General features: G+C 44.7%; 2 protein-coding genes across 6 annotated transcripts; both read right to left on the bottom strand.

Annotated features, from left to right (window-relative positions):
- Positions 1–38,916: 38,916 nt before the first annotated feature.
- On the bottom strand, positions 38,917–45,820 carry LOC100384565 (uncharacterized). 5 transcript variants are annotated; one of them, XM_020547935.2, is made up of 10 exons: positions 45,472–45,820; positions 44,460–44,532; positions 44,051–44,125; positions 43,082–43,143; positions 42,924–42,992; positions 41,697–41,740; positions 41,411–41,618; positions 41,081–41,317; positions 39,764–40,736; positions 38,917–39,303 (listed from the first exon to the last, which is right to left on the bottom strand). In XM_020547935.2, exons 1-9 carry the CDS (start codon positions 45,601–45,603, stop codon positions 39,765–39,767), a joined length of 1,872 nt encoding a protein of 623 aa, XP_020403524.1. In that variant the 5' UTR covers positions 45,604–45,820; the 3' UTR covers positions 38,917–39,303; position 39,764. The 5 variants fall into 5 exon arrangements, with proteins under 5 accessions (XP_020403524.1, XP_020403525.1, XP_035820859.1 ...); XM_020547936.3 differs by lacking the exon at positions 45,472–45,820 and adding an exon at positions 44,665–45,280; NM_001177076.1 differs by having other exon boundaries at positions 38,922–39,303; positions 41,697–41,725; positions 45,472–45,780.
- Positions 45,821–60,909: 15,089 nt separating this feature from the next.
- LOC542483 (pyruvate dehydrogenase E1 beta subunit) lies at positions 60,910–67,194 on the bottom strand. Its single transcript, NM_001112036.2, has 14 exons — positions 66,907–67,194; positions 66,734–66,814; positions 65,963–66,043; positions 65,849–65,875; positions 65,677–65,739; positions 65,499–65,585; positions 64,785–64,910; positions 64,317–64,450; positions 64,165–64,237; positions 63,830–63,895; positions 62,943–62,981; positions 62,713–62,837; positions 62,529–62,643; positions 60,910–61,258 (listed from the first exon to the last, which is right to left on the bottom strand). Exons 1-14 carry the CDS (start codon positions 66,943–66,945, stop codon positions 61,190–61,192), a joined length of 1,125 nt encoding a protein of 374 aa, NP_001105506.1. The 5' UTR covers positions 66,946–67,194; the 3' UTR covers positions 60,910–61,189.
- Positions 67,195–72,089: the final 4,895 nt, after the last annotated feature.

The raw sequence follows: 72,089 nt of genomic DNA, 5'->3' as shown, positions 1-72,089 counted from the left end.
CAATATAGCCGTTGATATAGCCGTTACTGCTGACCGTTGCGTTTTCAGCCGTTGATCTACAGGCGCGGACCGTCCGGACCAGGCGGGCGGACCGTCCGCGGTCGGCAGAATGGAGCAACGGCTAGGAAGTGGTTGGTGGCTATAAATACAACCCCAACCACCTCCATTCACTTCATCCAAGCATTCCAACCTTCAACATTTAATACAAGAGCTAGCAATCCATTCCAAGACACATTCAAAGCCTCCATCTCTCCAAGTTTCACAATTGAGAAAAGAGATCATTAGTGATTAGTGACTTGAGAGAGAAAGTGATCTGTGTGTTATTTGTCGCTCTTGTCGCTTGGCTTTTGCAATCGTGCTTTCTTTCAATCTTTCTTGCGATCAACTCAATTGTAACCAAGGCAAGAGACACCAATTGTGTGGTGGTCCTTGCTGGGAAGTTTATTCCCGTTCGATTGAGAAGAAGAAGAAGCTCACTCGGTCCGAGGGACCGTTTGAGAGAGGGAAGGGGTTGAAAAAGACCCGGCCTTTGTGGCCTCCTCAACGGGGAGTAGGTTTGCGAGAACCGAACCTCGGTACAACAAATCCTTGTGTCTCACTTCCATATTCGCTTGCGATTTGTTTTGCACCCTCTCTCGCGGACTCAATTATATTTCTAACGCTAACCCGGCTTGTAGTTGTGATTAATTTTGTAAATTTCAGTTTCGCCCTATTCACCCCCCCTCTAGGCGACTTTCAACTATCACACTAGAACGGAGCTCAAATCACTAGAATGTCGAACAAGTGCGCAGAATGATGTGTGAGTGATCAACAATGCTCAAAGGATGCTTGGTGTCTTCCTCCAAGCGCCTAGGGGTCCCTTTTATAGCCCCAAGGCAGCTAGGAGCCGTTGAGAGCATTCTAGGAAGGCTGATCTTGCCTTCTGTCGACTGGCGCACCGGACAGTCCGGTGCACACCGGACACTGTCCGGTGCCCGATTTCCTTCTAAAAGTGGCGCAGTTGACCGTTGACAGCCTGAGAGCCGTTGGCACACCGGACATGTCCGGTGCACACCGGACAGTCCGGTGCCCCCTTCTAGTCGTTGGCTCGGCCACGTGTCCCGCGTAGATCGCGCGGCCGACCGTTGGCCCGACCGACCGTTGGCTCACCGGACAGTCCGGTGCACACCGGACAGTCCAGTGAATTATAGCCGTACGTCGCCGATAAATTCCCGAGAGCGGCCAGTTCGCTCGAGCCAGCCTGGCGCACCGGACACTGTCCGGTGCACCACCGGACAGTCCGGTGTCCCAGACTGAGCAGAGTCTTGGCTGCTCGATCCAAGACATTTCCAATTGGATTTTTCCTGTTTCCAGCACTTAGACACAATACATTAGTCCATAAAACAATGTACTAAGTCTGAGAAACATACCTTTATCCTTGATTCATACTTTGTCCACCATTTTACACTTAGGCACTTGTGTTGGACACTAAATCACCAAAATACTTAGAAATGGCCCAAGGGCACATTTCCCTTTCAATTCCGGAAACCGATTTCGAAATTTTTCGGTCGGATTCCTCGGTAACGGTATTTTTCGAAAACAAAATCGATTTTCGGAATTTTCTATCGGAATCGGTATCGGAATCGGCGTGGTGTTTTACCGACCGTTTCCTTCGGTTACCGGTTTTTGTCGGAAATTACCGGATTTGTGTCTCGAAATTTTCCGGAATTGTGTCTCGGAATTTTTCGGAATTGTGTCTCGGGATTTTTCGGATTTTTCCAGCATGTGATTTTTCGCATCGCCTGTACGTCTCTAGATAAGGATTACTTATTTTTGTATTTTTTGGACACCTTTAGATTTTTTTGGATAGATGGTTTTGGAAGGCAGTTGAGATTAACGATTTGGTCTTTTCCACACACTAGGTTTTAAGGTTTTCCTGTGAGGTTGTGAAAAACTTTTTTATGTGAGAAAAAAATATTTCATAAGTAAGCATGTCATGTCAGCTAGATCGAGTGGATGTTGTGAATTGTGAACTTTGAGTCTATGAACTTGTGATCTTTATGAACTTATTATACTGTGAACTTTGTTATATTGTGAATTTGTGATCTTTGTACACTTTTTATATTATAAATTTGTGATCCTTGTGAACTTTTTATATTGTGAACTTGTTATATCATGAATTGTGAACTTGTGGTCTTTGTGATCTTTTGTCAACTTTGTTGTATTATGAAGTTTGATATATTTACCGATTGTATTTTAGATTCCGACCGTTACCGGTGTATTTTCCGCACCAAACTTTCGTTTCCGATGTTTCCGAAATACCGATATCGTTTCCGTTTCCGGAGTTACCGTTTTCGATTTTGTTTCCGATAAAAAATATGAAAACGGTAATGGTTTTAGTGTTTACCGACCGTTTCCGACCGTTTTCATCCCTAGCCACAGGCATCCTGGCCACAGCCTCCACCTCCGCCACCACTGCAACCTACATATTCGCGCGGCCAACAGCCAGAAGGGAGTCAACAGACCCATCAGCAGAGAGACTTCAGGGAGGAGTCCGAAGCTCGCACAGTCAACAATACTGTGCCATAGTCGAAGCATATCTACTAAGAGATATCCTACCCCTGAATCAGTTTTTACATTAATTGTCATTCTCTTTCTTACTAAAGAACCGTTGTTGAAAACTTAGTTTTCTTGGCGTTTTTAATTCCTCGTAATAGCTTCGTTTTTGCCATAGTGAAAATATATCTTCTCCACAGACTTACGGAGTCCAAAAAGTCGCCGAGGCACAAAAAGCCGTTTCTAAGGCACAAGTATCTTCGAAGCTACAAAAAGTCGTTCTACGGAACGCAGCGTAAGTTTGCCGAAGCTACAAAAAGTCGTTCCTTAGGGAGCGCAGTGTAAGTTTTCTGCTCAAAAGTCGTTCCAAAGGGAATGCAGAGCCAAATACCGCCGAAATATAAGGCGAAGCGTGAAAAGTCAACGCGAATACCGCCGAAATAGAAGGCTAAGAAGTTCAAAAGACGTTCCTAAGAGAATGCAAAACTTACAGCGAAAAGTCAGCGCTGATACACCGAAAAATAAGCGGTGAAGCCGAAAAATAAACGGCAAAGAGATTGTGTATTCCAATATGGGGATGTGAGTGTGTGTCTTCGGCACAAAGTATCATTTTCGCATAGCATAACATCATCACATCATTTTGCATAACATAACATCGTACATCATATTGCATCAATGGCACAAGAAGGGGACATAATGTTGACCTTCGGAGAATGCTTCGAAAAAGTGAAATTGTGCTAAGGCACAAAATAAGTCTTGAAGAGATACGATTTTATCAGCTCTGAAATCAAGGAAGAAAGTCTATTATTGACGAAGCATTAATGTTTCTGCGACGATTGGAGGATTTCTCACGAAGCATAAAAACTCTTCTTTACGAAGCATGAAAAGAAGGGAAGGTGTTTTTTCGCCGAAGTCTCAAAAACGGTATGTACAATAAAAATTGCATGCATCGCAAAGAAATAGATTACAAAGGCATTTACACATTACATTAAGAACTCATGAGTACCAAATATTACAAGCATAATCCAGCAAATGTTACATTAATATTTTGGCAATATTTTTACAATATCTATTCCTCTTCTCTCAAAACTTTGTCTGCAGCTTCGGTCAGCAGTTGAGTGACGACTTCGTCCATAATGGTTGCAACCATGCTAATAATTTCTGATGATTCTTTTGCCTCTGCTTCGGCCAGTGACTCAAAGGGCTCCGGGGGAGGAGATAGTTCGGCTGTGGTAGAAAACGTAAATAAGTTCGAAGTCACAAAAATAAAAAATAAAGTTAAAACCTATTAAGCAATACCTATCCGTCTTTCGAGTTCTGCAGCTTTTTCAGCTGCCTTCGTTGCTTCCCTAGCATCGTGAGTATCTTTTTCGCTCTTCTTTATTATCTCGTGAGCCATCCCTCGGTCGCCATTTTCCCATATGTCAGTAAAGAATTTTCCACCAACTAAGCTTGCTTCGGCCGAGGGGTCCTTCGTATCATCAATAGATAAAGTAGCTTCGGCTTGCGCCAAAGCTTTCACATGATCGCAACCTGATTTTTCCAAGATAGCCGCAATTCCCCTTGCACCTGAGAAGGCACAGACGTCCCCACGGTCATTTAGAATCTCCTCAAAGGCTCCGGCCTCGCTGCTGATCCATTCAATTGGCCCCTCAGGATCGCCCCGTACGAAGTTGTCTTCACTTGAATATGTGCCAATATTGGCGAAGCTAGTTTTTATTTTTCCCACACATTCTATGGATTTTTCATAACATCTTTCTTTTGAAGAGCGAAGTTCTACAACCGTTTTCTCCCAATAATTTTTCTAGTAGTCACTGGCGTCTCGGTCAGCTTCGGCAATAGCGCATTTTAGTTTTGCTTCAGCCAGCTGCTTCCGAAGACCCTCGATTTCGTATTTCTGGGCTTCAGCCTGGGCTTTGGAAGTAGCTTCGTCTTCTTTTATTTTGTTCACCAATGAGTTTAATATCTTATCCTTTTCAAGACCTTCGTTCTTTAGTTCAATTACTTCGGAACGAAGGTTGTTCAAAGCTATAGTGCATCCTTCATCTTCCGCACTTTTTTGCGCCTTGAGGGCGTTACTAAGAATGAGGCCCTGCGAAGGGAGTGCGGTATTATGCATAAGTAAATAAATTTTTTTTGTTTTAAAGTACAAAAAAACTCATTCTTGTACCTTTAAACTATTATATGCTAATCTGTCGGCCAACTCATCTTTTGATAACACCGAAAGCCCGTCTTCTAGTGTCGGGAATCCGAAGCTTCTGCTCATCTCCCGGCAGACAGAAATCTCCTTGCTGTCCGGGAGACAATACAAGAAATCTTCTTCTCCGCTGCCGTTGAATATCAATGCCCCCTTTGGATATTTCAGTTTCCAGGCATAGTATTGAGCTTCTCGCTTTTCTCCTTCAGATAACCTTTTTCCTGAGCATGTCGTACAAAGTAGTCAAGTACTTCGGCAGATGCTTCAGGAGTAGGAGTGGCAGTTTTTTCAGGCAAAATTTGTTCTGTAGCTTCTTTTTCTGTTTCTTTTTCTCCGATTTCCAAGGATTTCTCCTTGGCGGGCTCTGAAGGCCCAGCTTCGGTCTCGGCCTGACTCTTTGCAGCTTCGGCTACGTTTACTCTTGTCTCAGACTGCGTCTTTGGAGCTTCGGCAGTTTTCCTTGGAGTAGAGCTTGTTTTTGTTGTCTCCAGCGCATCTAGTACGTTGACCATTCTTTTCCTCTTAGGAGTCGTTGTAAGACCTTTTTGTGCCTTCAGCACTGTCACTTCTGTCGAAGGGCTTGTAATTTCTAATATCTTTGTTCCTTCGACCCCTATATTATCGGCCTTCGGCTCAGCTAATTTGGCTGAGGATGTCTTCGGCATTGCAGCCAGCTCTTCAATCTTCTGCGTAGGCGCAGGATCCTTGGCTTTAGTAGCCGAAGAGGTCTCACCACCAAATTCGGGCACTACGCCCGGTTCAATATATCGCGGCCGGTGAGTAAGAACCTTCACCTTTTTCCTCTTCGGTGCGGGCTCGCTTGGAGCAGCTGAAGCAACATCCTTCCCGGAAGTTGCACTCTTTCTCTTCTGCCCCCGTGGCGGGTAACGGTAATCAGGGTACATGAACCCAATAGCATCAAAAACTCTATTTAGCCTTTTCTTCTTCCGGCTTCCGAAGGCCGCAGATAACGCATTATCTTCCGCTTTGGAGTACGGCCCAAGCAGTTCATCACTTGTAGCTTCGATGCACTTCAGCCAGTCATCGTCTGGTTCGATAAATTGGTCTCCAAACCTGAAGGTATATTTCAGTCGAACCATACCACCTTCATTGGGGTTGCTGATGGTTTCTTTTGGCATCTCCCAGTTGACTACCAATGGCCATATCCTGTAGGCCACGTGCTCTTGGACTAAGTCCCTTGTCCCAATAAAAGAACAAACTATGTCAAAGGCTCTTCGACATTCTTCAGCTGCTTCATCAATCTCTACTTCGGTTTCTGAAGGCCAAAATGGGACCAGATGGGGCGCATGATGATCTCTTTAATATCTTCTCTCGTCCTTAAATCATTTTTCACATAGAACCATTCTTTCATCTAGTCTCCAGGCCACCTCTTCCGAAAGGTTGGCACTAGGCAGATTGAGCCTGAACGAGCAACGAAGCTGTAGCAGCCAAAATTGTTGTGATACTGCTCCTTACCATAGGGTTTCGTCTTATATAAAAGTTCGTGCATACTACAGAAACCTTTTGCACTTGGTTTTAAACCTTGACTCCTCACAGCCCATACGAAGATTCCCATTCTTATGATGGCTTCGGGAGTAATCTGGTGAAGAAAAATCTGGTATATCTTTAAAACTTCGACCACAAAACTGCTTAGGGGGAACCGAAGCCTAGCCTTGAAGAAGCTTCGGTAAATTACGACTTCATTCTCTTCAGGAGCAGGAACAGTCATGTCTCCGTTGTCAGCCCTCACGATGGATATGTCTCAAAAATACCTTCCTATCATGTTATCAAGATGACTTTGCCTGATAGTCGATTTTCCGAAGACTGCGTGACTTGGTCGCCATGGCCGATCTTTGGAGTCTTCGCTCTCACTTTTCGCATCATAACTATCGCTGTCATCGGTATCTTCAGATAAGCCTTCTAGAATTTCTTTTGTAATCTTTTCTGTGTTGGTCTTTGCAATGGACTCGATGAATGCAGTGGTTTTTTCCTTAAGAAGCTTCTCCTCCTCGCTCAGCTTCGTTTCAGCAACAACTTTCTTATCTTGAGACATCTCTTCGGAAATGGTGAAAATGTGCTCTTAAAGCCGAAGCTTGGAAAATCTAAAAAGCCAAGAAAGAGTTGGTAGGCAAGAGCTAAAAATTGAGCAAGCAGAGCAGATGGCAAAAAGCGTGCCAAATGAGCTCGTGGTGTGCTCTTATTTATACGTCTAGTGCGTTGCAAACTGGAGGGCCCCGCTTGTCATTGACTGTTGCTATTCTAGCAAAGGGAAGGCGTTTTTTCGGACCTTCGGCTTAGGGGCTTCGTTCATATCGCAATCTGAATTTATCATTCTAACAAATTAATATTGCGAGGGGCTACTGTTGGGGGCCTTCGGCTTCCAAAGGTCCTCAAAAACATAATTGAACAATGTTTCTGGAGTAAAATACATGAACAGGTATCTTCGGACTAGGATCAGAACCACAGTATGAAGCACAAAGAACACGAAGGTTGGTGCAGAGCCGAAGCTATGAGCAGGAGAGCTTCGGCACGATAGCAGAAAAGGAAACCGACTTAAAAAGGAAAAGGCTATTCAGAACTCGATGGGTTACTATAGAGTCATTAGCAAATGTAAAGGGCATGGGTGTAATTTTACATGGGCTGCGTCCCGTGCCTATAAATAGATGAACAGTGCTCCCGTACTGTTCACGCTGACTTGGCATTTGCTTTTGCGTCACGCTTGTACTTTTACCTTCTTTCAAGCCAAAGGTACACTTGTAATTTGATATCATTTCTGTTTTTCCGTAATAATAAAATAGAAATAAGTTGATAATAATACATAATTGTTTATGTTATCTCTTATACTTCATATAATTCCTTCTTCATTGTTATATGTTATGCTGATGAAGGTATGTCCTTCATAACCTTCGTCCGAAAATCATTATATCCCAAGGGAAATAATGCTTCGAAGGACGAAGGAATTTAACGTTTAACATTTTTTGTGTTGCCTTGTTCTTAACTCATAGCATTTGAGAACAAGTCCCCAACACTGATGTACTACGGTCGGCTGAGGGTGGGGCACAACTAGAGGTGGTAATGGGCTCTAAATTTTACATCGTAAAATTTAAGGATGGATTAGGATTATACTCTATTTCTATTCATTTGTGAACTAAAATTAATTAAGGGCTCAAATGAACTGTGAATAAATATTTGGATTATGATCCATTACTCACCTCTAGGCATAATTGGCGGCCATGATTGGGGGCAGGCGTGAAGAAGAAAGAAGAAATGATGGATGAAAGCTTCCTTTGTGATTTTGGTAATTGAGACATCTAATAGACTAACTCTACTATAGTATTGACAATGAGTTTAGTTAGACCTACATCTATGATTGGGCAAGAAATGACAATCATAGAAATGATGGTGATGGCTATAAAGAGTAATTAAGTTTTCAATATAGAAAAACGAAGGAGAAAATTAAAATACAAGAGTTTAAGATAAAGATATAGCTAGGGCATTTTATTTTGCTGGTCAAGAAACAATAGATCATGTGATCAAATTCAGGATAGATGGTCATACTATTAAGAGAAGAGAGGAGTAAAAAAAACTCGAGCAAGTCGAGAAAACTCCGAACCTCTACCGCAGCTATACATAGCGACACCGAGGGGATTTTTTGAACCCTGGCCTCAAATTCGCTTCGGAGTCAAACTCAGGACGTGGGTGCTACTGAGAGCATCTAACCAATTCAGCTAAACAGTTTAGTGATATAGTGTCAATAGGTATTGAAATAATATGCATTGCATATTGGTCTAGTAACACACTCGGAGAGGAAGCGTAAAATTTTGTTAAAAATACAAGAAAAATGCCAATTATACTTTAAATATTTAATTTGTTTAGCAAAACTGCAAAACATTATAGAAGTTGCATGATTAAGAAAAGATGAAAAAATGATTCGTTGCACACACCAAGAGGAATTCAAACTGAAGGCTGTCAAACTATTGTAGCCATCAAAGAAGATCGTCACCACAAGAAGCCAATGCGAGCTGACATGTATGTTCCGCCAGTGGTTGCAATGCCATTTACACATCTGACCGAACTAGGGATGGCAACGGATACATACTCGTCGGGTAGTACCATTCCATATCCGTACCTATCAAAAAAAATTCTATCCGTCGGGTTACCCATATATACTCGCGTGTATAAAATCTTAGCCGTATCCGTACCCGCGCGGATATTTTTACCCGTCGGGTAACCGCACTCGCTAGGAAAGTCTTAAATTCCAATATACCAATCACTCAAAATATTAAATAAACATATAAAAACAACTTCAACTTCACATATAACAAATCATATGATTACATAACTTGGTATCTAGACAAATAATAGCTAGAGAAGGGTTTTATTTTAGCTAAGATTGGCTCTATTAGATGGTTATAGTTGTATTGATGCGGGTATATTTTACCCATGGGTAGACGGGTATGTGTAGTTTCAACTCGTACCCGTACCCGTCTACCCAACGGGTAGAAGTTTTTACTCATTAACATACACGCGGGTAGAGAAATCATCTCGTACCTGCCTTTATATCGGGTAAAACCCGTCGAGTATTCGAGTTTCGAGTACCCATTGCCATTTCTAGACCGAACAAAGTATAATGATGCACAGCGAGCAACGCATCTAAATATGCTGCTGCTGCTCTCTCTCTCTCTTGCCGCTGGCTGAGTGGGCCAAATCAAAGGGGCCCATGCCGCTGGCTGAACACGATCTTTCCCTTACCGGAAAATGTACATGAATATGTTCTTCCCCATCCCATCCGTGGCTGTAATGATTTGTGTGGTGCTGGACTGCTGGTGCCCATGCCACCGCCGGCCCCATGCATGCATGCAGTGCAGCTCGGTCTAGAGATGTCCAAACGGGCCACTCAACACGGGTCCGACCTGAACCTGGTTCAGCCCGGTCCAAATAGTACTGGGCCAGGCACGACCCGTTAATGGATCGGGCCGGGCCGTGCCAGCCCACGTGCTCAGCCGTGTGTCCAAGCACGACACGTCCATGTCTAGATCGTGTCGGGCCGGCCCGAAAGCCCACCGTGCCAAACGGGCCGTGCCACACACTGGCCCAGTCAAAAAACTCAATGCATAATAGATCAATTATAAATTATATAGATTATACAGATTAAAAATATATAAATCACATGTTGCCACAGATTACACAAAATATATAATATTGCATAGATTACACAAAATATATAACGACATATCACGCCACCACACACACGACGAATCGTCCGAAGTGCACTGGAAAGAAGAAAGACCGCCCCTGCTGTGCATGCATGTGCATTTGCATTGATTCTAGGCTGATGACTCTGCTAACACTCTCTGACGCGTCGAACGGCCAATCGATCCAGTGGTCCGGTCCCCGCGCGCGTGCGCTGCATGCCACGTCTGCCAGACGCTGCAGATGCTGAGCCAGAGAGAGTGGGCTGTGGCTGGCTTACCGGCCGCCGCCGTGCCAGCCTGCAGCTCGTGCCGGACCGGGCCATAGCACGCGGGCCTCCATAGCCGCCCAAACTCGGTCCGCTTAACGAGTCGTGCCGACCCGAACTCGTTACTAACCGTGCTGGGCCGTGCTTGGACCGGACCAGAATCGTGCCGGGTCACGGGCTAAACGGGCGGCCCGCACTGTTTGGACATCTATAGCTCGGTCGACCTGATGTGGCCGCCCGGCGTCTTTGCAAATTACGAGATCTCTGTATAGGGGTAAAAAATAGTAGTAAGAGGATGGACCAGGATTTGAAACTAAGGTAGATGAGGACAAAAAAATGATATATAATATTGTGTATAATTTGGTACCACACATAATTCCCATCAATTCGACAATGCATTTAATTTCACCAAATTAGGTTGCAATTTACATACATTTATTTCTTTGGACCTAAACCCTGAGGAGTGTTTTGTTTTTAGACCAAACTCCAGGGTAGTCGGGGACCTACACAGACTACTAGTGGCGGAGGACGCACAAAAATTTAGGTATGGCTAGAATATGTCACAAGCCTTGCCATGCCACTCATCAGAATATACCCATAAACCATCACTGTCCAAAAAACCAGGACCATTCGTTCAAACATACCCTTTACATTCATCATCAGTTGACTAAAGCAGTACCAGTAAGCATTGTGTTGAGACATTCTTGATCGATATTGCATCGAACAGCTTGCTCAAAGCAGGTAATGATGGCATTTAACGCCACAACGTTCTAAGTGCCATTTGATCGAACACCCTAGCATCACACACGTGCAGGCGCATGCTAGCAGGATGGTTCTCGTGTACAGGTTCCCTCTAGTGATCGTGTCAGCGATCTCCTGGCATGGAGCATCCGATGAAGATCATGGAATTGCCGTCGACTAACGCAAGCGGTTGAGATCCCGAACATGGGCGGCGGCAGCCGGTGGCGGTGGCGTCGTGGCCTAGTCCTTGATGGCCATCACAGGCTGAGGCACGATCGCGCAGAACCACGGACCACGGAGCGAAGGTCGTCTGTCCGTTAAGAAGCTGGCTACGCTCAACTGAGAGCACCTAGAGGGGGGTGAATAGGTGATCCTGTAAAATCAAACACTAAATAGCCACAAAACTTAGTTATAGAAGTGTTAGTGCGACTAAGTAGCTTTGAAGCGAGTTCTTGTGAACACAATAATCACAGAGAGAGCAACACAAGAGACATGCGGTTTTTATCTTGTGGTTCGGCCAAGTGACACTTGCCTACTTCCATGTTGTGGCGTCCCAATGGATGAGGGTTGCACTCAACCCCTTTCAAGTGATCCAATGATCAACTTGAATACCACGACTTTCTTACTTATAGTCTTTCTCCCGTTTGCGAGGAATCTCCACAAGTTGGAGCCTCTCGCCCTTACAATAAAGATCACAAAGAAGGCACAAGAGTAAGGCTAGGAGAGCAACACACACAACACACAAATCCGCAGCACACACACGCACACAAGCCAAGACTTGAGCTCGAAACGTAGCACAGAGAGTTCACAACTCGAACGGAGCTCAAATCACTAACACAATCGATCAAATGCGCGGAGGCGGAGTGTGAGAGTCTTAGAATGCGTAGTGAATGCTTGGGTAACTCCTCCACGCGCCTAGGGGTCCCTTTTATAGCCCCAAGGTAGCTAGGAGCCGTTGTATGCAAACTTGGAAGGTCATCCTTGCCTTCTGTCGAGTGGCGCACCGGACAGTCCGGTGCGCCAGCGCCACCGGACAGCTACTGTAGCCTGTCCGGTGCGCGATTCCCTTCCAAATCGGACACAGACGACCGTTGCAGCTCCGGGCCCGTTGGCGCACCGGACACTGTCCGGTGCCCCTCGCCGACCGTTGGAGCTGCCACGCGTCGCCCGCAGATTTCGCGGTCGACCGTTGGCGCTAGCGACCGTTGGCTCACCGGACAGTCCGGTGAATTTTAGCCACGTCGCCTTTCTTCATTCTCGAGAGTAACGAGTTCGCCTCGGATGACCCACCGGACAGTCCGGTGAATTATAGTCGTACGCCACCGTCGAATCCCGAGAGCGGCAAGTTTACCGTGGACTAGCGTGGCGCACCGGACACTGTCCGGTGTGCCAGACCGAGCTGAAGTTTGGCTGCATAGAGCCAAGTCTTTCCCTTTTTCTCTCTTCTTCTTTAGTCACTGTTTCTAGCACATGGATAACCATTTTAGTACATAAAACAATTCACCAAGTCTAGAAACATACCTTTTACCTTGATTTGCACTTCTCACTTTATTTGGCACATAAGAACTTAATTAAACGTGTTGGGCACTTAATCACCAAAACATTATATAAATTGCCCAAGGGCACATTTCCCTTTCAATCTCCCGGTTTTTGGTGATTTATGCCAACACATCAAAAAGCAACCAAAATAAGTGCAACATCAATACAACTTAGGACCAAATCATTTTTGCACAAGATCTGACATATTTGGATCATTCTTTGACACCACTTGGTTTGTTTTTGCAAACCAAATTCTTTTTCCTATCTCTAATTCAAACAACTTGTTTGGGCAAATCAAGAGATATTCCAAGAGAAGGATTGATCAAGTACCAAAAACTCCCCCTTTTCCCATAATAAAAATTGTCCCCCATAAGAGACCAAATTTTACAATAAGAGTATTTTTAGACAAATCACAAATTCTAACTCTACTATTTTCAAAATTCTCAAGTGGTTGGCTGATCTAGTTGCTTTGGCCTTAATTTCTCCCACTTTGGCATTAAGCACCAAAATAGGATCATGTTTGGCCCTTTAACCCCATTGTCTCACCAAAAATGTCAATTAAGAGCAAAAAGACAATAAGAGCATAAGTATGAACTTGGAATTAATTACACTAATACCGGAGTGCAGTGGAAGTCTTTGCATCGTCCAAGTCCACATTTCCCTTTCAATGCACCTTTTAGACTATATCAAGTATACTCAAACAAACAGGTTAGTCTCAAAAGGTCAATTTGTAGCACATCTCCCCCTTAATATGTGCATCACTTGCTAATGGACTTGTGAGGTCTGGGGATCACGTGTACAACTTGAGCACCACAAGAATGGATTTAAATGCATAAAGTAACATGATCACAGGCATAGAACACATGTATGCTATAGATCAATCCAAGTTATGCGAATCTAAGACATTTAGCTCACTACACAACCTGCAAAAAGTTTTCTCATCCAACGGCTTGGTAAAGATATCGGCTAGCTGGTTCTCGGTGCTAATATGGTACACCTCGATATCTCCCTTTTGCTGGTGGTCTCTCAGGAAGTGATGCCGGATGTCTATGTGCTTAGTGCGGCTGTGTTCAACAGGATTATTGAGAGCACCTAGAGGGGGGTGAATAGGTGATCCTGTAAAAACTTAAAACTTAAAGCCACAAAACTTGATTAAGTGTTAGCACAATGAATTCAAGTGGCTGAGGATCGAGCTCTTGTGAAACACAATAGTCACAATGAGAAAAAGCACAAGAGACACGATGGTTTATCCCATGGTTCGGCCAAGTACAAAACTTGCCTAGTCCACGTTGTGGCGTCCCAATGGACGAGGGTTGCACTCAACCCCTTTCAAGTGATCCAAAGATCCACTTGAATACCACGGTGTTTTTCTTTCTTTCACTATATCTCGTTTGCGAGGAATCTCCACAACTTGGAGCCTCTAGCCCTTACAAAAGATGATCACAAAGAAGCACAGATGTAAGGGAGGGAAAAGCAACACACACAAGTCTCAAAAGCAACAACACAAACACGCACACTAGTCACAACTTGAGCTCTAAGTTCACACACGGAGTTCTCAACTCAAGAGGAGCTCAAATTGCTATCACAAAGAATCAAAAGCTCTAGAATGGAGTCTTGGTGCTTAGAGATGATCAAAGAATGCTTGGTGTACTCCTCCATGCGCCTAGGGGTCCCTTTTATAGCCCCAAGGCAGCTAGGAGCCGTTGAAAGCAATCCAGGAAGGCAATCCTTGCCTTCTGTCGGGTGGCGCACCGGACAGTCCGGTGCACCACCGGACAAGCACTGTTCAGTGTCCGGTGTTGATTGCTTTCCTAATCTGGCGCAGCCGACCGTTGAAGAATTGGAGCCATTGGCGCACCGGACACTATCCGGTGCACACCGGACAGTCCGGTGCCCCCATCAGACCGTTGGCTCAGCCACGCGTCACGCGCGGATTGCGCGGCCAACTGTTGGCGTGTCCGACCGTTGGCTTACCGGACAGTCCGGTGCACGACCGGACAGTCCGGTGCACGACCGGACAGTCCGGTGATTTTTAGCCGTACGTCGCCGACGAAATCCCGAGAGCGGCCAGTTTGACCAAAGCCAGCCTGGCGCACCGGACACTGTCCGGTGCACCTAGACTGCGCAGAGTCTTGGCTGCTTCAGCCAAGTCATTTTCCTTTTGCCTTTTCTCTGATTCTAGCACTTAGACAAGATATGTTAGTACACAAAAACCAATGTACTAAGTCTAGAATCATACCTTTGTGTTGATTTGCACTTCATCCACCAATTGGCATAGTTTAACACTTAAACCACTTGTGTTGGCACTTAATCACAAAAATACTTAGAAATGGCCCAAGGGCACATTTCCCTTTCAATCTCCCCCTTTTTGGTGATTTATGCCAACACAACATAAAGCAACACATAGAAGTGCAATATCAATGCAAATGAGAACAAGATTTGTTTTGATTCAAATTTGGCATATTTGGATCATCCTTTGCCACCACTTGGTTTGTTTTTGTAAATCAAACTCAAATTCCTATCTCTAAGTCAAACACACTTGTTGAGACATAAAGAGAGGTATTCCAAGAGAAATTGACCAAAGATTCAAAAACTCCCCCTTTTTCCCATAATCAAACATTCTTCCCACAAGAGACCAACTGTTGACAAAAAGAGACACTTAGAGTATTTTGACAAATCAAAACTTCTAGAGTAGAGTATTTTGACAAATCAAAACTTCTAACACTACTATTTTCAAAATCCTCAAGTGGTAGCTGATCCATTTGCTTGCTTTGGCCTTAATTTCTCCCCCTTTGGCATCAAACACCAAAACGGGACCATTTTTGGCCCTTAAACCCCATTGCCTCACCAAAATCTTCAATTAAGAGTAAAAAGGCAATAAGAGCATAGAGATGAACTTGGAATTAGTTACTCTCTTATCGGAGTGCAGTGGAAGTCTTTCATGGTCCAAGTCCACTTTTCCCTTTCAATCCACTTTTGAGACTAAAACAAATAAACTCAAACACAAGGTTAGTCTCAAAGTGTCAAGTTGTAGCATGCCTCCCCCTAAATAAGTGCATCACTTGCAAATGGACTTGTGAGGTCCGGGGATCATGGGTACAACTTGAGCACCATAAATAAGCTACACAATGCATAAAGGAACATGATCAAAGGCATAAAACATATGTATGCTATAGATCAATCCAAGTTACACGAATCTAAGACATTTAGCTCACTACGCATCCTGCAAAAGGTCTTCTCATCTAAAGGCTTGGTAAGATATCGGCTAGCTGGTTCTCGGTGCTAACATAAAACACTTCGATATCTCCCTTTTGTTGGTGGTCTCTCAAAAAGTGATGTCGGATGTCTATGTGCTTTGTGCGGCTGTGTTCAACAGGATTGTCTGCCATGCGGATAGCACTCTCATTATCACATAGGAGTGGGACTTTGCTCAGATTGTAGCCAAAGTCCCGGAGGGTTTGCCTCATCCAAAGTAGTTGCGCGCAGCATTGTCCTGCGGCAACATACTCAGCCTCAGCGGTGGATAGGGCAACGGAAGTTTGTTTCTTAGAACTCCATGACACCAGGGACCTTCCTAAGAATTGGCACGTCCCTGATGTACTCTTCCTATCAACCTTGCATCCAGCATAATCGGAGTCTGAATATCCAATTAAGTCAAAGGTAGACCCCTTTGGATACCAGATCCCGAAGCAAGGCGTATCAAGTAAATATCTAAGGATTCGCTTAACGGCCACTAAGTGGCACTCCCTTGGATCAGATTGAAATCTAGCACACATACATACGCTTAGCATAATATCCGGTCTACTAGCACATAAATAAAGTAAAGACCCTATCATAGACCGATATGCCTTTTGATCAACGGACTTACCTCCTTTGTTGAGGTCGACATGTCCGTCGGTTCCCATTGGAGTCTTTGCGGGCTTGGCGTCCTTCATCCCAAACCGCTTGATCAAGTCTTGCGTGTACTTCGTTTGAGAGATGAAGGTGCCGTCCTTGAGTTGCTTCACTTGGAACCCAAGGAAGTAGTTCAACTCGCCCATCATCGACATCTCAAATTTTTGAGTCATCACCCTGCTAAACTCTTCACAAGACTTTTGGTTAGTAGAACCAAATATTATGTCATCGACATAAATTTGGCATACAAATAAGTCACTATCACATGTCTTAGTGAATAAAGTTGGATCGGCTTTCCCAACCTAGAAAGCATTAGCAATTAGAAAGTCTCTAAGGCATTCATACCATGCTCTTGGGGCTTGCTTAAGTCCATAGAGCTCCTTAGAGAGCTTACACACGTGGTCGGGGTACCGTTCATCCTCAAAGCCAGAGGTTGCTCTACGTACACCTCCTCCTTGATTGGCCCGTTGAGGAAGGCGCTCTTCACATCCATTTGGAACAACCTAAAGGAATGGTGAGCGGCATAGGCTAACAAAATAAGAATAGACTCTAGCCTAGCCACAGGAGCAAAAGTCTCCTCAAAGTCCAAACCTGCGACTTGGGCATAACCTTTTGCCACAAGTCGTGCCTTGTTCCTTGTCACCACCCCGTGCTCGTCTTGTTTGTTGCGGAACGCCCACTTGGTTCCCACAACGTTTTGCTTGGGACGAGGCACCAGTGTCCAAACTTCATTTCGCTTGAAGTTGTTAAGCTCTTCCTGCATGGCCAACACCTAGTCCGGATCTAGCAAGGCCTCTTCTACCCTGAAAGGCTCAATAGAAGAGACAAAAGAGTAATGCTCACAAAAATTAACTAATCTAGAGCGAGTAGTTACTCCCTTGCTTATATCACCCAATATTTGGTCGACGGGATGATTCCTTTGAATCGTCGCTCGGACTTGAGTTGGAGGGGCTTGAGGTGCTTCTTCCTCCATAACATGAACATCTTATGCTCCCCCTTGATCACACGCCTCTTCTTGATGAACCTGTTCATCGTCTTGAGTTGGGGGTTGCACCATTGTTGAGGAAGAAGGTTGATCTTGCTCTTGGTGTTCCTGTGGTCGCACATCTCCAATCGCCATGGTGCGAATAGCGTCCGTTGGAACATCATATTCATCTACATCATTAAGATCAACTTGCTCTCTTGGAGAGCCATTAGTCTCATCAAATACAACGTCGCTAGAGACTTCAACCAAACCCGATGATTTGTTGAAGACTCTATATGCCTTTGTATTTGAGTCATAACCTAACAAAAACCCTTCTACAGCTTTGGGAGTAAACTTAGAATTTCTACCTTTCTTCACTAGAATATAACATTTACTCCCAAATACACGAAAGTATGAAACATTGGGTTTGTTACCGGTTAGAAGCTCATACGAAGTCTTCTTGAGGAGGCGATGAAGATAGACCCGGTTTATGGCGTGGCAAGCCGTGTTCACAGCTTCCGTCCAAAACCGTTCGGGCATCTTGAATTCACCAAGCATCGTCCTCGCCATGTCTAGCAGCATCCTGTTCTTCCTCTCTACCACACCGTTTTGCTGTGGCGTGTAGGGAGCGGAGAACTCGTGCTTGATTCCTTCCTCCTCAAGGTACTCCTCCACTTGAAGGTTCTTGAACTCGGACCCATTGTCGCTCCTTATCTTCTTCACCTTGAGCTCAAATTCATTTTGAGCTCTCCTTAGAAAGTGTTTAAGGGTCCCTTGGGTTTCTGTTTTGTCCTGTAAGAAGAATACCCAAGTGAAGCGGGAAAAATCATCAACTATAACAAGACCATACTTACTTCCCCCGATGCTGAGGTAGGCGACGGGTCCGAAGAGGTCCATATGCAGCAGCTCCAGGGGTCTTGATGTGGTCATCACGTTCTTGCTGTGATGAGCATTCCCCACTTGTTTACCTGCTTGAAAAGCTGCACAAGGTCTATCTTTTTCGAAAGTCACATTTGTTAGACCTAACACATGTTCTCCCTTTAGAAGTTTGTGAAGGTTCTTCATCCCCACATGTGCTAGACGACGATGCCACAGCCAGCCCATGCTAGTCTTAGCAATTAAGCATGCATCTAGACTGGCCTCTTCCTTTGCAAAATCAACTAAATAAAGTTTGTCGTCTAGTACACCCTTAAAAGCTAATGAACCATCACTCCTTCTAAAGACAGACACATCTACATTTGTGAATAAGCAATTATACCCCATATTACATAATTGACTAACGGACAACAAGTTATACCCGAGCGACTCAACTAAAAACACATTAGATATGGAGTGCTCTGATGAAATAGCAATCTTTCCTAGTCCTTTAACCTTGCCTTGATTCCCGTCACCGAATATGATTGAATCTTGGGAATCTTTGTTCTTGACGTAGGAGGTGAACATCTTCTTCTCCCCCGTCATGTGGTTTGTGCATCCGCTGTCGATAATCCAGCTTGAGCCCCCGGATGCATAAACCTGCAAGGCAAATTAGGCTTGGGTTTTAGGTACCCAACTCTTGTTGGGTCCTACAAGGTTAGTTACAATAGCCTTAGGGACCCAAATGCAAGTCTTGTCTCCCTTGCATTTGGCCCCCACCTTTTTAGCAATTACTTTTTCATTTTTACATGAAAGAATAAACTTAGCATTGCAAGCATGAAACATAGTGGTAGATTCATTAAACACTTTCCTAGGAGCATGAGACACAAAATTTCTCCTAGGCCTACCATTAATATTGGAACTTGACGCAAACATGGCATGTGAGTCATAAGCATTGTAACTCCTATCATGATGAACATTTCTAGAAAACTTCCTATCATGATACATAAAAGCATGGTTCTTTTGACTCCTATTTGCCATAGGGGCCTTCCCTTTCTCCTTGGCGTAGATGGGAGCCTTATGACTTGTTAAGTTCGTGGCTTCCCTTCGAAAGCCAAGCCCATCCTTAATAGAGGGGTGTCTACCAATAGTATAGGCATCCCTTGCAAATTTTAGTTTATCAAAATCATTTTTGCTAGTCTTAAGTTGGGCATTAACACATGCATCAATACTTGAGCTAGATTTATTAAAATCAATTTTGCAATAGATTTATCAAATTTTAGTTTATCAAAATCAATTTTGCAATAGAAGCAAGGTGCTCAACACATGCATCAACATTAAAATCCTTACACCTATTACAAATTACTACATGATCAATACTTGAGCTAGATTTATTAGCTACTTCTAACTTAGCATTCAAGTCATCATTAATACTCTTTAGGCTAGAAATAGATTTATGACATGTAGATAATTCACATGAAAACATTTCATTTCTTTTAACTTCTAAAGCAAGAGAATTTTGCGTACTTACAAATTTATCATGCTCTTCATATAAAAGATCCTCTTGCTTCTCTAACAATCTATTCTTTTCATTCAAAGCATCAATTAATTCATTGATCTTATCAATTTTAGTTCTATCTAAACCTTTGAATAAACTAGCGTAGTCTACTTCATCATCACTAGACTCATCATCACTTGAAGAAGCATACGTAATAGTACTTCGAGTACTTACCTTCTTCTCCTTTGCCATGAGGCAGGTGTGATGCTCGTTGGGGAAGAGAGCCGACTTGTTGAAAGCCGAGGCGGCGAGTCCTTCGTTGTCGGAGTCGGATGAGGAGCAATCCGAATCCCACTCCTTTCCAAGGTGTGCCTCGCCCTTCGCCTTTTTGTAGGCCTTCTTCTTTTCCCACTTTCCGCTCTTTCCTTGTTCCTGGTCACTATCATTATCGGGACAGTTAGCAATAAAGTGACCAATCTTACCACACTTGAAGCAGGAGTGCTTTCCCTTCGTTTTGCTCTTGTTGGGATGCTCCTTGCGACCTTTGAGCGTCGTCTTGAAGCGCTTGATGATGAGGGCCATTTCATTCTCATTTAGTCCGGCCGCTTCAACTTGCGCCACCTTGCTAGGTAGCGCCTCCCTGCTACTTGTTGCTTTGAGAGCAACGGTTTGAGGCTCGTGGATTGGGCCATTCAACGCCTCATCAACATATCTTGCCTCCTTGATCATCATTCGCCCACTTACAAACTTTCCGAGTATTTCCTCGGGCGTCATCTTGATGTACCTAGGATTCTCACGAATAGAGTTTACAAGATGAGGATCAAGAACAGTGAAGGACCTTAGCATAAGTCGGACGACGTCGTGGTCCGTCCATCTTGTGCTCCCATAGCTTCTTATCTTGTTGACCAGGGTCTTGAGCCTATTGTACGTTTGAGTTGGCTCTTCTCCCCTGATCATCGCGAACCTTCCTAGTTCGCCTTCCACCAACTCCATCTTAGTGAGCATAGTGGCGTCGTTCCCTTCATGCAAGATCTTGAGGGTGTCCCAGATCTGCTTGGCGTTATTCAAGCCGCTCACCTTATTGTATTCTTCACTGCACAAGGATGCTAAGAGAACAGTAGTAGCTTGTGCATTTTTATGGATTTGTTCATTGATAAACATAGAATTATCAGAACTGTCAAATTGCATTCCATTTTCTACAATCTCCCATATACTTGGATGAAGAGAAAACAAGTGGCTACGCATTTTGTGACTCCAAAATCCATAGTCCTCTCCATCAAAGTGAGGAGGTTTGCTAAGAGGAATGGAAAGCAAATGAGCATTGGAATTTTGCGGAATACGAGAATAATCGAAAGAAAAGTTCGAGTTAACCGTTTTCTTTTTCTCCTTGTATTCGTCGTCCTTTTGAGAAGAGGAAGATTTGTCGCTGTCATAGTAGACAATCTTCTTGATGCGCCTCTTCTTCTTTCCATCCTTCTTCTTTTGACTCGAGCCAGAGTCATTGACTTTGTCGTCCCTCGGCTCGTTGAAGATGGACTCCTTTTCATTGTCGTTTACCACCATCCCCTTTCCCTTAGGATCCATCTCTTCGGGCGATTAGTCCCTTTCGTGAAGAGAACGGCTCCGATACCAATTGAGAGCACCTAGAGGGGGGTGAATAGGTGATCCTGTAAAAACTTAAAACTTAAAGCCAAAAACTTGATTAAGTGTTAGCACAATGAATTCAAGTGGCTGAGGATTGAGCTCTTGTGAAACACAATAGTCACAATGAGAAAAAGCACAAGAGACACGATGGTTTATCCCGTGGTTCAGCCAAGTACAAAACTTGCCTAGTCCACGTTGTGGCGTCCCAATGGACGAGGGTTGCACTCAACCCCTTTCAAGTGATCCAAAGATCCACTTGAATACCACAGTGTTTTTCTTTCTTTCACTATATCCCGTTTGCGAGGAATCTCCACAACTTGGAGCCTCTCGCCCTTACAAAAGATGATCACAAAGAAACACGGATGTAAGGGAGGGAAAAGCAACACACACAAGTCTCAAAAGCAACAGCACAAACACGCACACTAGTCACAACTTGAGCTCTAAGTTCACACACGGAGTTCTCAACTCAAGAGGAGCTCAAATTGCTATCACAAAGAATCAAAAGCTCTAGAATGGAGTCTTGGTGCTTAGAGATGATCAAAGAATGCTTGGTGTACTCCTCCATGCGCCTAGGGGTCCCTTTTATAGCCCTAAGGCAGCTAGGAGCCGTTGAAAGCAATCCAGGAAGGCAATCCATGCCTTCTGTCGGGTGGCGCACCGGACAGTCCAGTGCACCACCGGACAGGCACTGTTCAGTGTCCGGTGCTGATTGCTTTCCTAATCTGGCGCAGCCGACCGTTGAAGAATTGGAGCCGTTGGCGCACCGGACACTGTCCGGTGCACACCGGACAGTCTGGTGCCCCCATCAGACCGTTGGCTCGCCCACGCGTCACGCGCGGATTGCGCGGCCGACCGTTGGTGCGTCCGACCATTGGCTCACCGGACAGTCCGGTGCACCACCGGACAGTCTGGTGATTTTTAGTCGTACGCCGCCGACGAAATCCCGAGAGCGGCCAGTTTGACCAAAGCCAGCCTGGCGCACCAGACACTGTCCGGTGCACCCAGACTGCACAGAGTCTTGGCTGCTTCAGCCAAGTCATTTTCCTTTTGCCTTTTCTCTGATTCTAGCACTTAGACAAGATATGTTAGTACACAAAAACCAATGTACTAAGTCTAGAATCATATCTTTGTGTTGATTTGCACTTCATCCACCAATTGGCATAGTTTAACACTTAAACCACTTGTGTTGGCACTTAATCACCAAAATACTTAGAAATGGCCCAAGGGCACATTTCCCTTTCAGTTATCCGCCATGCGGATTGCACTCTCATTGTCACATAGGAGTGGGACTTTGCTCAGATTGTAGCCAAAGTCCCAGAGGGTTTGCCTCATCCAAAGTAGTTGCGCGCAACACTGTCCTGCGACAACATACTCGGCCTTAGCGGTGGATAGGGCAACAGATGTTTGTTTCTTAGAGCTCCAGGACACCAGGGGCCTTCCAAAAAAATTGGCACGTCCCCGATGTGCTCTTCCTATCAAACTTGCACCCGGTATAATCGGAGTCTGAGTATTCAATCAAGTCAAAGGTAGACCCCTTTGGATACCAGATCCTGAAGCAAGGCGTAGAAACTAAATATCTAAGAATTCGCTTAACGGCCACAAGGTGACATTCCTTGGGGTCGGATTGATATCTAGCACACATGCATACACTTAGCATAATGTCTGGTCTACTCGCACATAAATAAAGCAATGAACCTATCATGGATCGGTATGCCTTTTGATCAACGGACTTACCTCCTTTGTTGAGGTCAACATGCCCGTTGGTTCCCATCGGTGTCTTCGCGGGCTTGGCGTCCTTCATCCCAAACCGCTTGAGAAGATCTTGTGTGTACTTAATTTGGGAGATGAAGGTGCCGTCCTTGAGTTGCTTTACTTGGAACCCAAGGAAGTAGGTCAACTCGCCCATCATTGATATCTCAAACTTTTGTGTCATCACCCTGCTAAACTCCTCACAAGACTTTTGATTAGTAGAACCAAATATTATGTCATCGACATAAATTTGACACACAAAAAGATCACCATTACAAGTCTTTGTAAAAAGAGTGGGATCGGCTTTCCCAACCTTGAAGGCATTAGCAATTAAGAAATCTCTAAGGCATTCATACCATGCTCTTGGGGCTTGCTTAAGTCCATAGAGGGCCTTAGAGAGCTTGAACACATGGTCGGGGTACCTGTCATCCTCAAAGCCAGGGGGTTGTTCCACGTATACCTCCTCCTTTATTAGCCCATTGAGGAAAGTGCTCTTCACATCCATTTGAAATAGCCTGAAAAAGTGGTGAGCGGCATAGGCTACTAAAATTCAAATAGACTCTAGCCTAGCCACAGGAGCAAAAGTCTCCTCGAAATCCAAACCTGCGACTTGGGCATAACCTTTTGCCACAAGTCGAGCCTTGTTTATTGTCACCACCCCGTGCTCATCTTGCTTGTTGCGGAACACCCACTTGGTTCCCACAACATTTTGCTTTGGACGTGGCACCAGGCTCCAAACTTCATTTCTCTTGAAGTTATTGAGCTCTTCCTGCATGGCCAACACCCAATCCGGATCCTGCAAGGCCTCTTCTACCATGAAAGGCTCAATAGAAGAGACAAATGAGTAATGCTCACAAAAGTTAGCTGATCTTGAGCGAGTAGTTACTCCCTTGCTTATGTCACCCAGAATCTGGTCAACAGGGTGATGTCGTTGGATCATTGCTCGGACTTGAGTTGGAGGGGCACGTGGTTCTTCTTCCTCCATCACTTGTTCTTCATGTGCTCCCCCTTGATCCTGTCCCTCTTCTTGAGGTACCTGTTCACCGTCTTGAGTTGGAGGATGCACCATTGTGGAGGAAGATGGCCGATCTTGCTCCTGTTGTTCCTGTGGTCGCACATCACCAATCGCCATCGTGCGCATTGCGGCCGTTGGAACATCATCTTCATCTATGTCATCAAGATCAACTTGCTCTCTTAGGGAGCCATTAGTCTCATCAAATACAACGTCGCTAGTGACTTCAACCAAACCCGATGATTTGTTGAAGACTATATACGCCTTTGTATTTGAGTCATACCCTATTAAAAACCCTTTTACTGCCTTGGGAGCAAATTTAGAATGTCTACCTTTCTTCACCAGAATGTAACATTTGCTCCCAAATACACGAAAGTAGGAGACATTAGGTTTGTTACCGGTAAGGAGTTCGTAGGAGGTCTTCTTGAGAAGGCGATGTAGATAGAGCCATTTTATGGCGTGGCAAGCTGTGTTCACAGCTTCCGACCAAAACCGCTCGGGCGTCTTGAACTCTCCAAGCATCGTTCTCGCCATGTCGATAAGCGTCATGTTCTTCCTCTCTACCACACCGTTTTGCTGTGGTGTGTAGGGAGCAGAGAACTCGTGCTTGACGCCTTCCTCCTCAAGATATTCCTCAAATTGCAGATTCTTGAACTCGGACCCGTTGTCGCTCCTTATCTTTTCACCATTAGCTCAAATTCGTTTTGAGCCCTCCTTAGAAAGCGCTTTAGGGTCCCTTGGGTTTCTGATTTATCCTGCAAAAAGAACACCCAAGTGAAGCGGGAAAAATCATCAACAATTACAAGACCATACTTACATCCCCCGATGCTAAGGTAGGCAACGGGTCCGAAGAGGTCCATGTGAAGAAGCTCCAGTGGTCTTGATGTTGTCATCACATTCTTGCTATGATGAGTGCTTCCCACCTATTTCCCTGCCTGACATGCTGCACAAGGTCTATCTTTCTCGAAACAAACATTGGTTAGTCCTAACACATGTTCTCCCTTTAGAAGTTTATGAAGGTTCTTCATCCCAACATGTGCTAGACGGCGATGCCACAGCCAGCCCATACTAGTCTTAGCTATTAAGCATGCATCTAGATCGGCCTCCTCTTTCAAAAATCAACTTAGTAGAGTTTGCCGTCTAATACACCCTTAAAAGCTAATGAACCATCACTCCTTCTAAAGACAGATACATCAACGTTTGTAAAAAGGCAATTGTAACCCATGTGACACAATTGACTTACAGACAGAAGGTTGTAACCAAGCGACTCTACTAGAAATACATTCGATATGGAGTGCTCGTTGGTGATGGCTATCTTGCCCAAGCCTCTGACCTTGCCTTGGTTCCCATCTCCAAAGACGATCGTATCCTGGGAATCCTTGTTCTTGACGTAAGAGGTGAACATCTTCTTCTCCCCCGTCATGTGGTTTGTGCATCCGTTGTCGATAATCTAGCTTGAGCCCCGGATGCATAAACCTGCAAGGAATTTAAGCTTGGGTTTAGGGTACCCAACTCTTGTTGGGTCCTACAAGGTTAGTCAAAATAGTTTTTGGAACCCATATGCATGTTTTGTCTCCCTTGCATTTGGATCCCAACTTCCTAGCCACTACTTGCATTCTTACATGAAAGAACAAAAGAAGTGTTGTCAGCATGAAAAATAGTAGTGGGTTCATTGCACATTTTCCTAGGCATATGAGACACAACATGATTCCTCCTAGGCGCATGAGACACAACATGATTGCGCCTAGGCCTATTTCTACTACAATCATAAGTAGAGCTGGAAGCAATCATAGCATGATCATAGTCTCTATCATTATAAGCATTCCTAGAAAATTTTCTATCATAAATGTAGGCATGACACTTTTGAGAACTACTAGCCATAGGGGCCTTCCCTTTCTCCTTGTTGAGAACGGGAGCCTTTTGGCTTGTTAAGTTCTTGGTTTCCTTTCGAAAACCAAGTCCATCCTTAATGGAGGGGTGTCTACCAATAGTGTAGGCATTCCTAGCAAATTTTAATTTATCAAAATCAATTTTGCAAGTCTTAAGTTGAGCATTAAGACTTGTCACCTCATCATTTAATTTAGTAATAGAAGCAATATGTTCATTACAGACATCAACATCAAAATCCTTGCATCTATTACAAATAACAACATGCTCTACACATGAACTAGTTTCATTTGCTTTCTCTAGCTTAGCATTTAATTCATCATTTAAACTCTTTAAACTAGAGATAGATTCATGGCAAGCAGATAACTCAGAAGATAGCATTTCATTTCTCTTAGTTTCTAAAGCAAGGGATTTTTGCACACTAACAAATTTGTCATGTTCCTCATACAATATGTCCTCTTGCTTTTCTAGCAGTCTATCTTTTTCATTTAGAGCATCAATTAATTCATTAATTTTCTCTACTTTGGCTCTATCTAAACCTTTAAATAAACTAGAGTAATCTACTTCATCATCGGAAGATTCTTCATCACTAGATGAAGTGTACTTGGGTGTGTCCCGAACACGTACCTTTTTCTCCTTGGCCATAAGACATGTATGGCGTTCATTGGGGGAAGAGTGAGGATTTGTTGAAGGCTGAGGCAGCAAGTCCTTCGTCGTCAGAGTCGGAAGAGGAGCAGTCCGAGTCCCATTCCTTTCCAAGGTGCGCCTCGCCCTTTGCCTTCCTGTAGTTCTTCTTTTTCTCCTTCTCCCCGCTCCTTTCTTGTCCCTGGTCACTATCATTATCAGGACAATTTACAATAAAATGACCAGTCTCACCGCATTTAAAGCATGAGCGCTTTCCCCTTGTTTTGTTCTTGTTGGGGTACTCCTTGCATCCTTTAAGCGCGGTCTTGAAACGCTTGATGATAAGTGCCATCTCATCCTCGTTGAGGCCAGCAGCCTCCACTTGTGCCATCTTGCTTGGAAGTGCCTCCCTGCTACTGGTTGCCTTAAGAGCAACAGGTTGAGACTCGTAGACGGGTAGTGGACCGTTTAGAGCATCGTCCACGTATCGAGCCTCCTTCACCATCATGCGCCCGCTCACAAATTTTCCAAGAATCTCCTCGAGCGTCATCTTGGTGTACCTGGGATTCTCACGAATAAGATTGACAAGATGGGGGTCAATTACAGTAAATGACCTTAGCATGAGTCGGACGGCATCATGATCCGTCTATCTTGTGCTTCCATAGCTTCGGATCTTGTTGACCAGGGTCTTGAGCCCGTTGTAAGTCTGAGTTGGCTCCTCTCCCCTGACCATCGCGAATCTCCCCAGCTCGCCTTCCACTAGCTCCATTTTGGTGATCATGGTGGCGTCGTTTCCCTCATGAGATATCTTGAGGGTGTCCCAGATTTGCTTGGCGTTGTCCAAGCCGCTCACCTTATTATATTTATCCCTGCAAAGTGAAGCTAGCAAGACAGTAGTAGCTTGTGCATTTTTATGAATTTGCTCATTTATGAAAATGGGATTGTCAGTACTATCAAAATGCATTCCGTTTTCAACAATCTCCCAGATACTAGGATGGAGAGAAAATAAATGACTACGCATTTTATGACTCCAGAAAGAGTAGTCTTCTCCATCAAAGTGTGGATGTTTCCCAAGTGGAATTGATAGCAAATGAGCATTTGAATTAAATGGAATACGGGAGTAATCAAATGAATAGTTTTGATTAACCGTTTTCTTCATTGAAGAGTCGTCATCGTCGTCGTGTGGTGAAGAAGACGAGGCATCGCTGTCGTAGTAGATGATCTTCTTGATGCGCCTCTTCTTCCCATCTCTCTTATTTTGACTTGAGACTGAGTCAGTAGGCTTGTCGTCTCTTGGCTCGTTGAAGACGGACTCCTTTTCCTTGTCGTTGACCACCATCCCCTTTCCCTTAGGATCCATCTTTTCGGGCGGTTAGTCCCTTAAATAAAGAGTGCGGCTCTGATACCAATTGAGAGCACCTAGAGGGGGGTGAATAGGTGATCCTGTAAAATCAAACACTAAATAGCCACAAAACTTAGTTATAGAAGTGTCCGTACGACTAAGTAGCTTTGAAGCAAGTTCTTGTGAACACAATAATCATAGAGAGAGCAACACAAGAGACACGCGGTTTTTATCCCGTGGTTCAGCCAAGTGACACTTGCCTACTTCCACGTTGTGGCGTCCCAATGGACGAGGGTTGCACTCAACCTCTTTCAAGTGATCCAATGATCAACTTGAATACCACGACTTTCTTACTTATAGTCTTTCTCCCGTTTGCGAGGAATATCCACAAGTTGGAGCCTCTCACCCTTACAATAAAGATCCCAAAGAAGGCACAAGAGTAAGGCTAGGAGAGCAACACACACAACACACAAATCTGCTGCACACACGCACACAAGCCAAGACTTGAGCTTGAAACGTAGCACAGAGAGTTCACAACTCGAACGGAGCTCAAATCACTAACACAATCGATCAAATGCGCGGAGGCGGAGTGTGAGAGTCTTAGAATGCTTAGTGAATGCTTGGGTAACTCCTCCATGCGCCTAGGGGTCCGATTTATAGCCCCAAGGCAGCTAGGAGCCATTGTATGCAAACTTGGAAGGCCATCCTTGCCTTCTGTCGAGTGGCGCACCGGACAGTCCGGTATGCCACCGGACAACTACTGTAGCCTGTCCGGTGCACGATTCCCTTCCAAATCGGGCACAGACGACTGTTGCAGCTCCGGGCCCATTGGCGCACCGGACACTGTCTAGTGCACACCGGACAGTCCAGTGCCCCCCGCCGACTGTTGGAGCTGTCACGCGTCGCCCGCAGATTTCGCGGCCGACCGTTGGCGCTGGCGATCGTTGGCTCACCGGACAGTCCGGTGCACCACCGGACAGTCCGGTGAATTTTAGCCACGTCACCTTTCTTCATTCCCGAGAGTAACGAGTTCGCCTCAGATGACCCACCGGACAGTCCAGTGCACCATCGGACAGTCCGGTGAATTATAGTCGTACACCGTCGTCGAATCCCGAGAGCGGCGAGTTCACCGCGGACCAGCCTAGCGCACCGGACACTGTCCGGTGCACCACCGGACAGTCCGGTGTGCCAGACCGAGCTGAAGTTTGGCTGCATAGAGCCAAGTCTTTCCCTTTTTCTCTCTTCTTATTTAGTCACTGTTTCTAGCACTTGGATAAGCATGTTAGTACATAAAACAATTCAGCAAGTCTAGAAACATATCTTTTGCCTTGATTTGCACTTCTCACTTTATTTGGCACATAAGAACTTAATTAAACGTGTTGGGCACTTTATCACCAAAACATTATAGAAATTGCCCAAGGGCACATTTCCCTTTCATCAACAGACTACGGTCGATGGTACAGGTCAGGACGTTGAGACGGAGCAGAGGCAAGCTGCAAACATGGTGGTGCAGAGCTAAACAACCAAGAGGCGGCAAAAGAAGCAGAGAGTCGTCCAGACGCAGATACGACGGAGGAGATGGGACTTCCGGATCCAAGGTATGGCGTAAGCCATACCTGGCCATACCGGAAGCTCCGCCACTGCAGACTACCCCATTTCTTTTTTATAATTGAAACAAATAGTTCCAGCCTTTTGCAATCTCCTACATACAGCTTTGCATATTGGAAAATAACAAACATCCACCGTAAAACAATAGAAAACATCCCAAGGGGGAACACATGGACAATCAAACACCTTCTAATCTAACATTAGATCTCCAACCATGGCTTGCAAAGATCTCCATAGCCAGTTTCAAGACACCTATAAAGAGCATACGATTATTTCATTTCCACTATATCCACACACTATTCTTTTGATGTGTTGTGTATTTAATAGTAATGATCTATAATCCTTGAATAGGATGATAATCGAATTGGGCAGCTCACCTTCTTGATATGGCACTGCAGAAAGTAGTAAACCTTGTCCTCGACCCTAGGAACCGTGACCAGCGGCCGATGCGGAGGTTTACATGTGTCCACCGTTCCGCCTCTGCATCTGAGCAAGAGTGAAGGATCTAGGCGCTGGGGGTAGGGGTACGGTGCGCTCGTCGTCGTTGGGGTGTAGGATCTAGGTGTCGTGGCACCGAGCGTGGGGTGGGGGTTGCAGTGCTCGTCGTCGTCGCCGGGGATCGAACATCTTCATCTTCTCGGCCTCCGGCTTCCGCTTCTCGCGGTCTCCACCCTCCCTCCTTCGGCTTCGTTTCTGGCGTGATTGAGGTAAGGAGTGGATGGGGGCGAATGGAGTTCAATCCCCTCCCCCTCATAGCGGCGGCGCGGAGCGTGCGTGCGGAGGCCAAGGCAAGGGAGGCGGGCGGCGTCAGTTGTGGAGGCAGCGAGGTGGGCGAGCATCGAAGGAGGTGGGGCGATTAGGTGGGAGGGTTTGGAGATCTGAGGCGTGGGTGCGAGAGAGTGCGGAGCTACTATTGGGCCCACATGTCAGTGTTGGAGAGGCATAACACTAAACCAGGGGAGGCAGCCTACCCCTTAGGTTCTTCATATTAGTAGAGATTATTATTCGAATGAATGTGGACAAAAAAAGTGGGCTAGAAAAACTATATTATAGGACAGAGGAGTATATATTTATGAAGTCCATCACTTGTAGGGTGCACTGGTTAGGGGGTGTTTAGTTCCACTCACTAAAGTTTAGTTCGTGTTACATTGAACGTCTTGTTTTTAGTCTTCATCTGTGTATTTAGATTTATAATTAGAGTATATTTAATATTCATAATTTTCATTCAAACATTCAATGTGGCAGTGTTGTCGATACTTTCCTGGGAAAGCGATATCAACGCAGGCATAAGCATTAGCTCGACTAAAGAAGATAAGGATAAACAACAATTAAGATTAGATAAAAATAATAAGGGCAAGCTTATCATGATCCCTTGGTTTTAGGCGTTAGTTGTTAGAGGGAGGTATCTCTTAGCAGTCAGCTAAGGAGGAGCGAGTTATCCCTTGAATTTAGGCTGCAGTTGTTAGAGGGAATTATCCCTTAGCAGTCGACTAAGGAGTCAGTTCTCTATTCAATAAAGAGGACTAGTAGTTTGTATCATGGATTTCATCGAAGAAGTAAAGTTCCGGCTCGGAGCTCTTCGACCATGGTGTCTATGTCCCAGCGCAGCCCTATGACGACGCCCCCTGCCGTTCTCCGTATCCCCACATTCCAATTCCCAATCCCACCTACATCTCCACTCTCCACTGAGATCTCCCTGATACCCACGCCCACGCCATATCAATCTAGTATCAGAGACTCCTAGAGCATCGACAACCATGTCCTGCACTGATGACGATCTTGGGAACCTATCCAATTCAGCAAAAATGGATCGCATCCTAGGCTAACTCACCACCATGAATCATCGCATGGATTCCCACGACCAGTGCCTCGCCAAGATTGAGCAGCCCTCGACAGACTCCTCCATCGCCAATGACGCCACCCAGGCGGCGGCGAACTGGCCTTCAACAGCAGCGGCATGAGCGAGGGTGCCCTGGGCGGCCGTGGCCACGACGGCTATGGAGGCGGGGGCCGGGGGGACTAGGCGGTCATCAAGACCGGTTCAACGAGGGATCATGGTGACTGCAGGTCCCGTTTCCTCGCTACGATGGATAAACAGACCCACTCCCATGGTTCAACAAGTGTGATGTCTACTTCCACGGCATGCGAACCATGGAGGAGGAGAAGGTGTGGATCACTTTGCTGCACCTAGATAGCATGGCCGTCGAGTGGCACTTCGCCCTAGAACAGGAGATCGGTGTTGTCTCCTGAGTCCTGACCTCGCTTCGTCGACTTCGTGTTTGTGCGCTTTGGTCCGCCCCCTCCACCACAATGGCATGGCGGACCTCAAGGAGCTGCGTCGTACCAGCACGGTCGAGCACTACAACCGCTAGTTCGGCATTCTCTTGTGACGCATCGATGACATGACTACCCGCCAGAAGGTGAACATGTACACCGCCGGTTTGAGCGAAGTGCTGGAGCGCCCGACAAACCTACAATCAGCGACGAGTCTGGTGCGAGCGTTCGAACGATGCCTAGAATACGCTGTGCCCAGTGGCCGATCGTCTTCCGCAAGCAACTAGGCGCCCTCAACGGCACAGCCATCAACAACGCCATCGACCGAACCCCGCTTCCGACGTCTCTCGCTAAAAGAGTTTGCGACGAAAAGAGGCACACGCGGAGTGTTACCACTGCCCCGAAAAGTACTCTGTCAACCACAAGTGCATAACCAAATGCGTCTACGTCATTGAGCTAGCCGACGATGACATCGAACCTGAGGCAGCAGCAGATGACCTCAGCGTATCCCTCCACACGCTAACGGGAATCGGTGTAGCTGACACACTGAAGATCAGAGATGGCCAAACGGGCCGCCCGGCCCGGCCCGGGCCCGGTGAAGCCCGGCCAAAAACTGGGCTGGGTCTGCTGAGCCAGCGGGCTTAATTTTCTGTCCAAGCCCGGCCCGCAGCGGGCCTGAACGGGCCGGGCCGACCCGTTTAGCACGAAAAAACGGGCCGAAAAGCGGGCTAAACGGGTCGGTAAGCACATTTTAGTGTAAAAAAACGGGTTTAATGGGCTTAGAGGTAAACGGGTCGTGTCGGGCTAGCCCGCCGTGCCTAGTTTCCTGTCCAAGCCCGCCCGCTTATTCTACCGTGCCGGGCTCAGACCGGGCCCAAAAAGCGGGCTTCGTGCCTCGTGCTTTTTGGCCATCTATACTGAAGATCCATGTGACCATCCAAGATCAGCCTGTGAGTCTGTGACAGCGTTGGTTAACTCCAGGTCGTCGCATACCTTCATCAGCAATGCTGCCATACCACGCCTCGGCCTATAGCTGACCCCAAGAACTAGTCTCACCGTCAAAGTCGCCAATGGCGAGAAGGTGGCCAGTGATGGTGTCTGCCTTAGGACGACATTGCAGATCGAGACAGAACGATTCAGCACCAATCTATACGCATTACCACTGGAAGGATTCGACCTAATTCTGGGCGTCCACTGGTTGCATTCAATGGGACCCGTCTTGATGAACTTCGACGAGTTATCCATGACATTCTGGCATCAAGGTGCCCATCTGTTTGACAGGCGTGGGTGGAGAAATGAAAGTGAAATGAGGTTAATCATTTTCTATAATCGATTTTATTGGTTGACGCCTATCACAAACTATGTAGACTAACTAGTTTTGACTAGATGTCATTTATCTCAGGTGCATAAGGTTCAACACAAACCAAAAAAGAAATTAAGTTGGAGACTTAACAATATTTGAAGCAAAGGACTTAAGAGTGTGCTACCAGTGGCGCACCGGACTGTCCGGTGTAGCTACAGGACAAAAGGGTTCCAACGGTCAAGTTGCCCCCAAACCCCAACGGGCGTGCTGACGTGGCACACACCGGATAGTGAACAGTACATGTCCGGTGCACCACCGGACTGTCCGGTGTGCCCATCGACAACATAAACCGTCAACGGCTAGGAAATGGTTGGAGGCTATAAATACCCCCCCCCCAACCACCTCCTTCAATGGTATCCAAGTTTTCTGAACTCCACATTCATTGCAAGAGCAAAGTCAAACACTTCAAGACACAATCAAAGCATTCAATCCACTCTAAGCTCACAAAATCAACTCTAGTGCTTAGAGACTTGTGAGAGGATTATTTGTATTCTTTTGTTGCTCCTGTTGCTTGGATTCCTTTCTCCTTCCCATTCTTATTTCTCTAAAGTGCTTTGTAAAGCTTGCAAGAGACACCTAAGTGTGTGGTGATCCTTGCGGGGTCTTAGTGACCCAAGTGATAAAGGAGAAAGCTCATTCGGTCTAATTGACCGTTTGAGAGAGGGAAATGGTTGAAATAGACCCGGCCTTTGTGGCCTCCTCAACGGGGACTAGGTTCTTTGGAACCGAACCTCGGTAAAACAAATCACCGTGTTCACTTGTTGATCTTCACTTGATTTGTTTTTCCTCTCTAATAGTTCCCTTTCTCATATTGATTTGAGTTTGCTCCCAAAGGTTATCCGCATCGATTGATCGACTCTAAGCAAGGAGAACCAACTTCCGCACTCTGAGTTAAATCTAACGCTAACCCCGGCCTTAGTGTGTGTTTAAGTTTATAAATTTCAGGTTTCGCCTATTCAACCTCCCTCTAGGCAACTTTCAAGAAGCTCCACCCCCACGCTACGTAGCCCTAGGAGCATCTCAATAGTCCTGGAGTCCTTCATCGACATCTTCACTGATCCAATGGGGCTTCCACCAGCCCGCCGTCATGACCATCACATCCGTCTTCTACCTAGAGTAGCACTAGTAGTTGTTCAGCCATACCGCTACCCACAGCTGTTAAAGGATGAGATTGAGCGACAGTGCGACAAGATGCTACTCCAATGCATCATCCGGGCATGTGCTTCTACATTTTCTTCCTCGGTTATGTTGGTCAAGAAGCACGATGGAACCTGGCGCTTCTGCATCGACCACCGCGAGTTGAACACGAAAACTGTCAAAGACAAGTTTCCAATATCGGTTGTGGACGAGCTGCTGGATAAGCTCCATGACGCACGGTTCTTCACCAAGCTTGACCTCCACATTGGATACCACCAAGTTCGCATGCACCACGACGATGTTGAGAAGACGGTGTTCCTGGCACATAAGGGGCATTTCGAGTTTCTCGTAATGCCCTTTGGTCTCACCAACGTGCCATCAACATTTCAAGCCTTAATGGACGATGTCCTTCGGCAATTTATTCGTAAGTTCGTCTTAGTTTTCTTCGACGACATTTTGATCTATAGCGGATCTTGGTCCGAGCACCTCCAACACGTCAAGCAAGTGTTCCTAGCACTATGGGAGCATCAACTCTTCCTCAAACGCTCCAAATGCTCCTTCGGCGAGGAGTTTGTGTCTTATCTAGGCCACATCATCTCGACCACTGGCGTGGTCATGGATCCTGCGAAGGTGGAGTCTGTGGAGGCATGGCCACGGTCGCGTTCTCCCTGTGCTCTCCAGGGATTCCTCAGACTGGCGAGATACTACCGTAAGTTCATTGCGGGCTATGTCGAGATAGCGGCCCCACTTACGGTGCTGCTCAAGACGGAGGCCTTCAAATGGGGCGACGAGGCGGATGTCGCATACTTGCAGTTCAAATAGGCGTTGATGTCCGCACACCTGCTGCAAATGCCCGACTTCGACAAGCACTTCATCATCGATTGTGATGCCTCGGGCTCGGGCTTTGGCACGGTGCTACACCACGGCGAGGATGCCATTGTATATTTCAGTAGGCCAGTGGCTGTACACCACCAAAAGCTATCGGTCTATGAGTGTGAATTGATCGGATTAGTGAAGGTCGTCCGTCATTGGCGCCCATACATTTGGGGAAGGTCCTTTACCATCCACACCAACCAATATAGCTTGAAGTTTCTCCTCAACCAGCGGCTGTCCACGTAGGTCAGCAAGCTGTACGGATATGACTTCATGGTGAAATATAGGCCTGGCAAATTAAATGGAGATGCAGATGCTTTGTCGCGTCGGGACGGCGATGTGGCTGCCGCATTCGCCTTGTCGTCACCAACTTTCGAGCTGTTTGACACCCTCCGCGACGCGCGACGAAGCAACATCAAATTCCCAAGTTGTAGTCATGCACAGCAAACTAGCAGCTAAGACTACACCTACTGGCTGGACAGAGGTAGATGGTTTGCCGCTATTTCAGGGCAAGATATTCATTCCCGATAGTTCATCCCTATGGCCAGAGCTGCTAGCCTTCGCCCATGATTCTAGACACGAAGACATGGAGAACATGCTGCAACGTTTTCGCGCATCCTTCTACAACCAGCAGGCACTTTGTCAAGTATAGGATTGTGTGAAGGGTTGCTCGATTTGCTAACGCAACAAGACAGAACATCTCCATCCAACAGGATTGTTGTAGCCCGTATTAGTTCCATCAGCAGTCTGGACCGACATTTCAATGGACTTTACTAAAGCATTTCTAAAGGTGGGCGACAAGTCAGTGGTGCAAACTATTGTTGACAGGTTCTCCAAATATGGTCATTTCATTGCCTTAGGTCACCCCTACTCTTCTCCATCCATAGCCAAGGCCTTCTTTGAGGGAGTGGTGCGATTACATGGATTTCCTTGCTCTATTGTAAGTGACAGAGACACAGTCTTCACGAGTTCATTGGAGATAGAACTATTCAAATTGGTTGGAGTTAAGTTACACTTGAGTTTTGCATTTCACCCCCAAACTGATGGACAACCCGAGGTTGTCAACCGAATCATCACTATGTATTTGAGGTGTTCGTCAGGCGATCGATCTACGACATGGTTAAAATGGCTTCCTTAGGCAGAATTTTACTACAACACCTCCTTCCAAACTGCATTAAAGTGCTCCCCTTTCAAGGTTGTCTATGGCAGGGACACTCCTTGCTTTCATATCACCCATAGATCGCCAAAGTTGCAGCCATTGATAAACAATTACTGGAAAGGGATGAATTCTTAGTTGAAATTAGAGAACTTCTCCTTCAGGCTCAAGTAACGATGAAGCATTTTCGTGATTCCTTACTCAAGAAATATGATGGTCCAACTCCAGCATCACCAGTCCCTCTACCAGCACTATTGAATGGTAAGGTGTTGCAAACTCCTGAGAAGATTATGAAGGCACAACTAAACATGGGAGTATGGGAGATTTTAGTGTAATGGACAGTACGGTCAGAAGCAGATACAACATGAGAGCAAGTCGAAGATTTCAAGGTGATATTTCCAGCTATCGAGCTCACAGACGAGCTCTTTGTCAGCGAGTGGGAAAATGTTGTTGATGCTTTCCTGGGAAAACGATATGAATGCAGACACAAGCATCAGCTGGACTAAAGATAGATAGGAACAGGCAGCAGTTAAGATCAGATAAGAATAATAAGGGCAGGCTTATCCTTTTATTTCGAATACGCAGGAGGGTTGCGTATCATTAAATTAAAGTAGGGGGGAAAAGGGCCTGTGGCCCGGGACAAACAGAACATATACAACACAAACACACACTCACCCTTACAAAACACACACCACACAGACACAAACGACACACCAACACCCCCGTCTTTTAATAGGCTATAAGACTTTACTTTCTCTATCCAGGCTTATCCTGATCCCTTGGTTTTAGGCGTCAGTTGTTAGAGGGAGGTATCTCTTAGCAATCGGCTAAGGAGGAGTGAGTTATCCCTTGAATTTAGGCTTAAGTTGTTAGAGGGAATTATCCCTAGCAATCGACCAAGGAGGAGTCTGTTCTCTATTCTATAAAGAGGACTACTAATTTGTATAACGCCCCGCTAGGATCATTGGAATTAAATTCCATTCTAATAATAGTAATTAGACATATATCAATTAGGCTAATTCGATTTTATGCAAAATATATTTGTATACTATTATTAGCAAGATGTTGGAGATATTTATGTGTTACATTTTTACTATAGAGGAGTGAGACGAAGAGTGTCATGTAAGTTACAGAGTATAAACAAATTCTATAATGCATAAAATCATTTCCCATCCTTCACCTCCGTGAATTTGAGATAGACTTATATCTGAACTTTGGAAAGTGATGGAATGTCAAATTCCAAACTAAATAAGTTAATTTATTGAGTGAATTCAAATTCCTGTAAAATGAAATGATCCAAACGCCCAGTAAATAATTTCATCGAAGAAGTAAAGCCCCGGCTAGGAGCTTGGCGCTAGTGACGACGCTCCTTGTCGTTCTCCGTATCCCCTACGTTCCAATTCTGAGTCCCACCTAGATCTCCACTCCCCACTCAGATCTCCCCGATGCCCACTCCCGCACCATATAAAACACGACTACACCATATCAAACAGGGACTAAACTTTAGTTTGGTAACTTAATACACATAATTGTTATTTAAATATTTGATGTGACAATGATTAAATTTTTATTGGGTGGAACCAAACGTCACCTTAGTAGGGTGTTTGGTTTAAAGAATAAGCTAGTTCATAATCTTCTCACTCCTTTTTTTTGTTTGGTTTGTGAAATAGAATGAATTAACCCATCACCATATCATTTCTCATAGTTAGTTAGTACTAAAATACTCACTTCGTTTCTTTTTAGTTGCCGTTGAATAGTTCAATTTTGTACTATCCAACGACAACTAAAATAAAACGAAAGGAGTAAAAAATAAAATCATTCCATAAAATTTAAATAAAACTCATAATGCACTATCTTATTTTGGATGTAGAATCAAACACTCCCCCTAGGAGCCTCTAGGGTTCGAATCCTACCCAACGCGCTCTATTTTTTGGACCTGTGGCCCGCGGGTAGTGCATCATCCATCTGTAGAAGCTGAACGTAAATTTATCTGATTCCAGCATGGTTTACGAGGTCAAAAGGAGAAGATATAACTGACAAAACTATGATGCTAGACAACGAGCCATGGAGAAACAATTGTTGAGCCAAAACCAAGGCCTTATGACAACACATCCCTTTTTTTACTACACCCAATGTCACTACACCCAATGTCCTAGAGATGGTTTGATCAGAGATGAAACATATTCCGTCTGTTTGGTTGGCTTCTCCCGGTAGCCCGACTGCATGAGCCTAGCTCCAGAGATGCAACCAATTTGCTCGCGCCTGTAGAGCCTGGCCCAAGGTGTTTTAAATATCGTGCGAGCCTGACTCCACGTCTGCATGTAGGTAACCAAACACACACCTCGCACGTGTAGAGCCTGATTGACAACAACCAAACACCAGCTCATTGCATCTCGCGATGCAAGCACCAGTACAGGCAATCAAACACATAGATGATGATTACATAAGCACAGGAAACCAGGTGATAATTACATAAGCTGCAGGAAACAGATGGCACTCTGAACTCGCTTCAAGGCAAACAAGCTCAACGGCGCAACAGCAAATCTCGCGTCAATCAATCAAATGGGTGAGAAAAATGGGGATTTTATTTCCGCAGAACCCATTATTTGCACAGGCTACATCTTAACCAACCAAAGGGCACGCGAAACACCAAGGTACCGTTTGGTTCAAATATTTGTAACGTAATGGGTAAGTGATAACGTTAAATCATGTTTGTTTTAGTCCAACCGTAATCAGATACCATACTAAAATTTGATACCGGACTATTCAAACTTGTTACCGTCCGTAATCGAGTGTAAACCGTTACCATTACCCTTTACGTTACATTTCGTGAACCAAACAGCACCCAACTTCTTCCGCGATACTGGCCAGAGTTCAAATGCTAATATGTACAACATTCTTTCAGGAAGAGGGCTCGGCGAGCTGCTTGATAATGATAATAGAGAATACTCTGCACATGAAAGGTAATAGAGAAAAAGCTCAGTCCAACACTGCAGCACCGTGCTGTTAATTTACAAGCACCGAACAAGTGTTGTACAGCTAGTTTTTTTTGTTAAAGCAGAAAGAAATGTTTGGTGTATTTCTTTTATGCTGGGGTCCTGTGGTTTACATGTTTGCAGAATCCATGAGAGAAAATTGCAATGTTATGTTCCAAATATGAAAATACAGTTGTGAATGCCTTTGTCATAGCTCATACAACCCTGAGCTATTCATATTGCTTGTTTCCCTCAAATAGGAATGTCAGCTTTGTATCTATTTTGCAGTTTTTCTTAAAAAAGGGCTATTCAACTTTGTTTTACTTTATTATCATTATGATCAATGAACATAGAACAACAGCTTCACGTGGAGGCTTCAGGTGCACCAATGTTAAAAATTGTGAGGTTATAACATCACAGGTAGTGAAAACTCACCCTATGTTTTGCTGACCGATCCAGCAGCTGATGACAATGGCTGACGATCTTCCAAGAATGTTTGTGCTGAAGGAAGAGAAGAAAGACTCATTCTGGCAGCTCCCTTGTGTTGATCTTCTGTCTCTTTACTGTCTGAAATACCCCTAGAAGGTATAGAAAAACTGCGGGCTATAGATCCAGGTGGTGGAGTTGGTAAAGGTGAAGCAGTTCTTTGGAGCGTTTGTTTTGTCCTAAAATGATCTTGAACTTTGGGAGTCAAAGATGCAGGATTTGGTGCCAATGGGGCGGAGTGGGCAACTAAACTGGGGAATGCTATATTTTTTGATGTATTAACAGGTGGTCGAGGAAGCTCATGAAGTTCCTTGATCTTCGGTGAGGAAATGGGTGGCGGCGAGTTGCCGGGGGATACTCTCATGTGCACTGGCTGATGTGCTGAGCTATGCCTAGGCGCTGCAGAAATAACATCAATGTTCTCTGTTGACCGTGGTCTGGAAGCTATTGGGCCAGAAAATGACCCTCTTTTCACTTTTTTGTTATCAGAAGTCTTCAGGTCATGATAGCTAGGTAAAGCCAGATCACCCACTGGGAGTACTTTCCTTGTTTCTGTTTTATTGGTATTGCTATCTTTCAGCACAGACTGTACGTTAGACAATCTTGTAGGACTAGGTAGATTACTGTCTCCCAAATCTCTTATGTCTGCAGATGAGTGGAGTGGAGATGAATGGAAGGCACCTTTACTCTCGAGAGGTTCAGAAGTAGGATTTCCTGATGCTCTCTGAGAAGTAGCTCCAACGTCATTTGGAGTAGGCAAAACATAAGTATTCAACTTCCTTGTTGCAGAACGCCGCAAATCTTTTATTCTCTCTTCTGTATTGAGCTTTTTCTCAGGAAAAAGTGGTGCTGACTGACTTACGATTCTTTGTCTTTCATGTGGAACAGAAGAATACTCTTCTTTGCTTCTGTTAAAAAAACCCTGCAGAAATCATAAAGTAAGATAAGAAACTGTCAAGGTAAAGGGAAAAAAAGTTAAAACATGTACTTGAGTCAGCTTTATTTTTTTAACATTCCCATTTACTATTATCCACTAGCTAAGGATGATTAGTAATTAAGTCTAATGCTGTGCCCGCGACATTTGTCATAAATGTATACAGCATAAAATGATAAGATATAATATAACAGTACTACACTAGAACAACTGAGTAAGACTAAAGATGATCATGTTGGCAGGGTCATTGTTGGCACTGCAATCAAGCAATGTTCCAGAATATCGTTCAGTAGGATATTTGACCACAATTTAATAACAAGCTATGTTAGTACCTCTGTATGATTCCTAGAAGCATTACCAGATTCCTCAACTTCCTTATTTTCTCCATAATCAAAAGATAACTCTCCATCATGACTGCCATTGTAATCGTCATCATTTTCATCCTCAACAAGGTAATCCTCTTCCTCAAGTGCGCTGAACTGATGATCAATGTGTTGCTGCTCAGCAGCGAGCCTAACATGTGGCTCTACAGCCTCAAGGGACTTGACTCCCTTTCGGAACAAATTTAGCTGGTTCACATGATAATTATGTTTTACCAAATTAGTTTCCAGATAGGTTGCCATAAAAGAAAGGAGATAATTTCTAAGTGACCAGATGTGCACCTGTGCAGCATGATGCCGAGCAGCTTGTGTAAAAAGACTTCGGAACTGTCCTTGCTTCAATGACTTCAACCGGAATAGAAAAAGAGTTGCTTCCTCTTGATAATCTTCCTGAGCTTGTTTCAATTGCTCTGATGCTCCATTATCACCTTTAGCATTCTTAGACCTTCCCTTTTCTTTCTGCGTGTTTACCATGAATTCATACAATTCTCTGAAAGGAGTATTGGAACTTCAAATTCACGTCAACAAAACAAAAAAAATCTGGGTGAATTCAGTGCAAATACCATACTTTTTTTCATCGCATTGGTGCTTCATTTCCTGCAATGGGAAATACTTTACTAATCACACATAATTGTCTGATGGGCATAGAACTAAAGCTCTTAAAAGAATGAATACTTTTAACTCAAGAAATAAATGCATTGACCGGCAGCATACAGAAATAAACTTGATGCAAATAGAAATTTGATTATGCCTATCAAGCAAGATCATGTTTGCTTGGCATGCCTTTTGATAAACCTAGGTACTGTAAGTATACTGGAGAAGTGTGAGCCTATTTGTAAACACAACCCAAAGAACTCGACCTACAGGGTAAGACAACCCCGGGCATTATATTAAGAATACACAACCCAGTATGGCAGTATTACATTTGTCAAGTATTATTGGGACCATGGTACAGAACTACAGATATGAGCATTTGACCACATAAAGCACATACCAATACACTAGTTAGTTGCTTGTGCATCGCTACGGTTTCTATATAACATATAGGCAGACATTGATTAAATGAGATAGTTATTCAACACGATCCAAACTGATAGATTAGTTGAGTGCGAATGATGAGATATGTGGTGTGGGGTCAGACAAGATGAAGTTTTTTCTCTCGCTTTTTCACGCTCGCGAGATCAGAGACGATGAGGGAGGAGGTACTGGACTATAGATGATCGTGTCTAGCAGGCCGGCCTAAGGCACGACCCATTTAATAGTGCCACGGCCCGTCCCGATACGATTTAAAGCGGACTCATGTCGTGCCTGTGCCGTCTTCTTGGCCGTAGTGACGGCCCGGTCCGACACATTTTTATTTTAAAATTATTAGCATATATATATGTAGTATCTATCCTTTATATAGTAAAAATCGACAAGTGGGTGCAGTGGTTAGGAGGCAGTAGTTTGTTCCTTGCGGACTGAATTCAAACCCTAGTGAGCACGTAATTTTTGTATTTTTGCGAGCGCGTGGGGACAAATCTCAGGTGGGAAGCGGATGACGTACTAAGGGAGAAACTCCCACATTATAGTAGTAAGATTGTTTTGCAAGTAAACATCGCCCAAATTACTAACTTTCTCCGTTCTTGAATAAACAGGGAGCTCATTTCTATTATATGCTTAGAAGGCCACAGGCAGGATGAAAAGGTGCTGAAACTAGCAAAATTGATAAAGTGTATAGACCCAAACAATAAGGAAAAAAAAAGAAAATATAAGTCTGAACATAACGCCTAGAAGCACCAGCATGAGATCATACCTCCACAGTTTGAAGTTCATTAAGAAGCGACAGCGATGGAGTGGTGATGGTGTTAAGAACATGCACACGCTACGAAAAAGGTAGTTGTATGAATCAGCAGCAGAAGATTATAGTATTATCAATTAGCAAGTTAAACAAATAAGCAATTAGAAACTTACATAACTATCTAAAAGTTTCCGAAGTTCAAATTGTGATTTCCCAAGCAACAGCAAAACTTTATCTGGGAGATAAGTTATATGTAAGTAATAAACAGAAAATTGAGCTGCAATTTGAAACTTAGTAACCAGGTTCCTGGATCGATGGGATCAAGGAACGGGAACATGGTACACGGTACGCTACTAAAACTAAGCTTTAACAATACGGGAACAAGATTGTTCCCACGTTCCCGGAACGGAACGTTCCCGGAACTGGGAACGTGGCCACATTCCCAGTTCCCGGTTACTAAGATTTGAAGTTACAAGGCATGTCCAAAAAAAACATTAGGAGGGTACATATTACACATTTTAGTTATATCTCTTTGTATTTTTTTTTCTTAATGAGACAGTCTACTGACCAGAAGTGAAGATGTGTAGTGCACTTTTTTTTTGTTGACTCACTTTCATCCTCATTGAATAGCCTAGCTGCAGCTACATGAGGTTATTTAACTTAGGTTTTGTAGAACTGTAGCATGACCTTTTTCCCTTTTTTGTGACAAACAATCACAAGAGGATTAACAATATCATCCAAACACAAATGCTTTTTCTAGAGTAATTGCACGACTTTACAAAAGGACAAGAAAGTTTTACAAGAGACTCCAAAACTTGTATAGATATGAGACCCCATGCATGCATTGGTATAAAAAAACCTCGAACTATGGGGCAAGACAGCCCCTGAACATTATATTAAGAAGACATCACGCAGGCCGAAAAAAACCCTCGAACCCCTGTCCCACCCACCAGGACCTGAGGAGTGCTACTCACACCACCTAACCAACTGCGCTAGAGGCCCTTTCACTATGCATATGACTTTCTGAATATTAAGTTAGTAGCTTTGAAACCCTTAGTACAATGAGTTAATGACAATAATCTATCAAAATCTACCAAAACAAGCATGTTCACAAAGAAAAAAAAAAGACATGGGATAATTACCATTTATTCCATCCTTATTTGGCGTAACTCTTTTAAGCAAACAAGTTCCCATTTCTTGAAGTGCTTCAGAGAACTCTGCATATAATGTCATCTATATGTTAATATTTCACAAACACAAATGAACTGAGGTTACAAAATGTCGGGTACTTGAAATCAAGGTGTTCAAGGTTTGCATTTCCCCAGCTTGATTGAGTAAATCATTAGAAGAAACAGGGTATAAATATGTGCAGCATGAACTTTAGAGAGATGATGGCTATTTATATTCAAAAAATAATGTGCAAACCTAAGTAATAAACATAAATGAAGACATAACCAATAACTAATATATACATAAAACGCCATTGGACATATAAGAAAACTTAATAAAGGCCTTTAGGGGGTGGGGGAGGGCTTTAGACAAGAAAATTACCATATGCACTATTTGCAATTGCTGCAGCAACAGAAAGCAAGTTATCGTAACAGCTTCTCATATCTGCCATATCCTGTCAAAGAAAGCAACAATTCAGAACAAAACTAGCAGGAAGCAGACCCAGAATTTAAAACAAGAGAAGTTTTAACATCATCCATTATGGTATTCTGATGAAGTTATACAGCTGGTGAACAGCAGGACTCACCACTGTTTTTGTTATTCAGGACAGCCACACAAAATAGTTCAATTTTAAACAATTGAAGACTTCTGCACAAACTAATCTGGAATGGGGCACCCATTTGTCAGATCCAACTCGATTAGACAAGATCTCAATTGAGCAAACTAACACCTTCATTTACTGCAAGGAATTCAGAAGTATCACGAGTTCTGCTGCCTGCCCACACTACCCTAGCGCAGAAAGGCATGCCAAATGCTTAAATGTATCTCGCACCAAAGCGACATCACACACAAGCATCGATGCATGATAATCACTCAATTATCACACCATTGAACAGGAGAAAATGCATGGAACCAAAAGCAAACATGACTCTGCCAAGTAACCACAGTAGTTGAGCTGAAATCACGCCACTAGCAGATCAAAGCAAACTCTCTCAACTATGCTAAACTAAAATGTGAGCGGACGATTCCCACAGCACCAGGAAACAACCCGAAAGCAAAGCTCATTCCTCCCGGTGGAATCCCAACGATGTCCAGCCGTGTGTTCGTGAAATTGAGAACAGATCCGGACACTAGAATTTCTACGAAATCCTCACGAGTCACGACGACCATGCTCCAGACTCTCGCACGCCAACCAGGCAACCACCGAACTATGAACTGGTCATCAAACCCAACCACGTGGAATCCATCAACCCGCAGCGGCTGCTGCGAAAACCACAAGCAGGGCCAGAGCTCCCCCGCGAGATCTCCACAGCCCCAACAGACTGACCCACCCATCCGGCTCGCTCGCTCGCGCAGCCACGAAGCGGAAGGGAGAGGCGCAAGGCCCACGCACCTGGGCAGCCGCGAGGAGCTCGTCCGCCGCGGTGGCGGCGGCGGTGGCGTGGCCCCGGCCGCGGTCCCGGTCCACCCGCTGCTCCTGGCGCTGCAGCGCGAAGCCCCGCAGCTTCCGCAGCGACGACTTCATTCTCTCGCTCCTTGCGCCCCGCGAAGCCGATTCAGGGCAGGCGCCGGATGGAGTCCCGGATCGTCCGTGGCCGGCCGGCGATGGGCTCGCGGAAACCCTAGCGGCTAGCCCCGCACACTCCCACCCACTGACGAGCCACGAGCGGGAGAGGGAGAGTGGGGAAGTGGAGAATTCTTTTTTCCTCCCTCTCGGTGCTCGAGTGCGAGTGCTGCGCTGGTGCGCGCTTTCTTTACCCTGTGTCTAAGCGCTATGGTAATCTTATTTTTCAAACGAATTTCTATTTTTCTAAAAAAAATAGTTCATTTTTTCTAGGAAAAATAGAATTTTTTTTGGGAAAAAATAGTGTTCACGATCTCATTTTTCTAAGGAATTTCTATTTCTCTAAGAAAATTTAGTTTATTTTCTTTTGAGAAAATAAAAAATCCTTAGAAAAATAGGGTTCCCAAACTAACCATAAAAATTAAAATAAAAAGTAGGATATAAAATGAGGCTCTGTTGGAACGCTAGAGCTAATAATTAGTCAGCTAATAAATTATTAGTTGTGTTGAGCCAACTAATGAACTAATTGTTTATTGTGAGATAGCTAATAATTAGTTGTGGTATTAGTTGATGGTGTTTAGAACCTAACAACTAGTTTTTAGTAGCTAACTATTAGTTTTAGAGGTTCTAAACAGAATTGAGATAGTAGAGCTAGTGAATAAAGACCGACTTTCCTCCCGCGGCCCACGCACTGTCTCAGGTCGTGTGATCGGTTTTTGGACGGATTTCAATGTTTTACTTTTTAGTCTGCTTATGTAAAACAACTCACAAATCAATATAAATAGATAAATGTATAATTCGTCTAGTCATCGCGACATGAGGGGTCACTGCTTTGTAAACCCTAAAACTTATAACCCCTTCCTTTTTCTCCGCACATAAACCTCACAATATATAGATTCGTGTAACACCTACGAATATTGATTCTCGAAAAATGTAATGTTTCTTTAGAGCTCGTTTGGTAGAAGGTTTATTTACAGTTCTAATATGATACTATGGTATTTGAGATATAGTATTGTGGCCCAAGAGGTGCTTAGTTGAACTTTGTAAATTATTTGATGGGTTGCTTGCCTTTACATCCCATGAAGCTTTGGTAGTTGCTCCGGTCTTTGTTTGGTCAGACACAAGTGTCGGTATTGCTTATGTTAAGCTTTGTTCTAATCCACTCCTACTAGTGCCTCTCAGGCTCTCACACCCTAATATATCACTATTTTCTTCGGAGCACAAAGGTTGTTGTTGCCTTAATGCCTTTGCTCTCTTTTCTTTTATATCTTCTTTTCATAACAGAAACTATCCTATTCCTCTTTGCAACCTAGCGGTCCAGTCAAAGAGAAGGTGTTTGCGGAAAGCAAAGATGAATGGGACGCAAATATCGCGTGGGTATGACCATGACCAATCTTTTCATTCAACGAGATCCGATGCCAATCAGCGGCGTCCATGTCCGGGTTTTTTTTGGGTGGGCGCTGGTCTTTGAGGTCTCCACTACGGGTGGGTGTTGAGGTTATCCGAAATTTTTGGGTCTGGTAATTCGTGTATTTAGAATTTTGGGTTTTGATAATCGATACCAAAAATTACAACGGTTTTACAATATCCGAAAATTCGGGTATCCAGAATTTTGGGTTCGGGTATTCCCGAACTAGCGAACTGTTGTGTTAGCTTCATAAAAACACATGCACCCTATAAATTATTATAAAAATACAGTTTGAATAATGATATACATGGACATAAAAACGCAAGCAATCTACATTCACAAGGCATGCACATTTACACATAATTATAGATGTACAAATTAATAATTAAGCATGACATGTGTACATGACATATGAAAGTTAAGGTATTTCAGGTATCCGATTATGATACCCGAATTACTCGAAATAAATTTGGGTTTTGCAAGTTGGTACCCGAAATTCCCAAACAAAATTCAAGTTTCGGGTATTTCGAGATCGGGTTGGAGTATTCCGGATTCGAGTTTCGGGTTACGAATTTTTTGCCTAGCCCTAGTCTCCACTGTCTCAGAAAAATAGAGCCATGCAGAAATCCTCTACGGATTTAGACGTTTTCACCGGTCACCACAGTAATATACCAAGTCGGCTAGCAGGGGTAAACATATGTTTGATTTATGGATTCAAAATATTTATTATTAATATGGATATATAACATATACTCATTTCGTTCTTTTTATTTGTTATATTTTAGTTCAAAAATAAACTAGTGGACGACAAATATTCAAGATCGGAGGTAGTAGTACATTGCATGCACATATTTCACGTATTCGATAACATGGTAAGTAGTAGAGTTGTCTCTAAATATTGCAGTGATGCGCGCTGGACGAGAATTTATGGAGGTCAAGAAGATCACATGATAAAATCAAGCAAAACCATAAAAAGTTAGTGTTCCATAGAATTCAAGTTTCATATCAATACACGATACAAGTTTAAAGAAGAAAAATATATGAACAAAAGAAGCAAACATATTGTTAAGTTCTTGCTGACCGAATCGAAGTCGTGTACTTGTCGAATGCTGATATCGTCAAAGGGTGGGGAGTCAGGAAAGGGACAGGGTCAAGTGACGCCTACGGTTGAGAGCCAAGGCTCGTTGGTTTGCCAAGCTCTCTGGCCACCGAAGATGGGTCGCATTGTCGCGACGAGCGAGATCCGACATGTCGAACGGGCCAGTATCATGACGACGACGGGTTAAGGGACAGAGGCGAGTGGCATCGCATCCGAAAGGGGGGCAGCTATGGGAATGGGGCATAGAGACATACTGGTTTGGGTGGTGTTAGAAAATATAGAGCGACAGATAGATACAAGTATCGGACCGAGAAGGACAAGGGTTGGAAGGACTAGGTCGATCCATTGAGTAGGCTTATGGCATGGTTGTTTTAGCCTATTCAAAAATTAAATTTTTTTCTACACTTAACAGTAAATGATCATTAGATATATTAGATATATAACAGGTTATATAAAATTGAGGCAGAGTATCTCGTGCACGTAGAGGAGAGGTGCACATATACAATCTCATCCTTCGATCTCTGATCCTTTTTGAATTATCAAAGAGACCCTCCCACCTCCCCTGTCGGTGCCCCGTTTTTCCAAAAAAATATTCGACGCCCCCTTTCGCTGGATCAGAGACGTCGAAGCCCCCTCGCTCCTCAAATCATCGTCGCAACCCACTCGCTATGTTCGTCGTCGCATCCCTCCTCCCGCTGGCGCCGTTCGCAGTCTTGTCTTCATCCCCAACAGCCTCTTTTGTGTAGCATCCCGCCTCCGTCCACCCCCAGTGCAACATCCTGTCGTGTAGCATCACGAGGCGTTCATCATATTAGAAGACGGCATGTGCCCAGCTTAGGGATCCCACACGCTGGCTCATGTGACACTGCATCGGTCGGGTGTTTTTGGGGGAAAAACAGGGCACGAACGGGGAGGTGGGAGGGTCTCTTTGACAAATAAACAAGGAGGGGACTCTGTCTAAAACTAAGGGGGTATGGCTCATTTTATGCCCCTTTGGCTCCGTCTCTGAAACATTGTATTACACATAACTTTAGATGATCATTGATAGTCGCCTAGAGGGGGGGTGAATAGGGCGAAACTGAAATTTACAAAATTAATCACAACTACAAGCCGGGTTAGCGTTAGAAATAATAACGAGTCCGAGAGAGAGGGCGCAAAACAAATCGCAAGCAAATGAAGAGTGTGACACGCGGATTTGTTTTACCGAGGTTCGGTTCTCGCAAACCTACTCCCCGTTGAGGAGGCCACAAAGGCCGGGTCTCTTTCAACCCTTACCCTCTCTCAAACGGTCGCTCGGACCGAGCGAGCTTCTCTTCTCAAATCAAAACCGGGAACAAAACTTCCCCGCAAGGGCCACCACACAATTGGTGCCTCTTGCCTTGATTACAATGGAGTTTTGATCACAAGAACAAGTGAGAAAGAAAAGAAGCAATCCAAGCGCAAGAGCTCAAAAGAACACGACAAATCTCTCTTGCTAATCACTAAAGCCTTGAGTGGGATTGGAGAGGATTTGATCTCTTTGGTGTGTCTAGAATTGAATGTCTAGCTCTTGTAAGTGGTTGAGAAGTGAAAAACTTGGATGACTTGAATGTGGGGTGGTTGGGGGTATTTATAGCCCCAACCACCAAACTAGTCGTTTGGTGGGGCTGTCTGTCGCATGGTGCACCGGACATGTCCGGTGCGCCAGCCACGTCACCAAAGTCGTTGGGTTCTGATCGTTGGAGCTCTGACTTCTGGGCCCACCTGGATGTCCGGTGGCGCACCGAACATGTACTGTAGCGTGTCCGGTGCGCCACTACACGCGTGCCTGACTTCTGCGCGCTCTGGCGCGCATTAATTGCTGTTGCAGGTGACCGTTGGCGCGAAGTAGCCGTTGTCCTGCAGTTACACCGGACAGTCCGGTGTACACCGGACATGTCCGGTGAATTATAGCGGAGCAACTGTTGCAGTTTCCCGAAGCCGGCGAGTTCCTGAGACCGCTCTTCCTTGGAGCACCGGACACTGTCCGGTGTACACCGGACAGTCCGGTGAATTATAGTGGAGCGCCTCTGGATTTTCTCGAAGGTGGCGAGTTTGAGTTGGAGTCCTCTGGTGCACCGGACAGTGTCCGGTGGCACACCGGACAGTCTGGTGTGCCAGACCAGAGGTACCTTCGGTTGCCCCTTTGCTCTTTTGTTGAACCCAACATTGGTCTTTTTAATTGGCTTGTTGTGAACCTTTGGCACCTGTATAACTTATACACTAGAGCAAACTAGTTAGTCCAATTATTTGTGTTGGGCAATTCAACCACCAAAATTATTTAGGAACTAGGTGTAAGCCTAATTCCCTTTCAATCTCCCCCTTTTTGGTGATTGATGCCAACACAAACCAAAGCAAATATACAAGTGCATAATTAAACTAGTTTGCATAATGTAAGTGCAAAGGTTGCTTGGAATTGAGCCAATATAACTAATCATAAGATATGCATGGATTGTTTCTTTGTTTTTAGCATTTTGGACCACGCTTGCACCACATGTTTTGTTTTTGCAAACTCTTTTGTAAAACCTTTTCAAAGTTCTTTTTGCAAATAGTCAAAGGTAAATAAATAAGATTTTGCAAAGCATTTTCAAGATTTGAAATTTTCTCCCCCTGTTTCAAATGCTTTTCCTTTGACTAAACAAAACTCCCCCTAAATGAGATCCTCCTCTTAGTGTTCAAGAGGGTTTTGATATATCATTTTTGAAATACTATTTTCTCCCCCTTTTGAACACAATAAGATACCAATTTGAAATTTACCAAGTGAAAATCTTTAAAATAGGTGGTGGTGCGGTCCTTTTGCTTTGGGCTAATACTTTCTCCCCCTTTGGCATGAATCGCCAAAAACGGATATTTTGAACGAAATATAAGCCCTTTGTAATACTCTCTCCCCCTTTGGTCATAAGTAAATAAGTGAAGATTATACCAAAGACGAAGTCCTTTTGCTTTTGAACTCTCCCCCAAAAGATGGAGAGATGCGCGGAGTGACGGCGAAGGATGAGTTGCGGAGTGGAAGCCTTTGTCTTCGCCAAAGACTCCAATTTCCTTTCAATACACCTATGACTTGGTTTGAAATATACTTGAAAACACATTAGTCATAGCATATAAAAGAGTCATGATCAAAGGTATATAAATTAGCTATGTGTGCAAATTAGCAAAAGAAGTTCCTAGAATCAAGAATATTTAGCTCATGCCTAAGTTTGTTAAAAGATTGTTCATCAAGTGGCTTGGTAAAGATATCGGCTAATTGATCTTTAGTATTAATGTAAGAAATCTCGATATCTCCTTTTTGTTGGTGATCCCTTAAAAAGTGATACCGAATGGCTATGTGCTTAGTGCGACTATGCTCGACGGGATTATCTGCCATTTTGATTGCACTCTCATTATCACATAGAAGAGGAACTTTGGTTAATTTGTAACCATAGTCCCGCAGGGTTTGCCTCATCCAAAGCAATTGCGCGCAACAATGGCCTGCGGCAATGTACTCGGCTTCGGCGGTAGAAAGAGCGACCGAATTTTGCTTCTTTGAAGCCCAAGACACCAAGGACCTTCCCAAGAACTGGCAAGTCCCGATGTGCTCTTTCTATTAATCTTACACCCCACCCAGTCGGCATCCGAATAACCAATCAAATCAAATGTTGATCCGCGAGGGTACCAAAGCCCAAACTTAGGAGTATAAGCCAAATATCTCAAGATTCGTTTTACGGCCGTAAGGTGAGATTCCTTAGGGTCGGATTGGAATCTTGCACACATGCAAACGGAAAGCATAATGTCCGGTCGAGATGCACATAAATAGAGTAAAGAACCTATCATCGACCGGTATACCTTTTGATCGACGGATTTACCTCCCGTGTCGAGGTCGAGATGCCCATTGGTTCCCATGGGTGTTTTGATGGGTTTAGCATCCTTCATTCCAAACTTGGTCAGAATGTCTTGAGTATACTTCGTTTGGCTAATGAAGGTGCCTTCTTGGAGTTGCTTGACTTGGAATCCTAGAAAATACTGCAACTCCCCCATCATCGACATCTCGAATTTTTGTGTCATGATCCTACTAAATTCTTCACATGTAGATTCGTTAGTAGACCCAAATATAATATCATCAACATAAATTTGGCATACAAACAGATCATTGTCAAGAGTTTTAGTGAATAAAGTAGGATCGGCCTTGCCGACTTTGAAGCCATTAGCTATAAGGAAATCTCTTAGGCATTCATACCATGCTCTTGGGGCTTGCTTGAGCCCATAAAGCGCCTTAGAGAGCCTATAAACATGGTTAGGGTACTCACTGTCTTCAAAGCCGGGAGGTTGCTCAACATAGACCTCTTCCTTGATTGGTCCATTGAGGAAGGCACTTTTCACGTCCATTTGATAAAGCTTAAAGCCATGGTAAGTAGCATAGGCTAATAATATACGAATTGACTCAAGCCTAGCTACGGGTGCATAGGTTTCACCGAAATCCAAACCTTCGACTTGGGAGTATCCCTTGGCCACAAGTCGGGCTTTGTTCCTTGTCACCACACCATGCTCGTCTTGCTTGTTGCGGAAGACCCATTTGGTTCCTACAACATTTTGATTAGGACGTGGAACTAACTGCCATACCTCATTCCTAGTGAAGTTGTTGAGCTCCTCTTGCATCGCCATCACCCAATCCGAATCTTGGAGTGCTTCCTCTACCCTGTGTGGCTCAATAGAGGAAACAAAGGAGTAATGCTCACAAAAATGTGCAACACGAGATCTAGTAGTTACCCCCTTATGAATGTCGCCGAGGATGGTGTCGACGGGGTGATCTCGTTGGATTGCTTGGTGGACTCTTGGGTGTGGCGGTCTTGGTTCTTCATCCTCCTTGTCTTGATCATTTGCATCTCCCCCTTGATCATTGCCGTCATCTTGAGGTGGCTCGTCTCTTTGATCTTCTTCTTCATCATTTTGAGCCTCATCCTCATTTTGAGTTGGTGGAGATGCTTGCGTGGAGGAGGATGGTTGATCTTGTGCATTTGGAGGCTCTTCGGATTCCTTAGGACACACATCCCCAATGGACATGTTCCTTAGCGCGATGCATGGAGCCTCTTCATTACCTATCTCATCAAGATCAACTTGCTCTACTTGAGAGCCGTTAGTCTCATCAAACACAACATCACAAGAAACTTCAACTTGTCCGGAGGACTTGTTAAAGACTCTATATGCCCTTGTGTTTGAATCATATCCTAGTAAAAAGCCTTCTACAGTTTTAGGAGCAAATTTAGATTTTCTACCTCTTTTGATAAGAATAAAGCATTTGCTACCAAAAACTCTAAAATATGAAATATTGGGTTTTTTACCGACTAGGAGTTCATAGGATGTCTTCTTGAGGATTCGGTGTAGATACAACCGGTTGATGGCGTAGCACGCGGTGTTGACCGCCTCGGCCCAAAACCGATCCGAAGTCTTGTACTCATCAAGCATGGTTCTTGCCATGTCCAATAGAATTCTATTCTTCCTCTCCACTACACCATTTTGTTGTGGCTTGTAGGGAGAAGAGAACTCATGCTTGATCCCCTCCTCCTCAAGAAAGCCTTCAATTTGTGAGTTCTTAAACTCCATCCCGTTGTCGCTTCTAATTTTCTTGATTCTTAAGCCGAACTCATTTTGAGCCCGTCTCAAGAATCCTTTTAAGGTTTCTTGGGTTTGAGATTTTTCCTGCAAAAAGAATACCCAAGTGAAGCGAGAATAATCATCCATTATTACAAGACAATACTTACTCCCGCCGATGCTTATGTAAGCAATCGGGCCGAATAGATCCATGTGGAGTAGCTCAAGCGGCCTGTCGGTCGTCATGATGTTCTTGTGTGGATGATGGGCACCAACTTGCTTTCCTGCTTGGCATGCGCTACAAACCCTGTCTTTCTCAAAATGAACATTGGTTAGTCCTAAAATGTGCTCTCCCTTTAGAAGCTTATGAAGATTCTTCATCCCAACATGGGCTAGTCGGCGGTGCCAGAGCCAACCCATGTTAGTCTTAGCAATTAAGCATGTGTCGAGTTCAGCTCTATCAAAATCTACTAAGTATAGCTGACCCTCTAACACACCCTTAAATGCTATTGAATCATCACTTCTTCTAAAGACAGTGACACCTACATCAGTAAAGAGACAATTGTAGCCCATTTTGCATAATTGAGATACAGAACGCAAGTTGTAATCTAATGAATCTACAAGAAAAATATTGGAAATAGAATGGTCAGGTGATATAGCAATTTTACCCAATCCTTTGACCAAACCTTGATTTCCATCCCCGAAAGTGATAGCTCGTTGGGGATCTTGGTTTTTCTCGTAGGAGGAGAACATTCTCTTCTCCCCAGTCATGTAGTTTGTGCACCCGCTATCGATGATCCAACTTGAGCCCCCGGATGCATAAACCTACAAAACAAGTTTAGTTCTTGACTTTAGGTACCCAAACGGTTTTGGGTCCTTTAGCATTAGAAACAAGAACTTTGGGAACCCAAACACAAGTTTTGGAGCTCTTGTGTTTGCCCACAACATACTTGGCAACGACCTTGCCGGATTTGTTAGTCAAAACATATGATGCATCAAAAGTTTTAAATGAAAAGCTATGTTCGTTTGATGCACTAGGAGTTTTCTTCTTAGGCATCTTAGCACGGGTTGGTTGCCTAGAGCTAGATGTCTCACCCTTATACATAAATGCATGATTAGGGCCAGAGTGAGACTTCCTAGTATGAATTCTCCTAATTTTGCTCTCGGGATAACCGGAAGGGTATAAAATGTAACCCTCGTTATCCTGAGGCATGGGAGCCTTGCCCTTAACAAAGTTTGACAATTTCTTAGGAGGGGCACTAATTTTGGCATTGTCTCCCCTTTGGAAGCCGATGCCATCCTTAATGCCAGGGCGTCTCCCACTATAGAGCATACTTCTAGCAAATTTAAATTTTTCATTTTCTAAGTTATGCTCGGCAATTTTAGCATCTAATTTTGCTATATGATCATTTTGTTGTTTAATTAAAGTCATGTGATCATGAATAGCATTAACATCAATATCTCTACATCTAGTACAGATAGAAGTGTGCTCAGCGGTAGATGTAGAGGGGTTGCAAGATTTTAATTCTACAACCTTAGCATGTAATATATCGTTTTCACTTCTAAGGTTAGAAATAGTAACATTGCAAACATCAAAAATTTTAGCCTTAGCAAGCAATTTTTCATTTTCATTTCTAAGGCTAGCAAGAGAAATATTCAATTCTTCAATCCTAGCAAGTAAATCATCATTATTATCTCTAGGATTGGAAGTTGAAACATTACAAACATGAGAATCAATTTTAGCCAACAAATTAGCATTTTCATTTCTAAGGTTGGCAATAGTGTCATGGCATGTGCTTAGCTCACTAGTTAATTTCTCACATTTTTCTACCTCTAGAGCATAAGCATTCTTAACCTTAACATGCTTTTTATTTTCCTTGATTAGGAAGTCCTCTTGGGAGTCCAAGAGATCATCCTTCTCATGGATGGCACTAATTAGCTCATTTAGTTTTTCCTTTTGTTCCATGTTAAGGTTGGCAAAAAGGGTACGCAAATTATCTTCCTCATCATTAGCATTATCATCACTAGAGGACTCATATCTAGTGGAGGATTTAGATTTAACCTTCTTTTTCTTGCCGTCTTTTGCCATGAGGCACTTGTGGCCGACGTTGGGGAAGAGGAGTCCCTTGGTGACGGCGATGTTGGCGGCGTCCTCGTCGTCGGAGGAGTCGGTGGAGCTCTCGTCGGAGTCCCACTCGCGGCACACGTGGGCATCGCCGCCCCTCTTCTTGTGGTACCTCTTCTTTTCTCTCCTCTTGCCCTTCTTGTCGTTATCCCTGTCACTGTCGCTTGATAAAGGACATTTAGCAATAAAGTGACCGGGCTTACCACACTTGTAGCAAACCTTCTTGGAACGGGATTTGTAATCCTTCCCCTTCCGTTGCTTGAGGATTTGGCGAAAGCTTTTGATGATTAAAGCCATCTCCTCGTTGTCGAGCTTTGAAGCATCGATTGGTTGTCTACTTGATGTAGACTCCTCCTTCTTCTCCTCCGTCGCCTTGAATGCCACCGGTTGTGCTTCGGATGTGGAGGGATCATCAAGCTCGTTGATCTTCTTTGAGCCCTTGATCATACATTCAAAGCTCACAAAATTCCCGATAACTTCCTCGAGAGTCATTAGTGTGTATCTAGGATTACCACGAATTAATTGAACTTGAGTGGGGTTAAGGAAGATGAGTGGTCTAAGAATAATCTTAACCACCTCGTGGTCATCCCATTTCTTGCTCCCGAGGTTGCGCACTTGGTTCACCAAGGTTTTGAGCCGGTTGTACATATCTTGTGGCTCCTCCCCTTGGCGAAGACGGAAGCGACCGAGCTCCCCCTCGATCGTTTCCCGCTTGGTGATCTTTGTGAGTTCATCACCCTCGTGCGCGGTCTTGAGTAGATCCCAAATCTCCTTTGCATTCTTCAACCCTTGCACCTTGTTATATTCCTCTCTACTTAGAGAGGCGAGGAGTATGGTTGTGGCTTGGGAGTTGAAGTGCTCGATTTGGGCTACTTCATCCTCATCATAGTTTTCATCCCCTACGGATGGTACATGTGCACCAAACTCAACAACATCCCATATACTTTTGTGGAGTGAGGTTAGATGAAATCGCATTAAATCACTCCACCTAGCGTAATCTTCACCATCAAAAGTTGGTGGTTTGCCTAATGGGACGGAAAGTAAAGGTGTATATTTAGAAATGCGAGGGTAGCGTAGGGGGATCTTACTATACTTCTTACGCTCTTGGCGTTTAGAAGTGACGGACGCCGCGTCGGAGCCGGAGGTGGATGCCGATGAAGAATCGGTCTCGTAGTAGACCACCTTCCTCATCCTCTTTTTCTTGTCCCCACTCCGATGCGGCTTGTGGGAAGAGGATTTCTCCTTCTTCTCTTTGTGGTGTGAAGAAGATCTCTTCTCCTTCCCTTTGGAGGAGTCCTTCTTCTTCTCCTTCCTCTTGGTGCGGGACTCTTCTGATGAAGTGCTCCCGTGGCTTGTAGTGGGCTTTTCGCCGGTCTCCATCTCCTTCTTGGCGTGATCTCCCGACATCACTTCGAGCGGTTAGGCTCTAATGAAGCACCGGGCTCTGATACCAATTGATAGTCACCTAGAGGGGGGGGTGAATAGGGCGAAACTGAAATTTACAAAATTAATCACAACTACAAGCCGGGTTAGCGTTAGAAATAATAACGAGTCCGAGAGAGAGGGCGCAAAACAAATCGCAAGCAAATGAAGAGTGTGACACACGGATTTGTTTTACCGAGGTTCGGTTCTCGCAAACCTACTCCCCGTTGAGGAGGCCACAAAGGCCGGGTCTCTTTTAACCCTTACCCTCTCTCAAACGGTCCCTCGGACCGAGCGAGCTTCTCTTCTCAAATCAAAATCGGTAACAAAACTTCCCCGCAAGGGCCACCACACAATTGGTGCCTCTTGCCTTGATTACAATGGAGTTTTGATCATAAGAACAAGTGAGAAAGAAAAGAAGCAATCCAAGCGCAAGAGCTCAAAAGAACACGACAAATCTCTCTTGCTAATCACTAAAGCCTTGAGTGGAATTGGAGAGGATTTGATCTCTTTGGTGTGTCTAGAATTGAATGTCTAGCTCTTGTAAGTGGTTGAGAAGTGGAAAACTTGGATGACTTGAATGTGGGGTGGTTGGGGGTATTTATAGCCCCAACCACCAAACTAGCCGTTTGGTGGGGCTGTCTGTCGCATGGTGCACCGGACAGTCCGGTGCACACCGGACATGTCCGGTGCGCCAGCCACGTCACCAAAGTCGTTGGATTCTGACCGTTGGAGCTCTGACTTCTGGGCCCGCCTGGATGTCCGGTGGCGCACCGGACATGTACTGTAGCGTGTCCGGTGCGCCACTACACGCGTGCCTGACTTCTGCACGCTCTGGCGCGCATTAATTGCTGTTGCAGGTGACCGTTGGCGCGAAGTAGCCGTTGCCCCGCAGTTACACCGGACAGTCCGGTGTACACCGGACATGTCCGGTGAATTATAGCGGAGCAACTGTTGCAGTTTCCCGAAGCCGGCGAGTTCCTGAGGCCGCTCTTCCTTGGAGCACTGGACACTGTCCGGTGTACACCGGACAGTCCGGTGAATTATAGTGGAGCGCCTCTGGATTTTCCCGAAGGTGGCGAGTTTGAGTTGGAGTCCTCTGGTGCACCGGACAGTGTCCGGTGCGCCAGACCAGAGGTACCTTCGGTTGCCCCTTTGCTCTTTTGCTGAACCCAACATTGGTCTTTTTAATTGGCTTGTTGTGAACCTTTGGCACCTGTATAACTTATACACTAGAGCAAACTAGTTAGTCCAATTATTTGTGTTGGGCAATTCAACCACCAAAATTATTTAGGAACTAGGTGTAAGCCTAATTCCCTTTCAATCATTATTGAAGGCTTCTATGTAAGATGGTTTTGAGGAAGGAATTAACGTCACCGTTCCTATGTGAGTGAGTTTTGAGAAAAAGATAAATCAAGACAAGCCTTATCCCATAAACATAGAGAGATTGTTTTGAACTCACAACCTAGTAACTCGGAGAGACAACTTTCATCAGTACACCAGACCTACCCTTTTTATATTTACTCATAATAAAATAAAGAAATAGAAATATTGTATGCTTAGTTTTTCCGATGAATAAAAATAGTAAAAACTTATTAAATATAACACGAAATGCAAATTATATGATCTGATTTTAGGTAGGCATTGTTTTAGATGTAGAGTTTTGATTTATATATTTTATAAATCAAATTTAGAATGATAATTTAGAAATTTTGAATGAAGAAATGGATACTCAAATGCATGATTATTTTTTGACCAACATCGAATTTTAATTCATGCAAATACTACTTAAAATTTTAGAAAATTTTCTAGGTATAATCCTAATTTTTTTGTGAAGGTGCAAATGACACTATGATATTAGGTCAACAAGGGCAAATAGAACCATTGAACGGAAGAAAGTATTCTGTTTGGCAAGAAAAGATAAAGTTGGTGTTGGCTCTATGTGAGCTTGGCTATGTACTCCATAATGATAAACCCATTGAACCCAAAGTGGATGTGCCCTAGTACGACTATAAAGTAATGCAATATGGCATTGAGAAGTGTTTGATGGTCGAAAAAACTTAAAATGGGCCCAATCATAGGTATTATACTAGAGTGTAAAAACTATCAAGAAGTACCTAAACAGGGTGACAAATTAGTTCATTGGGTCCTCCAAGGCATATACTAGCACCCTAGTTAGTGGTTTCATAAATACGAGGTATGATCAATCTGGAGTGCGAGCATATATTCAAAAAATGAGGTTCACTGTTGCTAAGGCGGATAAGTATCTTAGGTAGCCTATGTTTTATAATCCATGTGATTATAAAGTCTCTCCAAAGGACTATGATGCATTTCAATATGCACTACAACATAGTAGTCTAGTATAAGTGGAACTTAAATCAGCTAACACCTCGGTGTGTCCAAGAGGAGAAAAGGTTAAAGAGTTACAAAGGCAACTTTCTAAACTATACCAAACACAAAATCAAGATGATCAATAACAATTCTACACAAGCCTTTAAGAAGTCACAACATCATGTTGATCAAGGTCCTTCCAACAGTAAGTCTCAAGTAGATCAAACAAGTAAAAGCAATTTATAGACTTCCAAGTACACTCAGACACCTACTTGTATTGCAAGAAAAATGGACACTATAAGAGGCAATGCCTAGATTTACTTAAGTAGATCCTATAGAACAGTAAGGATCAAGTAAACCTTTGTAGACAAGTCACTATATATAAAATGCATTCAATCATTATTGGTGGATTGACTTTGGAGAAACGATTCATGTTGCAAACTCTATACAGAGATTACGTACATGCCAAAGCTTTCAAATGGCCAAAGAACAATTAAAGTGGCTAACAAAGTTGAATCACTAATCGAAGCCACCGAGATTTACCTCTAGCATTAAATGATGGTTTTGTACTGCTATTGAGAGATGTTTTATTTGTACCCTTCTTAAGGAGGAATTTGGCTTCAGTTTTCAGACTATATGATCAAAGCATTTATTGTCACTTTGGTGCGGGGTATTTGGTGTATCACTGGTTATATCATGTGCCTTATGAACCTCTCCAACATGTTGCATTCTTTTGTGAGTACTAATTTGGTGCCCCACTAGATATGTCGGGGTGATCGGGATCTGTTGCACATCTACATCTACATGTCTAGTACACTCTATTGCACTTGCCCTTCTTTGACACAACGCTCTCATATTCGGTGTTATATCTGGTGCATCACCACACATGTTCGATGCAACATGTGTTCTCTTCCGTTGTTTTACGTGCCTTTGTCTACGCTCTTGTTTTATCGTGTGTCGAACTTGGACTCTTTCATGTACTAGTTGGTCTTCACATGTCTTATGATGTCTTGGTTGAGGTATTAACCATCCGAATCATCCCTTTATCTTAGTCGAAGTTCACTTGTGCCTTTAAACTATAGAAAAAAAATTACTGGCAAATAATATCTCTAAATGGTCATATTGATCAGCAAACAACAAAATCTTATTTTAAATCGGCCTTGGTCCATTTTTACGCATTTGTTCTCTAAGGTTTATTATGTGTCAAGAAGTTTAAAATTATCAAGTCATCTATTAGCTTAGTGATTTCACTTTGAGCGCCTTCATGTTACTCCTAAACCAAGGTATTTCACAAAACCATAGTATTTTCCTAAAACATCTTAAATATTTTGCATTCATTCAGGGGCTTAAGAAGATTATTTAGCGGTGTACAAAAATCATAGAGAAGCAAATGGACTTGAATCTAGAAATAACGCCACATATATCGACTAACGGGACAAAGCACACCATGGCAGATCTACAAAATTAGCTCGCTTGGAGTCTGGGTTCCGGCCAATTTGCCTGCGCCTTATGAATACTACATGTTTCTGGCTAGAGAGCGAAAACCGATGGAAGGAAAACAGAAAGGCTTGTCCACCAATCAGGCAGCTGCTGCCATTGGTACTGCCCTGTAGCAGGCCCGCTTTGCCGCCCGCACAATGTCATCGACCTGTAAGCAAGCACAGCCGTATGTAATCTGTTAGCCACGGCAGTAACAAAACCAATGCGGCCTAAAGTAATACAAATGACAGGAAATCAGGGAATGTTGCAATATATGCACATAAGCGTTCATGCAGACATGTTTAAAAAGTAAGGTATAGCATTGTAGCAAAAAATTATATTCGCTTTCCATGAGCAACCCAAAAAAATGCTCCCCAATTGTCTCCCGAGTGAATCATTCCACTACCAAACCAGATCACACTCAATTCTTACTACTTTCCAGCCTTCTGCATAGCATCAAGCATTACAGCCAAGCTGCCAACCAATAATAGTGACGTTATGTTGTGTGAATGTGTGACCACTAACCACTTCGACCACAATGGCTACCTGGTATGCGCAACTAGGCAGACAAAGAAACCACCCAACTCCTAAGAGCGCATCTCCTCCAACAACTCTGAAAAATATTTTTCCCACTGCATAGGAATTGGAATCTCCCTAAAACTTTAAATCCTAAATAAAATGCTACTCCAACAACTCTCAATATTTTCTAAAAAACCTAATGAGTTAGCTTTTGGGTCTACAATTTCAATGTCAGTGAACGCCAACGTCATGTCACATCCGACATGAAGCAGCTGCTGCACCAGCCACCACCCGCAAGCAAGCTTCCTGATCCGATTTCTTTGAGAGGATAAAGATAAAACAAAAAGAAAAGAAACTTGCATGCGGTTTTGGATTGGGAACTACGCCAACGACGGGAATTTGCACTGCGGAAGGGAGCCTATTCACGTGCGGGAAAATAAGTACGCTAGATAGGTCACTGTTTGACGTGTTTTTCCCCTTTTTCCCTAAAATAAGGATTGGGACAAGGTTTTAAGGAGCTATTGAAGATACTCTAAACATGGCAGGACAATCCTGCAGGCATATCCGGGTGGCAGATAACAGCTACACGAAGTGGGCAAAAATGCAGGAGCTGAAAAGTGTCTGATTTGTGATTTAGTGTGGCTGTATGCAGCCCAAGTTATGTTAAAATCTCGTGCACATTTGATGGTTCCAAACATTTTTTGTGACTACTACTGACCATCTTTTACACAATTAGCCACTGGTAGAATTTCTAAGGATTGGACATAAAATTCATAAATGAAGTTAAACAAATAACTAGATGAAACTAGGGATACAGGATGTTATCATAAATAGCATAAGAAGAATGGAAGAGCGAGCAGTCTTGAGCAGTGTATACAACAGCTAATAGAAAACCTAGGATGGAAGGCGAAGAAGAGGACCTGCGGAACAGCCATTCTCTCAAGGTTGGCAGCATAGGGCATAGGTACATCAGCTCCAGCAATCCTCTCAACTGGTGCATCAAGGTACGCGAAGCTTTCTTCTACAACAGACATGCTGCAACAAACATGTGTTAGAATAATAGATACCACACAAATGTGTGAGAGGGTAAGGGCTAGAGAGAACCATATCTCGGCACCAATCCCATGTTGGGGGAACCCTTCTTCAACAGTCACCAATCGGTTGGTTTTCCTGACAGATGCATTAATAGCAGCTCTATCAAGTGGTCTGATTGATCGAAGGTTGATCACCTGTCAACAAATATGAACCAAAAGTAAGGTACTACAGATGGCATATGGAAAAACTAGATGGCTATACTGAACAACTGAAAGTATAACATCTACAAAAGGAATTACCTCAGCACTGATTCCTTCCTTGGACAGTATCTCTGCAGCCTGAAGACAAACTAAGCATGAGAATGCAGCAAAATAACAGCCCACTATGACGAAAAATGAAGAGAGGTGACATTAAGTACTACTAAAACCATCTTTCACCTAAATATCCCTCGTAGAATAAAAATCAAACTTACAATTTTCAAACGGACAACTGCTCTCCAAAACACACTCCCAATAAAGATCACTTTAATGAGTAAGAGCATCTCCAAGAGTTTCCAAAACACACTCCCAATCTAGATTTTTGTGGCAAGATTGAAAAAAAAAACTGCTCTCCAAAAACTCCCTATCTCAACTCTATTCCTGTACTTGGAGAATCGGCCTCATCGCACGGATATATATGCGTGTATCCATCACATCAATCCGAAGGTGGAAGGACGTGGGGATGAGTAAGTAGGATAGGGTTCCTGATGCAAACGTACGAGAGAAAGGAAGTATAAAAGTGGTTGGGGTGATTTAGAAATAGTTTGGGGTTCTTGATGTAAAATTACTTTCTATCTTTTAGGAGCGATATTTTGGAAACTGTTGGAGGAAGCCAACAAATATGCTCCCAACTTTTTCCAGACACTTGGAAGACTCATTAATTTACCAAGTGATTTTTTAGAAACTATTGGACTATTGGAGATGCTCTAATAAAAGTGCATTGATGCAGTACGCCAGTACATCCAAATCCCTACAGAAGTAAACATATATTGGGAAACACAGATGCTAACCATTTGTCAACCTATAGGGTAATGGTTAATGAACTAGTAATAATTCTCCTTTACATTGTTTACTAAGTACATCATGGCATACTAATAATTAATCCTCCTTCACATTGTTTACAAAGTACATCATGATTCATGACATACCTGGAGAGCATAGCCAACCATCTTGGAGAACGCAGTAATGGTAACATCTTTACCCTCACGTTCTATCTACAGAAAGATGAGGCCCACAGTAAAGTACACATAATATCAAGTATATTCTGGAAATGGAAATGAGGGAACCCCGTTTTGAAAGCATTCTTCCATATATAATAGGATCTATATACATATACCTACAAGTCTGTATCTGATTTCTACACCCAAGGTGGTTCATCAATAGGAACTCCACTCAAAACCGTCCAAGGGTAAACTTATGGAAATAGTTGTACCTAAACGAACCTCCTTCCCATACACCCATATGCACCCAAGACACAACATACCTTAGCTTTGCCAATCGGTAGGCAAAAACTAGAATCAAGCACTTCAGCAGAAACTGGGAAAGATTCTCCATAACTGCAAATGGTATGATAGAGCATTTCAGCTAAATGATAGGTAGCTAGCAAAATGGTTTAACAAGATCAGACTGACATACAGCAATTCATTTTCCAGGAAAATAACAGGATCAGGGTCCCTGATAGCAGCTTTGAGCAAGCCTCGGGCATCTTCTGAAGAGTATGGTGTGAGAACCTTAAGTCCTGGAACATGTGCAAACCAAGCTGCATAACACTGCATACAATTGAGTTAGTAAATTCCTGATAGTACGGTTATAATCTCATAATCAAGGTGCTAGCAAAAAAGGTAATATGTATCATTAAAGCTCATGATCATAATGAAACAATTACAAAACTTATCATTTTATTTTATACCATTAATTTATAGAAGTGTTGCAAACAGGTTCACAGAGCATCGAAGGATTGACATCGTGACAGTGGCAAGTATAACTAATACAAACAAGCACATAAAAGGATGGCAATAACATAAAGATGAAAAATTAGGAAGTAGAAGGATGATAATCAGACACATAATTACATAACTACATGAGCAATTCCATCTGACAAACCTGTGAGTGTTGAGCACCAACTCCAGCAGCAGCTCCGTTTGGTCCTCTAAAAACAATAGGAACAGATATCTGACCAGCTGACATATAATTTGACTTGGCAGCTGAATTGATGATATGATCAATAGCCTGAAGATACAGTATAGATTACTCAGGTTTTTTCACAAAAATATGGAATGTTGAATTTGGTGGATGACATTAATGGGGAAAAATCAGTACAGAAACTACTAGTCTCAGTCACATGAATTAAGCATGCACAAACGACAGCCTTTTGACAGTAATTCAGGGAAAATAAGGATGAGGAATTGATGCAAGCAACAATCAATAAAATTTCTCGATAATTATGAATCATTTGCAATCAGTGTGGAAGAAAACGTATGTTTGTGCTAGGAAGCAATTGCAAATTTGGAACTACTTTGAACCATTATTGCAAGCTTACCACTAGCAAATGGCAAAAATGCGACCAGAACTATCATTTGAGTGGCATTGGTGCAAAGACTAAATCAGTGACAAATGTGCCATAACTAAGTTGAAATTGATTTTCGTACAAAAAATACTGTCATACTACACAGAATTTAGATAGCTAAGAATCCTAAAGAAACAGGTGAATATTGCATAGCAAGCAGGGACCATTATAGTACACTCAGACGTCCAGGGATATACGTTAAGAAAGGCAAGTAAAAAACTTTAAATTTGTTACCAATATCAAAATCTGACCTGCATCGAGAAATTAAATGTCATAAACTCTATAATAGGCCGAAGACCATGATAAGCTGCACCAACACCAATGCCAGTAAAACCAGCCTGAGGGTAAACAGAGAAAGCAGTAAGTGTGTGCCTTTGTTATCATGTTTACACAGCCTGAAAGCAATGGTTTCAGGATTTTAATGTGCACCTCTGTGATAGGCGTGTCAAGAACCCTATCAGGACCATACCTATCAAGCAAGCCCTTAGAAATCTGCAACAGGACACCGATGAATATTACAAAAATGGTAGGATTTAAGATTTCAGTTTTACATTACCGACAGATAAAAGCAGACACATTAATCCTTATAACTTTTACAAACCTTGTATGCACCTTGGTACTCTCCAACCTACACAAATGAGTAGGAATATGGATTATACACCAGACACTGAACAGGAGAAAAGAGACCAGCAGAAAGTTTTTTTCCAGGCAATACCTCTTCTCCCATCAGAAAAACGGAAGGATCAGCAGACATCTCTTCATCCAATGCAGAGTTCAATGCATCACGGACAGTCATCTGAACATGTAGACTAATAATGTATATGACTTGCCACATAAAGATGTAGAAACTGCAGCATGGGAATAAAACACTAGCCGGAGCTGGCACAGGGACGAAATCAGGTAAAAAGAAAGAAGAAACAAAAAATGCATAACAAAATGTAGCTAAATACAATGATTTGATTACACATCAAATAAGCCCCATTTACAATTTTAACACTTAGAAACTACCAAACGTGCTTCATCTATACAGAAAGCACAAACAATTGCAAAACCAGGGCTTGGGTTTTCCCAACATAGCTTGTCAGGAATCTCGCACAAAAAAAGTTACTTCAACGAATATATTCTAGTAGCATTTCTCAACTAATATGCACCGCACAAAACGAAAGTGTATCCCACTAAGATGTAAGCCATAAATTAAAGCATGAAATCATTTCATTGGCCCACAAACCACTGCCATAACAAAGCGACCAACCCATCATCAAACTATGAAAAAAATCGCTTGTGGGATCATGGCAACTACTGCAGTAACTGAACTCGCAACCACACGTCTCCACCGCTTAAACCATCTACCCCCAATCTACATTTTAGCCGCCTGTCGACAGATCAAGACAACACGCTTACGATATACATGACGTCTAATACAGACACAACCTCCTCGCCTCCAAGGTTAAACGAAAAGATAGGTTTCGGTCAAGCGGCGCCTCACCTCCTTCGCCGCGGCGGAGTAGCCCCTCGCCACCTCAGCCGCCACCGCTGGTCGGAGTCTTCGCAAAACCTGTCCCAGCATCTGCACACCGTGACAAAAAAAAAGACCGTTACAGATCGAACATCGCGAGGCGATCAGAAACCCACGGAGGTAAAGCCTCGTTCGGCACTCACGGGACCGGATCCAAGCTGCCTCCTCGCTGCGCCCAGCATCCTCGTCGTCGTCGTCGACCGGTGCGGTGGATGGAAGAATTCGACGCGGCCTGGAGATGGAGGCGGCGAAGAAACGGGATGGAAAGGAGGGAGGGAGGAGGAGGAGACGCCCTGCCGGGATGGGAGAATGGCAGGAAAGGAGGGAGGAGGAATGGTAGAGGAATTGGTTCGTTGGCCTTGGCCGCGACCACGATGGAGGAGGCGAAGGAAAGTGTGGATTACTGGATTTGTCTCCTGCGTGAGATTTTTATTTGCGCGCTTTTTGCAGGTAAAGCCCCCGCGTGGTGTGATTTTACTGAGAGCATGCGCACGACGTTGGCCTACTAGGCGGGCCGCGGCCCGCGGTCCAACACCGTTGGAGGGCTGCCTAAATCCTAGATGTACGACGTGGAAGAAGTACAGAAGGCTTCTCGGTCTAGCAGAGCCACTCCAAGTTGGCCCGCGTAAATAATATGGGCAACAGTTTGTTTATTTAGGGTTTTATTCTTTTAGTTTTGAGACTAGTCCTTACCTTAGAGACTAAAGGTATTTAAAAACTTATTAAATAAATTATAAGAGAACTAATAATCATAGCATTCTTCCAACATTAGTGTAACTGAAATAAAGGAGCAGCAAAAAAGTGGAATTCATATGATTTAGTCCATTGCAGTCGTCCCTTAAGAGACTAGAGACTAAAATAGTTTAGTCTCTGTTTTAATCCCACCCTTAGTAATTTAGGAACTAAGGTGTTGTTTGGTTCACGAAATGTAACGTAAATGATAATGGTAATGATTCACACTCGACTACTGCTGGTAACAAGTTTGAATAATCTGGTATCCATTTTTAGTGTCGTATCTATTATGGTTGGATTTAAACAAACATAATATATCGTTATCGGTTATTCATTATGTTACCAATATTTAAACCAAACGGCATCTAAATGAGACTAAAATAGAGGACTAATAGTCTCTAAAACTAAACGGTACCTTATTATACAAATCTGATCGGCTGCACTTTTTGTGTTGCGGCTGCAGAAATCTGCTAGAATCTGAACATGAATCTTTGGAACCTAAACTATACACGCAACACCAGCTGCAGCACAAAAAAAAAGTGCAACTGTCTCTCCATGTGTCAAATATCTTTTCTAAGTAATTTTATTTGTTTTATTAGAATGTCGTCTCTCCATGCGTATTTACTCTGTTTGTTCATATGGACTTTGACCTTGACATATTAATTTTCTCTCGTAATTTATATATATATTAAAGCGCGGCGCAAAACTTGCACCTCAATAGGCTATGTCAACAAAAAACCACTGTAGTCGTTAGATTTTTCTATTTCTATATATTAAAGCGCAGCACAAAACTTGCGCCTCAAGTGGCCACGTCAAGTCGTCAACCCAAATCACTGCAACCGTTAGCTAGCCCGGCACCGGACATTCCAGCATTCAAACCATTCCAGACCGAAATAATAATCTTCGAGTTCTTCCTCCTCCCCGTCCCTCCCTCTATTCCTCCCCTATCGGCTCTAATCCCGCTCTTTCTCCTGGTCTTAGACGTGACTCGCCGCTCCTTGCGGCTGCACGCTCGATACGTGCCCGCTGGAGGCGGCCTCGACCGCGAGAAAGCCTCAGCGTCGCCGACGATATTGCGCCATGTAGGCCCCGCCAATCGTGACCGATAACAAATACCGTTCCCTTCACTGATGTGGATTCACACTTCTTCCTCGCTGCGTTCTTTGTCCGGGGTTTGCCAGGTTCTTCGTCGGAGGTGGTGTGATGAAGGAGACGATGAGAAGACACCAACGTTGAAGACGCCGGCAAGCCTCCCGCCACTGCGGCGACATACCCTACCCCCATCGGCCATTGGTCCGCAACCAAGGCATTCGTCTCCTTCAATAGTATGTCACAAGCTAACTAGGCTGACTGATTGAGTGTGATGTACTGAAAGCTGAGCGATTGTCTATTGAGTCACTGTACTAGCAAACTGTCGACGTTTTGAGACCGGGGGGTCCCTAAGCCGACGAGTGAATGTCGTCGCGTGCCCCAGCCCAGATGGGTCGACGCGAGGCCGAGCGCGAAGGGGGGAAGTGAGGTGGCCGGAGACATGCGTGAGAGAGGTGGAAATCCCGCGGCCTTCGTGTTCGTCCCGCGCCCAGGTCGGGTGCGCTTGCAGTAGGGGGTTACAAGCGTCCACGCGGGAGAGGGAGCGAGCGGCTTCAAGCGAGCGCCTGTCTCGCCCTCGTCCCCGCGCGGCCAACCTTCTCTAAGAGGGCCCTGGTCCTTCCTTTTATAGGCGTAAGGAGAGGATCCAGGTGTACAATGGGGGATGCAGCAGAGTGCTACGTGTCTAGCGGGGGAGAGCTAGCGCCCTAAGTACACGCCATCGTGGCGGCCGGAGAGGTTTTGGCGCCCGGTTTGTGTGATGTCGTGGCCGTCGGAGGAGAGCTGGAGCCTGGCGGAGGGACAGCTGTCGGGGCTGTCGAGTCCTTGCTGACGTCCTCTTGCTTCCGTAAGGGGGCCGAGAGCCGCCGTCGTCACGGAGTATGCGGGGCGCCATCATTGCCTATCTGGCGGAGCGAGCCAGATGGGACGCCGGTCTTGTTCCCCGTGGCCCGAGTCAGCTCGGGGTAGGGTGATGATGGCGCCTCCTGTTGACGTGGCTGGTCTGCGCCCTAGGTTGGGCGATGTGGAAGCTCCTCCGAAGCCGAGGTCGAGTCTGTCTCCCGTGGCTGAGGTCGAGTCCGAGCCCCTAGTTCGGGCGAGGCAGAGACCGTCGGCTGAGGCCAGAGTGGAGTCCGAGCCCTGGGGTCGGGCGGAGTGGAGTTCGTCGTCTTCTGGGACTTAGCGCGAGTCTGAGCCCTGGGTCGGGCGGAGCAGAGACCGTCGGCTGAGGCCAGGGTGGAGTCCGAGCCCTGGGGTCGGGCGGAGCGGAGTTCGTCGTCTTCTGGGGCTGAGCCCAAGTCCGAGCCCTGGGTCGGGCGGAGCGGAGTTCGCCGTCTTCCGGGGCTGAGCCCAAGTCCGAGCCCTGGGTCGGGCGGAGCGGAGTTCGCCGTCTTCCGGGGCTTAGCCCGAGTCCGAGCCCTGGGTCGGGCGGAGCGGAGTTCGCCGTCTTCCGGGGCTTAGCCCGAGTCCGAGCCCTGGGTCGAGCGGAGCGGAGCTTCCTATGGTGCCTGCGGCCGGGCCTGACTGCCTGTCAGCCTCACTCTGTCAAGTGGCACCGCAGTCGGAGCGGCGCAGGCGGCGCTGTCTTTTTGTCAGGCCGGCCAGTGGAGCGGCGAAGTGACGGCGGTCACTTCGGCTCTGTCGGCTGAAGGGCGCGCGTCAGGATAAAGGTGTCAGGCCACCTTTGCATTAAATGCTCCTGCGATTTGGTCGGTCGGTGCGGCAATTTGGTCAGGGTTGCTTCTTGGCGAAGACAGGGCCTCGGGCGAGCCGGAAATATGTTCGCCGCTGGAGGGGGGCCTCGGGCGAGACGGAGATCCTCCAGGGTCGGCTGCCCTTGTCCGAGGCTAGGCTCGGGCGAGGCGTGATCGAGTCCCTCGAATGGACTGATCCCTGACTTAATCGCACCCATCAGGCCTTTGCAGCTTTATGCTGATGGGGGTTACCAGCTGAGAATTAGGAGCCTTGAGGGTACCCCTAATTATGGTCCCCGACAGTAGCCCCCCGAGCCTCGAAGGGAGTGCTAGCACTCGCTTGGAGGCTTTCGTCGCACTTTTTTGCAAGGGGACCAGCCTTTCTCGGTTGCGTTTTGTTCCGGTGGGTGCGCGCGAGCGCACCCGCCGGGTGTAGCCCCCGAGGCCTCGGAGGAGTGGTTTGACTCCTCCGAGGTCTTAATGCCTCGCGCAATGCTTCGGCTGGTCTGGTCGTTCCCTCATGCGAGCTGGCCGTAGCCCGGGTGTATGGTCGGGTCCCAAGTTCTCGGGCTGGTATGTTGACGCTGTCAACGGTTCGGCCGGAGTCGGGTTTGTGAGAGCAGCCCCCGAGCCTCCGCACAGGGCGAGAGGGCGATCAGGGATAGACTCGACTTTTTTACATACACCCCTGCATCGCCTTTCCGCAAGGAGGAGGGGGGAAAGCGCCATGTTGCCCTCGGTGGGCGCCGAACATGGTGTCTCCGGTGAGCTGCAGGCGGGTAATCCGAGTGAACGTCCGTGCCCCATTCGTTAGGGGTCGGCTAGAGGCCCAGAGGCACGCCCAAAAGTACCTGCGGGTGATCTGTCGGACCCGGTCCCCTGGCGACGGGGTCCGAGGGCTCGATGCCTCCCTCTGATGGGATTCCGTTACAAGATCGTTCCCGCTGGTCTCAGAAATGTCCTAGGGTACCTCGGGAGCGCAGCCCGAGCCTTGGTTATGTATTGAACGTACCCATGGTCATCCCTCGCTCCGTGTGTGGGGGATAGATATCCCCCGGGTCCACTAAAAGAGTAAAAGACCTCACGAAAGGCCCAAGGGCCCAATAAATCGTAAGGTCATTCTTTCGTGGGCCTGGGGAGGGACAATCAGCAAAGCAGATCGACATGGGGCCAGATTGGTGCAAACCCGGACGGTCCACAACGTCGAGCGAGCGACCACAACAGAGATCCGACTTTCCGGCGCTGGAGCCCCCATGCAACGGAGCCATGCGAGGATAGGTCGGCAGAACTACTGAGAGATAAACTCAAACAGCTCACTATCTTTTAGCTACATATTGTTATCATATCCACGTGTATTGCCCCACGGTCGAGTATATAAGGCCTAGGGGGCACCCCTTCAGAACGATCGACCCTATTACTTAGCTATCCACTTCGACTCTCTGCATTCTCAGTTCAGAGAGCTCTCTTGTGACCTCATTCACTCAGCATACTCACCAGGACGTAGGGTGTTACGCATCTCTAAGTGGCCCGAACCTGTAAACCATGTCCACCGTCCCTCGTGCAATTGACACGAACCATTTTGCTACAGTCGTCGACACTGTCCTACTCCTAAAAACACCTTGAGGGCAACCCCGGGTGTGCGGTCGGACTCAAAACACCGACAGCTGGCGCGCCAGGTAGGGTGTGTGTCGACGATCCAAGCTAGCTCAATGGCCGTCACCTTCCACAACAAGATCACCCTCCGTCCCAGATCCGTATTCTGCTTCGGAACAATCTCATCCGTAGCAGATGAAGAGGGAACTCTACACCGC

This window comes from Zea mays, chromosome 2 (genome assembly GCF_902167145.1).
Source record: "Zea mays cultivar B73 chromosome 2, Zm-B73-REFERENCE-NAM-5.0, whole genome shotgun sequence".
NCBI lineage: Eukaryota > Viridiplantae > Streptophyta > Magnoliopsida > Poales > Poaceae > Zea > Zea mays.
This window is presented reverse-complemented; position numbering and strand designations above follow the sequence as displayed.

What these genes read in the sequence shown, in the direction of transcription:
- LOC100384565 (XM_020547935.2), bottom strand. Translation starts at nt 45,603, where the DNA reads ATGAAGTCGTCGCTGCGGAAGCTGCGGGGCTTCGCGCTGCAGCGCCAG. An exon ending in AGCTCCTCGCGGCTGCCCAG is followed by an intron (nt 44,533 to 45,471) that starts GTGCGTGGGCCT and finishes TTTCTTTGACAG; the next exon opens with GATATGGCAGATATGAGAAG. An exon ending in ATGAACTTCAAACTGTGGAG is followed by an intron (nt 41,741 to 42,923) that starts GTATGATCTCAT and finishes TGATTAGTAAAG; the next exon opens with TATTTCCCATTGCAGGAAAT.
- LOC542483 (NM_001112036.2), bottom strand. Translation starts at nt 66,945, where the DNA reads ATGCTGGGCGCAGCGAGGAGGCAGCTTGGATCCGGTCCC. An exon ending in TTCCTGGAAAATGAATTGCT is followed by an intron (nt 64,238 to 64,316) that starts GTATGTCAGTCT and finishes TACCATTTGCAG; the next exon opens with TTATGGAGAATCTTTCCCAG. An exon ending in AGAGAATGGCTGTTCCGCAG is followed by an intron (nt 61,259 to 62,528) that starts GTCCTCTTCTTC and finishes GCTTGCTTACAG; the next exon opens with GTCGATGACATTGTGCGGGC.